General features: G+C 49.8%; 3 protein-coding genes across 6 annotated transcripts in view; all 3 read left to right on the top strand.

Moving 5' to 3' along the window:
* The first annotated feature begins 1112 nt into the window (after positions 1–1112).
* WLS (Wnt ligand secretion mediator) lies at positions 1113–29146 on the top strand. The gene is made up of 12 exons (XM_027694361.1): positions 1113–1218; positions 12585–12857; positions 19402–19526; positions 20030–20191; positions 21031–21167; positions 21517–21685; positions 21863–21960; positions 22460–22523; positions 22811–22954; positions 24223–24306; positions 25715–25868; positions 26951–29146. Exons 1-12 carry the CDS (start codon positions 1113–1115, stop codon positions 27058–27060), a joined length of 1626 nt encoding a protein of 541 aa, XP_027550162.1. The 3' UTR covers positions 27061–29146.
* On the top strand, positions 25762–36160 carry DIRAS3 (DIRAS family GTPase 3). Of its 3 annotated transcripts, none has more exons than XM_027694364.1 (2): positions 25762–25868; positions 35044–35935. In XM_027694364.1, exon 2 carries the CDS (start codon positions 35129–35131, stop codon positions 35723–35725), a length of 597 nt encoding a protein of 198 aa, XP_027550165.1. In that variant the 5' UTR covers positions 25762–25868; positions 35044–35128; the 3' UTR covers positions 35726–35935. The 3 variants fall into 3 exon arrangements, with proteins under 3 accessions (XP_027550165.1, XP_027550164.1, XP_027550163.1); XM_027694363.1 differs by lacking the exon at positions 25762–25868 and adding an exon at positions 33637–34797 and having other exon boundaries at positions 35044–36160; XM_027694362.1 differs by lacking the exon at positions 25762–25868 and adding an exon at positions 33638–34583.
* A 9601-nt stretch (positions 36161–45761) lies between these two features.
* The window catches only part of GNG12 (G protein subunit gamma 12), a 19792-nt gene continuing 4605 nt past the window's right edge, over positions 45762–60948 (top strand). Inside the window, exons 1-2 of one of the 2 annotated variants that reach the window (XM_027694417.1) lie at positions 45762–45865; positions 54016–54073. The gene's annotated coding sequence lies outside the window, so the exon portion shown is untranslated. The remainder of the gene's footprint in view (positions 45866–54015; positions 54074–60948) is intronic. The other variant, XM_027694418.1, reaches the window with a different exon arrangement.

Genomic DNA, 60948 nt, shown 5'->3' with positions numbered 1-60948 from the left:
ACTCCAAGCCCTGTCCAACCTGGCCTTGGACACTTCCAGGGGTGGGGCAGCCACAGCTCCTCTGGGCAACCTGTGCCAGGGCCTCACCACCCTCACTGTAAAAAAATCCCTTATATCTAATCTAAATGGAGCCTTCTTCAGTTTAAAACCATTCTCCCTTTTCCTGTTGCTACCAGGTGATAGCACAGGGTGGTGAGCTTGTTCTGGGTCATGTAGAGGAACACGTGAGTAAACAGAGCTCAGTGCAGGAGACGAGCATTTTCCAGAGGGTGGGATGGGTACACAGCATCCATGTCTGGGAGATGGGGATGAATGGAGGGGAGCAAAACTGAGAAAACTGCTTGGTGTGAACAACTGGGATGAATCCCAGTAATGCTGAAGGATTGATGAAGCATTGCTCAGAGGTACAGGGTGGAAGAAAATTGGAGAAAATGTGGTAGTGTTTTTGGGTTGTTCAGCCTGGAGAAGAGAAGGTTCTGGGGAGACCCTAGAGCCCCTTCCAGTGCTTAAAGGGGCTCCAAGAGAGCTGGAGAGGGACTTTAGACAAGGGCCTGGAGGGACAGAACAAGGGGGAATGGCTTCCCACTGCCAGAGGGCAGGATTAGATGGGATATTGGGAAGGAATTCTTCCCTGAGAGGGTGGTGAGGGGCTGGGATGGAATTTCCAGAGAAGTTGTGGCTGCCCCATCCCTGGAAGCGTCCAAGGCCAGGTTGGACGGGGATAGTGGAAGGTGTCCGTGCCCATGGCAGGGGTGGCACTGTCAGATCTCTGAGCTCCCCCGGCGGGGCCGTTCCCGGCTCTAAGAGCGGCGGTCCCCGCGGTCCCGTTCCCGATCCCAGTCCCGCTCTCTCCCGTTCCCGGTGCCGGTGGCGGTCCCTCTGCCGTCCCCGGTGCTCTCCCGGTGCCGGTCCCTCTCCCGTTCCCGGTGCCGGGCGGGCCGAGGCCGCGGGGAGGGGCGGTGGTGCCACGTGACGCCGCAGCCCCTTTAAAGGGCCACCGGCGGCGGGCGGCGGCACAATCACGGCTGGGGCGGCGGAGCGGGGCCGCTGCCGCTGCCCGCGGCCCGGGCACAGAGCAGCACAGCCCGCCCCGGGCCCCCCGCCCCGCCAGCATGGCCGGGGCCATCATCGAGAACATGAGCACCCGCAAGCTCTGCATCGTCGGGGGCATCCTGCTCGTGTTCCAAGTCATCGCCTTCCTGGTGGGAGGGCTCATCGGTGAGTGCCGGGGGCCACTTTCCTTCCTCCTCCTCCTCGCTCCGCTCTTGTTTAGTGCTTGTTACAGTATCGCTGACTCGCGCCCATGATCTCATTACCCGCTTTTGTAGCGAAGCGATCCCGGCTCGGGGCCCTTTGTGCCCGTCCCGCGGGTGCTGCGGGGGGAGACGGGCAGGGAAAAGTTTTTGTGTTGGTTCCTCTCTTTTTTTTTTTTTTTTTTTGGCTTGGTTTCAGCCCGCACTTAAAGAAAGAGGGAAGGGGGAAAGCTTCAGTATGGCGACGGATCGCGCAGGGAGCCTCGCGTTTCAAAGTTGTCTTCAAAAATAATAATAATAATTTATTTTTTAAAGGGTTTTTCCACCGTTCTTGGCGCTGCCCCTCCCCGTGCCTCGGCCTCCGAACCGGCCGCGGGAGGAAACCTCCCCCTTGCCAGGAGGAGAACAAAAAATAATAATAAAAAATTAGGGGGAGAAAAAGGGGGGAAAAAAAAGGAAAAGAAAAAGAGGAATGACTGTGGGGGTTTTCCCGGCTCTGGGTCCCCTCGCGCCGCCGCTCCACGCGCGCTTTGTCCGGGCTTGTTTCCCCTCTTTGCCCTTCGATCCTCGTCTAGGAGGGACACCCCCCTCACTCTCCGATCCCTTTCCAGGAGGGACCCCCCGGCCACCCCCCGATCCTCTTCCAGGGGGATCCCCCCTTCGATCCCCTTCCCGGAGGAGCTCAAATCCTTGTGAGCTTGGCCTTGGTTTGTTCCTGCTCACGGAAAACCCGCGTGGCTGCTGGGGGAGGGGGTTTATCCCTCCCTTCCACCCGGGACACCCCCGAGCTCCGTCCCCCCCCGGAGCTTCGCTCCCGGCCCCCCCCCCCGGCACCGCACGCGAACCTCCGCGCCGGGAACTTTAAAGCCCAGATTGTGTTTATCCCTGAGCATTCCCGGAGGCAGAGATGTGAATTGGGACACAGCCCTGCGGTGGGGGGCTGCCCCCCGCTGCCTCTGGGCGGGAGCTTTCCCTGAGGGATGGAAGGAGGAAGATGGAGGAGAGCGGGTTTGGGGCAGTCCTGGGGTTTGGGGTTTTTTGCATTTTTTTTTTTTTTACTAGAAAGCAGATGAGTTGTGCGCCAGCTCCTTGTAACGATGGTCGCATGGATCTGGCTGCTTTGGCCATTTCCAGGGTGGGAATGTTGCTCTGCTCTGGCTGGGAAGGACTGTCCTGCCCTGCCGGGAATCCCCCACCCAAACCCCCACTTCCCGGAGCAGGGTCAGTTCCCCGGGATTCATCCCCTTCCCCCCATCTGTTGGGGTCTTAGGGAAGGACCGTGGATAGCCGGGCTCACATCACTCTGAAAATTTTTTGTGCTTCTTTGGGAGAATAAAGGTTGGGCTATTTGAGAAGGATTGAAGGAATTCCTTCAGCCATTCCTCAGGAAGCAGACTCCGTGTTCCTGGTGCCTGTCAGTGCTTTGCCTTTGTGGCCTCTCTAATTATCAGCTTCTAATAACCACAGAAATTCCACTAAACATAATTTTGCAAAACTTCGGTTTCCCTCATTCTCTTTCTTCCTTACCTTTATCACAAAGGAATCTCTGGGACAAACTGAATAAAACCCAGTTTTTCTGGTTTTGCAGGTCTGAACCTACATGAAGTTTATCAGGATTGGCTTTTTTCCTTTCTTTTTCTCTTTAAGAGCTGGTTCAAGAGCAGGTTACTGAACCCACCACTGATTCATGAGATAAAATGCCTTGGCCTGTGCTGTGCAGAGAAGCCAGACTTCATCTTTAAGGGGTTTTTCTAGTAGTTTCTCGCTGCTAAGTTTAAAAAAGCTGCTTGTTCCAAAGGCAAGTGTGGATCAGAAAGCCCTGTTTTTGCTGGCATTCAGGGACAGATGTGATAAACAGATGTTTATAGTTGCCTTTATAAGGCAAAAGACAAATGTTTCTGTTCAGGTGTGGAGAGATTCAAAGACTGAAGAATTTAGATGCTGTTAGTTCAGTTTACCATCTGGTTTATTCCCTGCCTTACTGGCTGCTGCTGCTGGGCATCCACCTTGGGTCCTCCCATCATGGATGGGGGTCCCAGCTCATGCTGGGGCTGGAAAACTGCATGGACAGGTTGGCTGGGCTGGGGCCAAGGAGCTCTTCTGCCATCAGAGACAGTGATTTGGGCTGAGTTCAGTGTCCTGCACAAACTCAGGCATCTCATCCTGTTGGAGTAAGTGCATCTTCTATTTGCTGCCATGTCCTAAGGAGTTACTGCAGGAGAAAGTTCTTTAATTACTAGAAATCCTAACTTCTGATCTTAGATCAAACTGCTCTAATCAATCACCCAAACTGTTTTTTCCTCCACAGTATTTACCACTCCTGATGCATTCAAGGAGTTTAGAGCCTCCTCCCTTTCTTCAGGCTCCAACAGCTCCCAGCCAGCCCTCCTGGGAGCTGGAAGCCCAAGGATATTTGGTGCTTGTGCAACACTAAGTTCTGTGTGTAAATTAGGTGTGGTTCCCAACATCTGGCGGGGTGAGACACAACAGGCATCGAAGCCTGGGGGTCTGCGTGCAGCTCTTCCCGGGAAACCACCTTGGATCACACCTTGTTGGGCTCCCTGTATCCCTGGAAACTGATCCAGTGACTGACCCTGGGCTTGCAGCAGTGGGGTCCTGCCCCTTTAGTTAGTTCTGAGCACAAAATGTTTCCTAAGAGGCACCTGGTGAGGAGGGGCCAGTGGCCGATATCTTGAGGGGAGCGAAGCCGGCTGGGAGAGCCCCAAGTGCCACCAGCTCCAGCAGCAGGGACGTGGCGTGGCCGCTCCAGAGGTGACACAGGGTGGGATGGGAGCAGAGGTGTCGCTGAAATAATGTCCTGGTCTGGTTTGATCCACCGAACAGACACCAAAATCTACTTATTTTAGTTTGTTCAGGTCTAGACAAACCAAAATACGTACACGAGTGGGACAGGGCTGCAAAGCCTTTCCCTTCACAGGCACTTAGGTCATGTTTCAAAACAATGACTAAGTGCTCTATTTTAACAGATTACTCGTGCAAGTCCAAAATACCCAAATGCAGCACGTTGGTACCTGATACAACAACCATGACAAAGCTTTGTTTGCCTGAAATCGGGGGGTTCTGCCACTGGTGGTTCCCCAGCTTGTTTTTGAACAGTGACCTGCAAAATGCCAGTTTTAATACGACTTCCACATTTCCAACAGCTCTTTTATTTAGCAGCAGGAATCTTATCAGCTCTCATGTGGGTTTTGGTTAGAGCTGTCTGTTGGCAAAGCATGAGATGGTCATGTAAAGGACTCATTCCCTTGGTGGAGTGAAGCTCCTCTGGTCTTCTAAGGGAGCTTTGCAAAGCCAGAGAGGGAAAAAAGACCTCAAAAGATCATTTTGTTGATTGTTTCTATATTGTTGTGCTGTGGTAATGAACTGTTGGCTACAGAAAAGTGGGGCTGTCACTGCTTCAAACCCCACAGAATTCCTCGTGTCTGCTCCGTTCGTCGAAAACATCTTGTTTGAAGGTCACGCTTCTGGGCTGCGTGTGATGTGTTCAGTTGGGATGTATCAGTAGGAGATAGAACACGATCCATAAAATTATTATAATGCAGCCTTGTCTTCACTATCCTGCTATGAATGATGGCATGCATAAATTACAGGGGACTGGGATCAACAGGAATGTTTCCTGTTATCGTTTGTGAGAAATGAGGCTGATGCTGATTTACAGTCACAGTGTTCGCAGGAGCCCTCACGTGCTCTGCCTTCTCTGGGTATGGTGTGGCTGTTCCCGGGTGCCACCAGGCCTGGGAGCTGTGACAGCCTTGGACTTGGCACGCAGACAAACCTTGAACCTCAAATCCTGGGGTCAGTTCTGGGCCCCTCACAACAAGAAAGACATTGAGAGGCTGGAGTGAGTCCAGAGAAGAGAATGGAGCTGAGGAAGGGTCTGGAGCACCAGGAGTACCTGAGGGAGCTGGGGAGGCTCAGTCTGGAGAAAAGGAGGCTCAGGGGGGACCTTCTCACTCTCTGCAACTCCCTGACAGGAGGGTGGAGCCAGGTGGGGGTCGGGCTCTACTCCCAGGGAACAAGGGACAGGAGAAGAGAAAACGGCCTCAAGTTGTGGCAGGGGAGGCTTAGATTGGATATTGGAAACATTTTTTCATGGAAAGGTTGTCCAATCCTGGCACAGCTGCCCAGGGCAGGGGTATAGTCCCCATCCCTGGAGGGATTTAAAAGCTGTGTGGATGTGGCACTTGGGGACATGGGTTAGTGGTGGCCTTGGCAATGCTGGAGAATGGTTGGACTCGATGGTCTGAGAGGACTTTTCCAGCCTAAACAATTCCATGATTCCCACAGCTGGACCAGCTGCAGCATCCATCTGGCCGTGCTTGTTACTGGGGATTTTGACCAGTATGTTCCCATGGAGGTCACACCAGAACTGCTCCAGGCCAAAGCTGAGCTGGGACACCTGTGTCCTCTCCTGGCAACTGGTGAGGTGGCGGAAGTTGTGTGTATGAAATCTGACTTGATTTAGTGTGGCTTTAATGCCTCCTGGTTGTTTTGAAAGCAAAGCTTTTGATTACAAATTACCTTCCTCTGTGTATCTTCTGGAAGTTATGGTGTCCCTCTCTCTAATCCCTTTGCATCCTGGAATTCTTTTATATATACAGTATTTTAAAGAGGAAAAAAGCCCAGAGCTCTGTGCAGCAACATCCCTGCTTCAAAAATCTGAGGGTTTTTTTATTGAAAAGGCGATTTTCAGTAATTCATTTTATGTGAGTTATTTTCAAGGTGCTTTCCAACCCAAACTGTTCTGTGATTCCAAAGATGCCTCATCCCAAGTCAGAGATTATCTTGTTTTGGTTCAGACAAGCCCAGGGAGTGGAGAATTCTCTGTGATTAAAAGAGCTGAAAGTCTGGTGCCCAACTGTACACTTTAGAAATTTAACTGATTGGAAAAGTGGAGGTATTTATGTAGCACATGAGTCCTCTGGGCCGAGGGGGATGCGTTTAAAAAAGTGCAGGTTCACTGCTCCCTTCCCTCGGCTTAGGCTTGAAAGACACAATTGTTGTGACTGGAGCAACTCAAACTTCCTTGTGTGTCTCGCCTGGAGAGATAATGAGTCATGTGTGGCCATGGCTGAGCAGCTCTCCACAATCCCAGCTCATTATCTAAATGTCTGATTTGGCTCCTGAGTGCCGAGTTTCCAGGATTTAATTTTCTTTCCTGGGATTTCATTACCTTCTTAGGGCTGAACTGATCTTTTGACAGGGGAGGCGCTCGGATTTCCAAGGTATGTGGTGCAGCCTGCAAGGAAAGAGTGTCTGCAGGCAGGGACAAAGAGCATTTTTGTGTGCCTGACTTCCTTTCACCCGGGCCCCTCCAGGAGATGGTCGGTGCTGCTCCATGGCCATGAATGCCAATAGATCCTCTGTATAGACACATTCCTGCAGTGCTGCAGCCTTGGCAGAAGCACTGGGAGCTGAAGAAAAAGCAGACACGAAAGGTCATGTCTATTTAGTTTAGGTCTGCTCAATTCTTCTTTTTAAGAGCTGTAACTGTAGCTGAATGGGCAGAAGTGGTAGAAATGGAGAGTTCCCAGGCAGGAACCGTGGTGCCAGGGGCCTGAGGAGCTGGGAATCCTCTGAGGTGCTGTTTTTTATCTCTTCTTGCAGCTGCATCACTTCTAAACTAAGTCAACTTGGGAGAGATGCATTAGGGAACTCTGTGCCTTGTAGCTCAGGTGACAAGGACAGTCCTGCTTCTGCTCTTCTGTTGTGTTGTGTTGATATGGGACTTAAACATGACCTGAGCGCTTACCCTGCTGTCTCTCTGCCCTTTGCAAGGGAAAGCCATTAAACAGGAAGTCTTTTCCTTAGTAAATAACATTTATGGCCTTTGAAGTCGGGTTATAACTCTCTGATAGCCTGGGAAAGCCTTTGAAGGACACAAGGTGTCCCTGGGGAAGGGCCAGGACCTGGGCCTCCCTATTCACATGGAGATGGAATTCTTTACATATCTGAGTATTGGCTGTTTCCAAGGTGTCTTATCTGTAAACTTGGGGAGTTTCAGGCTCAGGAGAAAAACTGCTGGATAACAACAGCTCTTCCTGTTCTCCTAGACCTCTGTTTGCAGGGATTTCATACCTTGGCTGGGTGTTGCAGGAAGTGCATTTTATCCCAGTGGAAACCTGACACAGGACAATTTGGAAGAAGATCAGACTGTCTGTGGCAATTAGTAAAACAGTTCTACCTCCCTTTTTTTCTTCTTCTTTTAAATAAAATATTTTTGAATATGTATTTCTGCATTTAAGGAACTCCACTAGTGCTCACCTCATTTGCATTAGTTGCTGCTGCTTCATATGTATGTGAATTATGGAGATCATTCAGTCAGTTCTCCCAGCAAATGTAGTTGTGCCTCCTGGGATTTTCTGGCTTTGTAACTTGCCTGGGGCTGAGGGAATAATCCCTTATCTCCAGGATCAGGGCTGTTCCCCTAGAGCCCTTTGGCTGCTGTTGGGTAGCAGCAGCTTTCCAGGGTGTTGGGGCCCCCCCTGCTCTAAAGGCTCTTGGCATGGCTGTTCCTGTGGCTCCTTGGGAACTGATTTTTGGGGGAAAATCTCCAGTTTGGGCTCCTCTGAAGGGTTTTTTTTTTTTTGATAGCACAGCTCAAAGCTGAAAAAGTAGCTTTGGAGAAGCATTGTCCTTGAGGAAAAACACAACCAGCCACCCCTCTGACCATGATTGTGCATACAAGAATATGTGGTTGTGTGGTTATGGAGTCACAGAATCCTGGGATGGTTTGGGTTGGAAAGGACCTTAAATCCCATCTCATTCCATGCCCTGCCATGGGCAGGGACACCTTCCACCAGGTTGCTCTAAGCCCCATCCAACCTGACCTTGAACACTTCCAGTCATGGGCATCCACAGTGTTTCTGGTCTGATCCAATGGAGTTGAGTTGGGAATCTCCCAAACTCTACTTTGACAGTTTGGACAGGTTCATTTTTATGGCCTGAAATTAACCAAGACAGAGAAACTTGTGTTGGAAAATCTACTGGAGACAACAGGAATGAGGGTGTTCAGCTGCAATAGGATGTCTGGGAACTCTCTCTGTAAATAAGGATGGAATTGGTGCCCTGAGGCTATTAAAGGATTTTGGTCTGGATAAAACTTGAAGCTAAATACTGACAAAGAAATAACATTCCAAAGGGGAGTGGGCCTCTAGTAGGCAGTGGGGTTTTTTTTGTGGTTTATTTTTTTTTAAAGATGAATTATTTAAATATACAGTAGCTCTGCATATAAAAGCTGCTGCAGTGTTCAGAAAAAGGCTTTGTGAAACAGTAACTAGCAGTAAAAAATAGCGATCTGTGTGCCACTCAAATATATTAAACTGGTGGCACTGAGGTCAGGAAAGAGGGAGATGGAAAAGAAAAATTTCATGTTGCAGTAAATATATATATATATATATATATATATATATTTAAAGGGTATATGTGATGCTATTCAGATTGTGGTTGTTTCAGTCGGCAAAGCCAGGTCTGCCCATGATAAATTAGCTTGTTTATTCCTACCCTGCAGTCGTTAGGGTAATGAAGCAGAAGCCCTTTGTGTGTGCTCACTGGGAAGTGCTGGCTAGCGCGGAAGGGGGTAATTGAGTAGAAAAGCAGAATGCTCCCGGGGCCGGGAGAAGTTAAATCCCCCCGAGGTCAGGGGGATTCAGGCTTTAATCAATGTGGACACAATGCAATTGAGAATTTCCAAAGGGCTTGTTTATGGGGCGGGAGCAAGGGTCGGTGGTTAATGGAAGTGCTGGAGGTGCTCGGGATGAGAAGGTGCCAAATGTGGATCACAGAGGTGTGGGCTGGGGAGGGGGGCATATTTGCGTGTAACTTGTGTGCAGGAGGAAGGAATTATTTGAGGCCTCATCACAGGAGCTTTTTGGGGAGCTACTTAATTATTCAAATTAAAATACTGAGTGATGGTGGCTCTTGCCCAATTTTAGGGGTATGTAATACTCTAAAACAAAAAGGCTGAAAAATTGAGCTCATTTATAGACATTTTTTCTCTAAAGATTCCAGTCTAGAACTAGAGAAACAGGGTAATTTTTTTTTTTTTTTTTTGCTCCTGAGTTAAGACCCTTGGGTCTTGTTTTCTGGTGACCTGGTGAGATCAGACCCTGAGTGCCCTGCTCTGACCTCCTGGCTGAATGGAAAATACGAAGTTCTGCGCAGAAGTTGCTTTAGTCTGTGAGACACGGCTCAGGTGCCTCTGCCAGTCCATCAAAGCCCTCCCCTGAGCAGTGGTGGCCACACTGCTGAAAGTGTCTGGCTTTCCAGGTATTCCCTGGCTAAAACCATCACAGGGAGCAGCATGATCAGCTGTGCCTCTGGAATTTGGGATATCCTGGGGCTTCTCCAGTGAGCAGAGCAACTCCACATGCTCTGCTGGAGACGATGCAGAGAGCTGCCCCGTTTCCCAGCAGCACATGCTGGTTGCCTCGTACCTTTAAGACAAATGTGTTTATACCATCCATGATGGAGGGGGAAGCTGGAAAGAGTTTTTTTCTCAGGAACTGTAGTGATAGGGCAAGGAGGGCTCAAAAATAGGGCTCAAAATGAAAGAGGGGAAATTTAAGTCAGATATATGGAAGAAATTTCTCCCTATGAGGGTGGTGAGGCTGTGGCACAGGTTGCCCAGAGAAGCTGTGGCTGCCCTGTCCCTGCAAGTGTCCAAGGCCAGGTTGGACGGGGCTTGGAGCAACCTGGGATAGTGAAAGGTGTCCCTGTCCATGGCAGGGGGTAGAACAAGATGGGATTTAAGATCCCTCCCAACCCAAGCCATTCCAAACCTCTGGCAGTCCTGGCAGGTCCAGCAGCCTCCTGCCTACAGCTTTTGGCATCTGGCACTGCTGGTATTGAACGCCTTGGCATGAGGGGTCTCTGCCCCATGGCTGCTCCTGCCCTCTGGAGCCAGAACTCTTTCCTGGGGTCTCGATGGGCAGCCCCAGCCCTGGCTCGAAGGGCTGGTTCCCGGAGAGCTGCACTCCCGACTGGCATCTCCCAAACCTCCCTGATGGCAGCCCTGCTCCTTGGTTACTCCAAGTGGTACCTGCATTCTCACAGCGAGCAGCTGGAACACGAGCTGAGGCTTCTCCACTGTATTATGCACCAAGAGCTATTTAATTATTTACAGGCTAACATATATCATGGAATACATGGAGCCTCCCCCAGCCAAAGGCAGCAGGGCTGGGAGCAGCCGCCTTGGCACCGCGGCGCAGCCCAAATCCCTCGGTGCGAGCTTTGTTTTGCATAGCACTTTGTAATACTGTTAGTTGACTTGGCTGCAGCTTCACAAAGCATTTTTTTCCACTTGGTCCAACACTCACTCGAATTTAATGGGACAGGAGCCAAATCAGTGATGGAAGCCAAGTGCCGACATTTGTTTGGTGCGCAGTTCCTGATGAGGAATATATATAGTAATTGTCTCTTGCTCCTCAAAGCTGTAACTTTGGCAGAGGGGAGGCTGGAGGGAGCATGCCAAGTGTTTAAAATCATAATCAGGCAGTGATGAAAACATGTATTTATGGCTGTAATGAGTTGCATCAAAGCAAGAAACATTCGGCTTCTCTGTAGAAGGAACGATGTCTCTTAATTCAGAAATACCTACTTCGAAATCACACAGAATCTGTCAGAGCTGAAAAGCTCAGAGCTTGGCTGGAATGTCTGCCTTATTTCACAACAAGATTCCTGATATTCCCTTCCAGCTGCAGTTTTAGCAGTGGTTGCTGTGTTCTGCATCGAGGCACGATGAAGGAATCAACATTTATTGCAGTGTTTTATGCACTATGGGCACGTCACAAAAGTGTTCTGTTACCCTGGACTTCAGCTTGGTTTTTGTTTGTTTGTTGAATGCTTTGTTATATTCTATTTTATTTTATTCTATTTTGCTGTTTTTTTCTGGCATCTCAATAACTTGGCTGAGGGGGCTGTTTTGATGTATGAGCTTTGTGTGGTTCCTGGGGGACCACTGGATGCAGCGAGGGCTTGGAATGCAGCACTGCAATGTATACACTGTGGGTTGAGATCAAGAGCAGGTATGAATGGCATAATTTAGGTTGGATTCCACAAGTATTCATGTAATCCTTTAGGTTGGAAAAGCACTCCAAGGTCATTGAGCTCAACCATTAACCCAGCAATGCAAATCCCCTTGAGCCCACCCTTGTGTGGCATCGCTGTGACTTTGCAGTTGGAACAGACTCAGTGCTGTCAAAAAATGGAAAAAATGCAGTTTATAAACAAGGCTTTTGAATAACTTCCTGCGGCCCTTACTGAGTCACCTCCCTACCGTGGGAAGGAGTGCGGATGTCACCGTGTGACGAGGTGGCACTTGGGGAAGGTGCTCCACAGGGTTCCTGGCTGGGATCCCAACCAGCTCCAGAGCTGCTGGGATGATCTTGCTGTGTCCAAATTACACAGGAGCCAGGGCTGAATCATCTGGGTGTAGCAGCACATGCAGGGCCAGGAACCCAGGGCTGGGGGGTGGGAGGGCGATGCTTAGCTTGGGGGTGTTTCCCTCATTGGAATATTGGAGTTTTTTGGTGGGCTGGGATCTACTTGGGGAGTCGTGGACCATCTGTCAGAACCAGGATGGTGACAACATGAAAATCACCTTCTGCAGGAGCCCCTGGACTGGGCACCTTCTCCCCAGTTTCACATGAGCACCGTGGTGTCCTTACTCTGGGGACTTTGACATCAAGTATCTCTTCTTCTATACATCAGAATGTCCCTTATTCTGTGTGCTGCTTGTCTTTTAATCCATAGTTTAGAGACACTCCAATGCTTATCATCCGCATTACAGCATATTTTACTTTACTAGGTTAAATTTGCACCTAATTTTTGGAATTTCAAGCCTGGCTTTCATTTTAAAAAGAGCTGAATTTTTGGGAGGGAGGGGGGGTTAATAAATTTCACTTCACAACTTTGTATTACATAGGATTAGTTTATCCATCCAGGTTTATCTGGGCACATGCTTTGCCTGTGGATTTGCTTGAGTGAGCACATGGGAAGGGTATTTGCATAGGAAAAGCTTTCAGTAACTCAGGATGATTTTGGGTGATGAGGTATCTGGGACTGAACCGGCAGATACTGGCTCTTCAGCTAATCCTCATCTGATCCCACTACAAAGTCAGTAACGCGTCTGTAGATGTAATAACCTTAATTACTTGACTGTGAGATCAAGGAGCTGTGAAGGAGCCGCATTGGATGCATTTGTTTTAAATTGCCTTCAAAGAGTTGAATGGGGAGCTGTGTATTTTGATGGGGAAACCACTGTCTAAGATACGTGAAGATGCTACAAATGTGGTTCTCTTCCCTTCACAGCTCCCAGCCCCACTACAGCTGTTCCTTACATGTCAGTGAAGTGCATTGACGTAAGGAAGAACCACCACAAAACTAAGTGGCTGATGCCCTGGGGACCCAACCACTGCAAGAAGCTGAAGGACTTTGATGAGGCGGTGAGTCGGCAGATCGAGGCCAACGACATCGTGTTTGCTGTGCATGTCCCGCTGCCCACCAAGGAGATGAGCCCCTGGTTCCAGTTCATGCTCTTCATCATGCAGCTGGACATCGCCTTCAAGATGGACAATGACCTGAGTGAGTGGCTCTGTCCCCTGGGGTCTCATTTCCCACAGTGTTTCCCTTAAAGCTGCTTTTATCTTGGGCCACGTGTTGGCTGCTGGTGTCCTGCACAGTGAGGTAGTGCAGGAATGTTCTGAAGGTGGGAATAATAACCATGGAATGGTTTGGGTTGGGAAGGAACCCTAAAGCTCATCTCATTCCATCCCCCTGCCGTGGGCACGGACACCTTCCGTTATCCCAGGTTGCTCCAAGCCCCGTCCAACCTGGTCTTGGACACTTGTAGGGGTGGGGCAGCCACAGCTGCTCTGGGCAACCTGTGCCAGGGCCTTACCACTTTCACAGGGAACAACTTCTTCCCAATATCCCATCTTAACCTGCTCTCTTTCAGTTAGAAGCTATTGTATATATACAAAACAAATACACACATAAAAATATACAAAATCCCCCAAAACAGAAGAAAAAATACCAAACTCAAAAATAATGCTGCACTAAAATCTGCAAAATGATGTTGGGAGCAGCAAGGGCAGGACTGCTCTGCCCCTTCCTGGCAGAAGTTGTACATGTGTGTGCATGTTTTAGTGTTTGGAGAAAGTCCCTTTCCAACAACCCTAACCTACACTGAATAAACAATTTGCTTTTCAGACTGGTTGAACTGGAGTGTCTGTAGCTCTTGCCCTGGCTGCAGCCTGGTTGAGTTGGATCTGTGTGGTGGATCAGTTCAGGGAGTAAATCTGGTTTAGGAGCTGGGGATGTGGACCAGCAAATAGGAGCAGTGAGGTCACTGCTGATCTGCTGAGTTTCCATGCCAGCTTTGTTTTCTTCACTACTTGCTCCCTCTGCATGGACCTGTTCCTGCCAGCTATTTATCATGGAATCATAGAATCCCAGACTGGTTTGGGTTGGGAAGGACGTTAAAGCCCATCCAGTTCCACCCCTGCCATGGCAGGGACACCTTCCACTAGACTAGGTTGTCCAAGCCCTGTCCAACCTGGCCTTGGACACTTCCAGGTGTGGGGCAGGGATTACATTTAATGCATCATCATTAAGATAAGTTAAAACTGAGACTGTAGAAAGCTGACATGTATTCTTATCCCTGTAATTATCTCTGAAATTCAGAGAGAGCAGCTTTGTGACTGTAAGGCCTCAACTTCTCAGTCTGGAATAGATGGTTGCATTAGGGAAACACCGCTTTGTTCCAAGGCTTTTCAAGTCGAACCACTGAGCTGGAGTCAGGAATGGCTGAGCACCTGGAGCAGGCTGCTGGAATGCTAAACAAGCTTCTGGCAGCATTTTTGCTGGAAGAGCAGAGCCTTTGCTTCAGGTCATTGTCTGTGCCCTTCAGTGACCGAGTCCTGCAAAGGTGGGAAGCTTTTTTGAGATCTAAAAGCAGAAAAGCTCATCTTGGGCCACCTCTTGGGTGGTAGTGAAAGGGAGGTTTGGGGTGAGCTGCGTCACTGCTGTCATTGCTCAGGTCCTGCCATTTGGCATTCAGGAGCTGCTGGTTTTCTTCATAAGAAGCATTTCAAGATGAGGGACATTAATACTTCTTATGGTGTGAGCTTGTTTGGCACATCCTGAAGGTTTTGTTTCATTGAAGAAATATTTTAAAAGCTATTTTCCAATACTTTGTGCCAAGCTGAAGGCAGACATAAATTTAAGATCTAAGAAACTAGTGAGTAACACATTTCTTGCTTGCTAGACTGTGTTGTAACAGATCTTAAAGAAATAAGAACAAATCTCACTAAGGTGAAATAATTGCATAATGTGTCTGTATCCCACTGTTAACCTGGAACTAGTGTAAGAGCCCCATTTCATCAGGTGGCTGGGATCAGCTCCTGTAAAGGGGATGGTGAGGATGTGAAATAACCTCATTTCTTTTAAAGCAACAATTCAAGTTTTTTCTCTCTCAAGCTCTGAGCCCTCAAGGCCAGCACTGTTGTGCTGTGGGTGATGCTAGCAGAGGCTGGTGCCAAACCAGGGACACTCCTGGAAGGCACCGTGGCTGGTGAAGCCTCTGCTGGGCACTGTTGTAAGGACTGTCTTGGAGCTGCCTCAGATCATCCAGGAAAGCAGCACTGCCTGGGAACTGCACAGATGTTATCCTTCTGGAAAGCTGATGCCTGAGGAAACATCCTGCTCTCCCTATTCCTGAAGCCCCACAGCATGGTCTGAAGGTGCTGTGCAGGGTCCTGGGCTCTGCTGAGTTCCCCTTCATCTTCAAGGGATGTTGCTGAGCCACATCAAACTGTCACCCTCTTTTGTCCCCAAGGGCACTTGGTCATTCTCTTCCTCTGCAATCCATAAGCAAGGCCAGCACACAGACTAAACTGGCATTTGGCTTTTCCAGGAATGCTGAGTGCTGCAGCCCTGCTGGGAAAGGGATGCTCCAGGACAAGGGCAGTCAGGCTGTGCCTGTAGGAGACATTGGTGACTCATGGCTGACTCCTCATCTCTGCAGAGCAGGAGTCATGCCTGTGTCAGCCCTGCTCAGCCAGCCAGCAAGGATTGTCCCAGGACAGAGGGGAGGGAGTCCCTGGTAAGGTGCCCCGGGAGAGCCTGGCAGGGGCTGAGCATCCTGGAATGCCCCTGGGATCTGCACCAGCAACCAGCTCTAATCACTTTCACCTTGGGAACTTGCTCTGGACTTTCACTGTTTTTGAAATACAGATGTTTTTGGAATGTAGATGTTTAAAAGCTGAGATACTTCCCTGTGTTTATCCTTCATAGAAAGCTGGAAGAGAATCAGACTGTTCCTCCAAGGAAGAGGCTATTTCTGTGCCCAAGCTGTCCTGTCTTTTTTTGATGCATTGTGCACTCAATTATTAAAACCTCTTCCCAGAACTGGGAAAGGGAAAGGCCGGAATGAGATGGAGTTTCTTTGCAGTTGGAATGCAATTGTGTACAGTCAGAGGGCCAAGTGCTGCAGCCTCCTGCTCTAATTCATCCAGTTCCGGGCTCCTTGGTAGGATTTGTAATTTCAGGGAGCTGGTGAAGCATGGAAGTGTAATGCAAATCATTCCAGCATTTCTGTGTGCCTGCCCTAGGCTTCTCTCCAGCCAGCTGTGTCAGTGTGCATCTGGCCCAGAGCTGCCTCCTGAAACAACTCTGTTATTTTTAGGCTATTGTAATGTGAGTGAAGATATCCTGGGCAAGGATCACACTAAAGTGAATCATGGAAAAGATCCCAGGCAAGAAAATGCCAATGGGAAGAATTAGCGGGAGTCCCTCGCTGTGGGGGAGTCACAGCTCTGACTGGCTTTGGAGCATCCCATAATCCTGGGAGGGGAGAGTCAGGGAGAGGGCTCAAAGCTGGGACGTCCACAGGAGCATGTCTTTTCCTTGTTGGGCAGCCCTGGAATGAGTGATCCTCTAAATGACTGTGTGTTAGTCCAAAGCTGTAGGGTTGTTAATACAGTCCTGTGGCAGAGTGAGGTTGGCACACAGTGGCTGAGCTGCTCCTCCCAAATGGATTTACCAGGATCCAGATTAACCACACATCACCTACAAGACCTGTGTAGACAGGCCAAGCTGGAGATGCCGTGGGAAGGTGTCTGGTGTGGTCCTTGTGAGATAAGGGTCCCTGGCAGGGGTAACTTCATCTCTTGGTGCTGAATAAGACAAATTTCTACCTTTTATTGTTGGGAAATTCTGGAGAGCCTTTATTAACATGAGTGGAAGAACTGAATAACTGGAAGGGACTGGGCTGGGAGGGACCTTAAAGCTCATCTCATTTCCACCCCCTGCCATGGACAGGGACACCTTCCACTATCCCAGGTTACTCCAAGCCCTGTCCAACCTGGCCTTGGACACTTCCAGGGATGGGGCAGCCACAGCTTCTCTGGGCAACCTGTGCCAGGGCCTCACCACCCTTACAAGAAAGAATTTCTTCCCAATATCCCATCTAATCCTACCCTCTGGCAGTGGGAAGCTGTTTAATGCTGTGCAGGAAAAGGACAACCCCCCTCCCCAAAATTGTCTCTTCACCATCTGACATTTTGATATTAATGTGACTAAGGCACCAATCTTAAAATTCACTTTTCTGCCAGACAGTGTCAATGTCCTTACTTGTTCCTCAGGGACGATGGGAGTTGCTGGTGGAAAGCTGAGAGTGAGCTGGCATAGGACTATCAGGGAATCATGGAATCATTTAGGTTGGAAAAGACCTTTAAGATTGAATCCAACCACTAACCCAGCCCTGCCATCAGTCTGGTGTCTGAATATATGTGTATGTCTGTATGTATTCGTATATATCTATATTTTATGTTGACAGCCTTGAAGGGTCTTTGCACAAAACTCTTTTCCAATGGGAGGTGTCACCCCAATGCAGAGACTGATGGAAATCCAGAGGGAGCCTCTAATCCATTGGCCTGGGAAAGCACAAAGCAGTCCATCTTCTGCCTTCTGGTTTTCATATGCGATGGCAGCAGCAACATTTTTGGACTGCAAAGATGAAATACTGAAAGCTGTTTTTGTTGGATTTAATCCCAAGCATTCCAGTTGGTTTTATGGCTTCTGAAATGGAGTTCGTAGTTCTTTTTAGCTGGGCCAAGTTCAACCTTATGTTCCCATTTATCTGTTTTGCTGGTCTCCTAAACAGCGGATCTGAGATGGCAAATTCATGTTTCATGGAAACCCAACTTGTGGCAGCTCTGGAAAGGAACTGGATATGGATCAGGATGGTGTAGATCACGTGTGCCAAAAAATGCTCAGAAAAATCTTGATGCCCCCACATCAGATGCACAACCCATCCACCTCCAAACGACATATAAATAGCAGCTCCCAACCACAGATCCCATCCACGCCCCTTCCCATCAGTTTGGATGAGTGTGCCACCACATATTCCCAAGAAAAATATAATCGATGGGTTGTGTAGCCATCTCCTACTTCTCCGTGGCAGATGGTTCCATAGCCATCTCCCAGCCCTTCTCCATGGTGGATGGTACCGTAGCCATCTCCCAACACTTCATAGAATCAACTGGGCTGGAAAAGACCTGCCAGATCATCAAGTCCAACCCTTGATCCAACACTGCCACAATTACTAGACCATGGCACTAAGTGCCACATCCAGTCTCATCTTAAAAACCTCCAGGGACGGTGAATCCACCACCTCCTTGGGCAGCCCATTCCATTGTCTGATTACTCCCTCTGTAAAAAATTTCTTCCTAATATCCAACCTAAACTTCCTCTGGCAAAGCTTAAGATCATGTGCTCTTGTCCTGCTACTGGTTGCCCGGGAGAAGAGACCAACCCCCACCTGGCTACAACCTCCTTTCAGGTAGTTGGAGAGAGTGATGAGGTCTCCCCTGAGCCTCCTCTTCTTCAGGCTAAACAACCCCAGCTCCCTCAGCCTCTCCTCATGGGATTTGTGCTCCAGTTCCTTCACCAGCCTCATTGCTCTTCTCTGGACCTGCTCCAACACCTCAATATCCTTCCTGAACTGAGGGGCCCGGAACTGGACACAGCACTCAAGGTGTGGCCTCACCAGTGCTGAGTACAGGGGAAGAATCGCTTCCCTGGTCCTGCTGGCCACACTGTTCCTGATCCAGGCCAGGATGCCATTGGCCTTCTTGGCCACCTGGGCACACTGCTGGCTCATGTTCAGTTTCCTGTCAATCCAGACTCCCAGGTCCCTCTCTGCCTGGCTGCTCTCCAGCCACTCTGTCCCCAGCCTGTAGCACTGCATGGGGTTGTTGTGGCCAAAGTGCAGGACCTGGCACTTGGCCTCATCCTATTGGAATCAGACTATCTCTCCAGCTTGTCCAGATCCCTCTGAAGAGCCCTCCTGCCTTCCAGCAGATCAACACTCCCCCCCAACTTCTCCATGGCAGATAGTTCCGTAGCCATCCTCTGTAGCTTTTCCAACAGCTGTGGCTCTGGGAATTTGGTGCTCTACAAAAAGAGGCTGGGCTGTAACATGAACATGCTCATTTTGGAGTGTGTTTCTCATTCAGAGCCTTCCCTGGGATCTGTTCCTGGTAAACAGGAGGATTTTACATCTGGTGGAGCTGGTACAGACTTGCTTCAGGTTTTTAAACATGTTGATGTGTTGCTCCTTGGCAGCTTCAGCTGCAACTCTTCATTTCATGAACATGCTCAGTTACAGCACCTAAATAAGCCTGTTCCAGCCTCATTTCCTCCTTGCAGCAACGACCTCCTTGCAGTGTCCTGGCAAGAGCACATTTACAAGCAGCTGTAGCCCATCCTCTCCCTATGAACACGTCTGGGGGGGCCGATGCCCATCCTGAGGTGTGACCTTGCTGGGGCACAAGCTCCACGTGTGTGACTGACGGGCGAGCTGGGACATCTGCAAAGGCACAGACAAGTCAATGCAGGTGTGAGCGAGGAGGGGAGGGCTCCAAGAGTCTTCTGGAGAACAACTTAAGCCAAATAAGATGTATAAAAAACATCAATGCCATCATGTGTGTGGTTGTTTCTGAGTTTTTTTTCAGCAAGGCCAGGATAGTTCAACTTCACCACCTTAATTTTCTTTATAAAGGAACATGGTGCTTTCTGGTTACTCTGGGAACATAACAAGCCTCATGTTTCCTCCCTCTTACAGAGGAGAATGCAGAGATCACACTGGATGTGTCGCTGGCCTATCGCGATGACACGTTCAGTGACTGGGAAGAAATAGCTCATGCCATAGAGAACAGGAAGCTGAAGTGCACCTTTGGCTCACCAAAAGTAAGGAGCTTGGACGATGCTGGCGGTAGGGATGGGTGGGAGTTGTCCTCTTCCTGTCATAGAATCACAGAATCATAGAATCACTTTTTCTGTGAAGAAATTTTCCCCAATATCCAACCTAAACCTCCCCTGGCACAACCTGAGGCTGTTTCCTCTTGTCACTTGCTCTCTGGGAGAAGAGGCTGAATCCCATCTGGCTGCACCTTCCTGTCAGGGAGTTGTAAAAGGTTCATCTTGGAAGGCTCCCTTGACTTTAAGACTGTTAAAAAGCCTGAAATGTGAACCTCCTTGAGGTCAAACTTATTGATTCAATGACCCAAACCAATCAAAAACATGAGGATAAATGTCCCCAAGCCACTGTCTCGCACAGGCTCTCCCCAGGAGCTGGCAAACAGGCTTTTGGTGCTCCCAGTTTGAGGGCTCTTGCAGACCCTCCCTGGGGGGAAGGTGTGGTGGTCCCTGGGGACTGACAGCCATGGTTTTGCTCCCTGCCCTTTCCCCAGACTCTGGAGTCCGAGGGCCGGCACTACGACTGCGACTTCCTGCCCTTCATGGAGATCGGCAGCGTGGCACACAAGTACTACCTCATCAACATCCGCCTGCCTGTCAACGAGAGGAAGGGCATCAACGTGGGCATTGGCGAGATCAAGGACATCCGCCTCGTGGTGAGTGTCTGTCCCACTTCCAACCAGGATGGCTGCCCATCCTACTCCCTGTCCTGAGCCCCTTTGGTCTCGCTCCAGCCTCACACGGGACTGTCCTTCCCGAGGGATGCCTTCTTTGCTCTTCTGAGGAGCCCTCCCCAAGCCTCAAGCCCTGTGACCACCTCCAATGCTGGGCTCTTTCCATGGCTCCAAGAATTCCCCTGTGCTCTCCCCTCCCCACCACAGTCTGGCTGGGATGCAGACTCCTCCCTCTCATGGGTACGAGTTAAGGAGGAACAGAACAGCAGGGTTTGGAGGGGATTTGGATCTTAGAGTTGATTTTGGCCATGCAGATGTCTGGGATGGCTGTCAGCAATCCTTGCTCCTGCCCTCCCTTGAGGCTTGGTGCACATGGATGCTTCTCCCACCTGGAAGCCCTCCCCACACCGTCCCTGTCAGCGGAGCAGGGAGCCAGGGCTGTGGTGGCTGCAGACAGTGGTGGGAGGGCGCATGACTGGAGAAACACGTTCATTTGGCCAATGCTCTTCCCACCACCAATGACTGGGCTCCATGAGTGTCCCGTTACTTGTCTGGGAGTAATTCTGCCAGCTCTTTCCATGCTGTGTCAGAATCCCCTCTCCTGCCTTGTGTCTGCTGGTATTTGTTTTCAGACCTTCTGGAACCTGCCTAGGTGGCCTGGGGGCTTAGTGGGCACCTGCTCCCTTTCTGGTGTTGGCCAGCCCATGTCTTTGGGATGCACTGCCACGTCTGTGCCTCTCCTGCCACTCCTGTAAGGAGAAGCACAGAATGATGACATTAAACCCTGTATAGCAGTCATCTTCCGCCTTGGTTTTCCTTAGGGCATCCATCAAAACGGAGGCTTCACCAAGGTGTGGTTTGCCATGAAGACCTTCCTGACCCCCAGCATTCTGATTATCATGGTGTGGTACTGGAGGCGGATCACGCTGATGACACGTGCTCCCGTCCTGCTGGAGAAGTGAGTCGGGGCCCAGGTGACCCTCAAGCAAGGGGACTCCCTGAGGTGGTTGTTGCTCCCAGGCAGAACCCATGCTTGGGGAGACAGGAATTGTCTCTTCTCCATCCCCTCCCTCCACCCAGGCACACTGGGAGCAGGAGAGCTCCATAGCTTCTCTTTTCTTTCCTGTTTAACCCACGGAGAATGAGGAACTACTTGGAGTGAATCAGTCCTAGAGGGTTTGGTGGCAGGAGGTGACACTTCACAAAGAGCTGGATTTCCTTCTGTTGCATTCTGTGCACAGCTTTGGATTTTGGGGCTCTGTTCTTCCCTTGAACACTGGAAAGAGATGGTGTATCTTCTTCTCCAGGGTCATCTTTGCTCTGGGAATTTCCATGACGTTCATTAACATCCCTGTGGAGTGGTTTTCCATCGGTTTTGACTGGACTTGGATGCTGCTCTTCGGAGACATTCGGCAAGGAATTTTCTATGCCATGCTGCTCTCGTTTTGGATCATCTTCTGTGGGGAGCACATGATGGTGGGTATCACACCGATGGGAAGGGGGTTTCCAGCTGTGACCCCAGCAATACCTGGCAGCTCCCTTGTACTTGTTGAGAGTTGGAAGTGATGCTGTGGGGGCTTGCACCAGGTGAGGGCACTTCAGGCTAAATTGCTTTCCCTTTTTCTCCTCCTCCAAACCTCTTGACCTGATTAGGACCAGAGCGAACGGAATCGGCTCTCAGGATACTGGAAGCAGGTTGGCCCCATAGCTGTGGGCTCCTTCTGCCTCTTCATCTTTGACATGTGCGAGAGGTGGGTGCAGCAATCCCAGGCTCCTGGTCACCTCCCTCAGCAGGGACCAGCAGTTTCACCCCATGGCTGGATGCACAGCCCCATCTCCTGGAGCCTGGAGAGGCTCCTGTGGGTGCTCTGAAGTGTGCTGGAATGTCACAGCAGGGAAACATCTCCCACCTCACCTCTGCCTCACACACAGGGCAAAGCAGCGCAGCTGGCCATTCCCATATGGAACCTTGGGGAAAGGTTCTACCCCAGAGGGTGGTCAGGCACTGAACAGACTCCCCGGGGCAGTGGTCACGGCCCCAAGGCCGCGAGAGCTGCAGGAACGTTTGAACAATGCACAGGGTGGGACTGTTGGGGTGTCTGTGCAGTGCCATGAGTTGGACTCGTGATCCTTGTGGGTCCCTTCCAGCTCAGGATATTCTATGATTCTGTGATTCCCAGGCTGCAGAGTGGGTATGGGGCCCTCTGAGCTTGTTGGCTTCTGACAGTTGGTGTTTTCTGTCCTCTGCAGGGGGGTGCAGCTCAAGAATCCCTTCTACAGCATCTGGACCACCGAGGTGGGCACGGAGCTGGCTGTATCCTTCCCCCAGCTCGGACTGTGTCAGTAGGAGAGGGAGATGTTCCCCTCCTAGTGTGAGGAAACTTCCCTCCTGATTTTGGAAGGCCAGGGGTGGCTCAGGCTTTGCAGATGCCAGTGTCCTTAGGAAGGAGCAGTCCTGGCAGGTTTGGAGCTGGACACCTCAGGGGGCTGGTGCTGTGTGAGGGGAAGTCACTGGGGAACAGAATATGTGAATCACCTGAATAATGTTTTCTAGTATTTCTTTTTAGTTTGTGCCATTTTCCCTTAACTCTCTCTGCCCAGATGGCCTTTATTATAGTTGCAGGGATCTGCCTGTGCCTCTATTTTCTCTTCCTGTGTTTCATGGTCTTCCAAGTGTTCAGAAACATCAGTGGGAAGCAGTCAAGCCTCCCTGCCATGAGCAAGGCTCGTCGCCTTCACTATGAGGTAACTGCCCTCCTTGGAGCATGGATTCTTTATTTTTGGACCTTAGAGTCTGTGCTGAGACTCTCCATTTTCCCACCTTTAAGATTAATTTTTGTGTTTAGTGGGAAGTGTTGCCAAGACCACCTGGTTTTCCATGGTATAAATTCAGAATTTTGGTGTTGTCATTTCCTAAACAAATTGCTGGAGGGAAACAAGGATCAAAACACAACACATTCAGCTCATTATCCCTGTTTTTAGCCCATGATTTTTTATGTGTTCCTGTCCTACCTGCCTCTACCAGCTGTCAAATCTGAGGAACTCACTCTCAGTGCTTAAGCTGTTTCCACAGGGGTGTAAATATTTATCCTCAAAGTTGTTCTGTTAAACCATGGTCACTTCTGATTTACATAAGTCATGATCATGCACTGGGAATGCACAGAAAAAATTAGAAAATCATACTTGAGAGAATTTGAAGCAGATATTGAGTGTTTTTCCCTCTAGCAGGAGGCACAGGCCTTCAGCTCGTGGTGCAGAGCTGCTGCTGCCACGCTTGACATCCAAACATCTGGTGAGCATGGATCTAGTGTGGAAGAGTTAAATTAATAGTCATCTGTTGTTGTGGTGTGGCACAGTCATTACACAGACACTGACATTTCCACCTAATTTCCAAAAACAGGTTAAAAACCCCAACACACTCACATAAAACCAAAAGCATTTGTAAATAAAAATGTAAAACTAGTGAAAGCGGGGACGGTGAGGAGTGGGATAGATCCTGAGCCTGAGGTTGTCTCAGGATCTCTACTCTGTGGAGCCAGCCTGGGTTTGCCAGGCATTGGAATCGCTGCAGCTTCCTCCCAGCCCGGCTGAGGGTGAGGATGAGTGTGGTGGGACCAGAGCCCGTGCTGAGACACCGACTCCCCCCATGTTTGTTTTACAAGAGCCATGAGCTGTCAGGCTGGGACCCAGCTCACACCGACCTGCCGCCTCTCCCACGTCAATTAACTCCTGGTCAATCAGTCACCAGAGCAAATGTCATGGAAAGGCAGCGCTGTCCAGACATCCCAGCCCGCACGGAGCATCCGGAGCAGCGCAGACGTGTGGGGAGCGGAGGATATGGGCCGTGCTGAGCACAGCACAGGAGTGGGTGGAGGTTGTTTTGCTTTGGGGTTTCGTGGGTTGGACCCTTTTTTTCTTTTTCATTTTTTATACTCATGTCTTGTCTATCCTAAAACCAAAAACGGGTTTTGTGGATTCTGTTAATGTGACCAGTGACATTTCTCTCTAAACAGGGGCTGATTTTTAGGTTCAAGTTCCTGATGCTCATCACCCTGGCCTGTGCAGCCATGACTGTCATCTTCTTCATCGTGAGCCAGGTGAGCCATAGGACTGGGCTTCCTGGGAAGCCACTTCCTGAGCCACTCCCAACGCCAGCTCTGGTCAGACAAGACAGGCCTATTACAAGCACGTTTGATAGCAAGTTGCTTTTTAAGTTGTTTTCATTTGTTTGAAGCTCTGCCATGAAATGTCTCAGGCTGGAGCCGCACAAAGGCTGTTGGCTCCCAGAGCGTTGGGGCTGCGCTGGGCAGAACATCGGCCAACACGAGTTAGTCATTTCTGAGAACTCAGCAAGGGGAAAACGTTCTGTTCACACTGAAACACTCCAGTGGCTTTGCGTGCCCACGGAGACATGACAGAATCCAGCCTTCCCCGGGCTGACTGTTCCCAGCAGTAGCCGTACCTGTTTATCCTGAGCTCCGACACCGTCTCTGTACCAATGAGCTTCTGTTGCTGCTGAAAACATGGAATCTCAGACTCATTTGGGGTGGGAGGGACCCATCCAGTTCCACCTCCTGCTATGAGCAGGGATACCTTCCACTAGACCAGGTTGCTCCAAGCCCTGTCCAACCTGGCCTTGGACACTTGCAGGGATGGGGCAGCCACAGCTTCTCTGGGTAACCTGTGCCAGGGCCTCACCACCCTCATAGCCCAGAATTTCCTCCCAATATCCCATCTAATGCTGCCCTCTGGCAGTGGGAAGCCATTCCCCCTTGTCCTGGCACTCCAGGCCCTTGTCCAAAGTCCCTCTCCAACTCTTTTGGAGCCCCTTTAGGTGCTAAGGTCTCCCTGGAGCCTTCTCTTTTCCAGGCTGAGCACCCCCAGCTCTCCCAGCCTGGCTCCAGAGCAGAGCAGCCCTTGGAGCATCTCCATGGCTCTCTTTTTAAGCTAGTTTAGCTTTTTTCTTCCCTGTTATGTCTTTAACAGAAAGCAGCATTTCAGTGTGAGCAGTCTCTGTATCTTCTAGTAACATTAACATTGATGGTATTTTCCTGGATGCTGACAAACCTCAGTGTGTCTCAGGCTGGTGCTGTCAGCCCCCCCTCCTCAGACAGCTGCAGGAGGCCGTGCTCAGCACATCAGCTCTCATATTATCCACGCTGGTTTTCCTGCTATAAAAGTACTATTTTTAGCAGTCGGATGTTTGTGGATGTCACTGCTTGTCCTCACATATTGCCCTTTGTGTGCTGAGCACATGGTTGCAGCGGGTGTATCCAGAACAGAGCAGTTTGGTCACATTAAATGAGACATCAAAGCTAAAGAAATCCTGATGGAATCATTTTGTCAGGACCATTTTTTCCCCTGCAGATTGAGGCTGAAGAGGAGAATCCCAGCCTGGCTTCTGCTTCACTGAACCTGTTCCACTCCATTTACTCCATCCTGTTGAATTGATGCTGTTCTCGCTGATTTACTCAAAGTACAGAATTTGCTCTTTCTCCTGGGCAGGTGACAGAAGGCCACTGGAAGTGGGGGGACATAACGATACAGGTGAACAGCGCCTTCTTCACGGGCATCTATGGGATGTGGAACCTCTACGTGTTTGCCCTCATGTTCCTGTACGCGCCGTCCCACAAGAACTACGGCGAGGACCAGTCCAACGGTGAGTGCCTCTGAGGGACCTAAGGGGGGAAAGAGATAGAAAGTGGGGAATGCCTTCTGGGCATTTGGTTTTGGCCCAGTTGCATATTCAGCACCTTGAAATGTTATGGAAATGATGGTTTGGTTTTTGAGGCAGGCTCGGTTGGACAAGTTTGAGTATGTAGCCAAGGCTGGCACGAACCTTCTAGGTGGTTTTTGTACGTTTTAGCATTGCCCAGATGTAACTGCAGCTCAAAGGGAGGGATGAGGAATGGAGAAAATAGAATCCCTGATCTAGTGCGTGGCATTCCAGCCCATGGCAGGGGGTTGGAACTGGGTGATATTTTAGGTCCCTTCCAACCCAAACCATTTTGGGATTCTTTGAAGTCTGGGCAAGTGGGGAATGGCAGCACTGCTGGATTCTGTAGTCCTCAGTAGTACAGAAATCATTGTTTGCTGATACAGAATCATGGAATTGTTTACGTTGGAAAAGACTTTTTAGACCGTCAAGTTCAACCATTCCCCAGCACTGCCAAGGCCACCACTGACCCATGTCCCCAAGTGCCACAAGCACACAGCTTTTAAATCCCTCCAGGGGTGGGGGCTACACCCCTGCCCTGGGCAGCTGTGCCAGGGCTAGACAACCCTTTTTGTGAAGAAATTTTCAGAAATTTTCCCAATATCCAACTTAAACCTCCCCTGGCAGAGCTTGAGGCCGTTTCCCCTTGTCCTGTCCCTTGTTCCCTGGGAGCAGAGCCTGACCCCCACCTGGCTCCACCCTCCTGTCAGGGAGTTGCAGAGAGTGAGAAAGTCCCCCCTGAGCCTCCTTTTCTCCAGGCTGAGCCACCTCAACTCCCTCAGCCACTCCTGGTGCTCCAGATTCTTCTCCAGCTCAATTTGCTTCCCTGAACACACTCCAGCTTCTCAATGTCTCTCTTTTCCTTCTATTTAAATAACTGTAAATAAAAGCATTTATAGGATTGTTGCCTGGTCTGTAGCTCAGGCAGCTCCTGAAAGCCTGGAGAGAATAAACCGGATCTTTTACTTTCTAATTGTCCAATATTTTCCTGTGAGACCCCCTAACAGAACAACTTTGTTTCTCAGGTGACCTGGGAGTGAACAGCGGGGAGGAGCTCCAGCTCACCACCACCATCACCCACGTGGACGGGCCCACGGAGGTTTACAAGCTGGCTCGGAAGGAGGCTCAGGAGTGACACAGAGGTGCCTCAGTGGGGCCCTGGCCCGGGGTGGGAGCAGAGGACACACAAGTCCTCTGGCAGGAGACCTCTGCGGCCGAATCCGCTCCTTGAGCGCCCCGTCCCTGGTGTGTTCTCAGAGCAGTGACACCGAGCAGAACATTTGTAACTCTTTACTATGGTGTAGTTATTCCTGGGGGGAGGGATGTGTATATTGTGTTCCACTCGGGCACGTAAAACCCTGCTGGAAAGGCATTAGGGTTGCAAAGTCGTGCGTTTGGACGTCGGGACGGGGCAGAGCTGCCGTGGTGCTGGTTTTATTTGGCTGTGTGTGCTGGTGCATAAAAAGGTGCTGCAGGGAGCTCAGCTGGCAGCACATACTCAGTAGTCCAAGTTTTCTCCTGTGTGCAACTTATACAAGGTGCTGGTGGGGAGAGGGACTAAAGCCTCGTTGTAAAAGCATTTAATTCCACCATTTGTAACTGTATCAACCCAAGTTTGAGTCTTTAGTGCAGCCCTGCAGCCACCCTCTGTCCCTGAATGAAGCACAGCTGGGAGAGGAGTAGGCTGTTATAAGGTTTTCGTAGGAGCAGCAACGTGCATTCTCAGTAGAGTTTACAGCTGTTTGTTGAATACAGGGAATGTCCAACCTTGATGCTGAGCTGAGTTGCAGGAGAACAGAGCACTCCTGACACAGTTTCCAGGGGTGCTGATCCCACAGCCAGCTCCTGGGCTTTTTGTAGCTTCCTCCATCTTTCCCTTTTGTTATGGGGCATCCCTGTGAGCTGGGCAGTCCTGCTCCTCTATGCACTGCTGGGCTGGAGCACACTTGGCAGAGCTGGATTCCTCCAGGGATTATCAGACTTGAAAGAATCCGCTGGTCACACACTAATGTAATGTGGACCTTCGCTTTTCCAGAGAAAACGCAGGCACTGAGCTTGCTCAGCCCCATGCTGGGAGGCTGCTGGCACTGCAAGGGAAGTGGGAACTGATCGGGGTGGAGGCTTGAATTGGACTGTGCTGGGACTGGTTAAGAGCAGTGAATGGTGGGGGGGAAGAACTGTGGCCAGAAGGGTCTGTGCTGCTCAGGACACACCTCCCAGGGCCTGGAGCATCCAGAGAGCCTCATGAGCTGGCAATAGTAAATGTAATAGTAGTAAATAAGCAGTGTTAACTGCTAGTAACATGTAATCCACCCTCCCAGTTTTGTCCCTAAAAGATCAGGGTCTGCTGCTGCTGTATGTGGCTGAAGGGTCAGAGATGAGGAAGAGAAGAGAAGCTCCTGAAGCTGCTGCCAGGCTGTCAGCCCAGGTACCATCATGATTCCCACCCAAAATTTACTCCTATCCGTTTATTAAAGCTCAACACTTTGAAAAAAGAGAGGGTGAATCAAAAGATCATCTTGCATCCTTTAGGTTGCTGGACACCCCAAGCTGTAGCTCTGGTTACAATGTGACACACTGAGCAGACCCCTTTGCCAAAGGGCTACTTCCTTTGTATTGATTGGAGCTATTACAGGCTTTTCTTAAAAGGAAGTAATTCTGTTTGTTGTGTTCACCCTCTCCGAGATCCCGAGCTCCCCCAGCCCCTGGAGCATCCCAGCAGGGTCACAGCTGAGCAAGTGTTCCTGCTTGGAGTATTTATTCCATTGCAAAGTGAATTAAATCAATGCACATCAAGGTAACTCCAGCACGTTCCTGGCTGAGCACTCAACTTTGCAACTTTAACGTCCCTTTTCCCTTGGGTCCTTACGTGATATTTATGTTGTTCCCATAGGTGTGTCCGTGGTTTCTTTTCCAGCTTAGTCTCTAGGATTCTGTTTTGTAAAGGCTCTTCGTGAACAGGGACCCGCAGCTTTCAAACCAAATTCTGTGTCCAACACTAACACTTTGTTTACGGGGCGTGTGGACGTGTGTGTGTGCGTGTGTGGGTTTTTCATTTTTTCATCCCTAAGCCCTACTCATACGTCTCGGAAATAGTCCGTGGGTCTTATTAAAATATATCCTTTTTTTGTTTAGGTTGAGTTCAGTTTTTACAGAATGCTTTAAGCAACCTGGAAAACCTGTAGTTTTGTTAATTTAAATAAAATATACAATATTGTGGATTTGTCATTGGCCACGGGAATTTGTTGTTGGAATTTCTCCGTAATCTCACCCTGCTTTCTGTCAGTGTGAACCCTTTCCCCCTTCTTGCTCTCTCCAACTCCCTGACAGGAGCGGGGAGCCAGGTGGGGGTCAGGCTCTGCTCCCAGGGAACAAGGGACAGGACAAGAAGAAACAGCTTCAAGTTGCACCAGGGGAGGTTCAGGTTGGATATCAAGGAAAAATTCTTCAGGTAAGGGTTGTCCAGCCCACAGGCTACCCAGGACACTGGCTGTGTCCCCATCCATGGAGGGATTTAAAAGCCATGTGGATATGACACCTGGGGACATGGGTTAGTGGTGGCCTTGGCAGTGCTGAGGAACGATTGTACTCGATGGGCTCAGAGGGCTTTTCCAACCTAAACAGTTTCATGATTCTGTGACTTGCACTTAAGGAGTAGTGGAAAATTTGATGAAAACAGATTAAGTTCAGTATCAAGAGCCTGAAGTCCCCTTGCAGGAAGGGCTACCCTGATAAATCGGACCTGAGAGGGGATCTGGGAGCTGAGCTTTAGGCAAAGCCTGTGGCTCTATTCCCTCTGCAGCTCCAGCTACCCTGCACGGCGAGGACCTCGGGCTGCTCCCAGACAGACCGGAGGCAGTGCAGCACTGTGGGACCTAATGAACGGCAACAATGCAAATTAATGAATTCCCAACGACTGTAGAACCGCCGCCCCCTCCCACACACTCCTCTCCCGGGTGTTGCTGCCCAGGCGCGTCCTGCCCTGGCAGAGCTCTGCTGCCACCTGCTGCCACCAGAACCTGCTCCCGCTGGACTGAACACAAACCATCGATCCCTCATCTCTAAAATGTGGGAAATTGGCTGATGTGTAGAAGCTCCCATTACCAGAGAGGTGCTGCTCGTGGTCTGGGAGCTTTGTGTGTCTGTGCTGCTGTGCAGGGACACACTGAGAACTAGCAGGAATGGGAAAAGCCACCTGAGAGTAGCTTTAAAGTCTGGCTGGGGTGGCTGTTGAGCAACCAACATTAGCAAAGGGAAAATGGGTTGTGGAACACTTTTCTGGGTGAGCTGGGGACCACAATTTCTGAGGTCAGAAAAGGGTCTTTGGTTGGAACAATTTGTTTTCCTTATTGGATTGTTTTCTGCAGGGGCAGGAACTGAACTCAGTGATCCTTGTGGGTCTCTTCCAACTTGGGAGTTTCCATGACTCTGTGTTTCCTTAGAAATCTGAGACTGGGAGGCACTGGGAGAACTGGGCTTGGACCCCGATGCCCATCCCCCAGAAAGGGAGGGAGCGTTACAGCCTGGAAATGCTCAGGGAAGGGTGATGTGAGTGACTGAAGGTTCTGTGGCTGTCTCATTGTGTGCCTGCTGGATGGAGCCAGCCCGTGTGTCCCAGCTTAAAAATAGGAGACAACTTGTGATTGGGTGAGATCCCAGCAGGGATCTGAGATGGTGCCCAGGTCTGATGGTGCTGTTGGCACTGGATGAGGAGAGGGAGGTACTGGCATTTGCTTATTGTCCTCTTCAAAGCTTCTCTCAGCAGCCCGCAGACAATCAGAACGTTGTGGGACACTGAAATATGTTCCCTTTCCCACCCCAAATTCTGTAGCCCAAGGCTATTTTCTGGATTTTGGTACGATGGAAATAAAGGATTGGTGGCATTGCTGGGGACAGAAGGGCAGGAGACGAGCTCTGGTTCTTGTTGTAATGACTCACTCCTGCCCTCAACGATGGCATAGTCAGTGCACTTTTTGGGGGGGTAAAATAAGCACTAAGCAGCGACAGGTTTATTTTTGGAACGTTTTGCTCTGTGGTGGGCACACAGACATGTCACGGGTCTGCTTCCCACTTAGCACCTGACACCACATTGCACAAGAGCCGGTGGCTCTTGGGAGTTTCTCCCCCTATTATAGGAAACCAATCTGAGCTTCAGGCTTTAGGTGTAGAGGTTTAAATAAAATATGAGCTCTCCTTACGGTTATGATTATTGGCACCTTGTGCCTCTTCATCTCTAAAGTGTAAGGCTGGCAGGGGCAGAGGCTCAGCTGACTCTGGCTGTCCATGCTGGTCCCTCCTCACTGCCATGCCAAGCACTGGGACATCGGAGCCCTGCTCCCCATGGCAGGCTGCAGGTTGTGTGTTTGTTTCTGGCTCAGCTGAACTGATGTGTGGTGGCTCCATGCAATGAATTCCTCAATTAAATGGTTTAAATATTGTCCCATCCTTTAGCTGTTTCATTATTTCATGCCAAGGGAAGTTTATATCCATTATAATAGGTGGAATTTGTGTTTTCTCCTATTTTTCCGTCCTCATTTTGTTGTGCTTAAAGCCCTCCAGAGTTTCCAGAGGAAGGGCACTCTTCCAAGTACAGCCCTCATTCATGAGATGGATGTGATGGCTCAGCAATAGCTAAGCCACTCTGGTACATTTCCCAATAAATATTGTACAGGCTGGACTGCACTCCCAAGTCTCGGCATTGCTGGGAAGAAACATCCTGTCCGGTAAGCAATATGCACCACTGACATACAGCCTCTGGTTTAATAATAATTTATGTAATTCCAGAGGAAAATCCTTTTTCTGCCTTCACCTGCTCCCTCGTACTTTTCCACAAGAACTGGTGACATTCAAAGCAATATTAAGGAGATGGATGGAATGGCTGTGAAAATCCAGCTCCGTCTCCCACATGGAAAATAAATCCTCCAGAGGAAAAGCAGTGGAAATGGAGCCCAATGAAGACAGAGCAGGATGGGTGCCCATCCCTGAGTCTCCCTGCTGTACCCCCAGTCACTTGGTACCCCCCTGCTGAACCCTGGGAGCCTTTGGGGGCTGTTGGTGCTGTGCTGTGCCTCATTTCCTCAGGGAAATTACACAATCCCTGCAAGTCCCACGGGAGTCCTGACAGAACAGAAACAATCCCTGGCAAAGTCCCCACAGAAAAGAGATCTTGTTATTGTCACCCATCCCTCCTGTAGGTCCCCAGTGCTGTCCAGCACCTCACAGCTCCGGGAATTTCCCAGGCAGTTTTCCAGGGCAGCAGCAGGACCAGGCCTCAATCCTCGCTCCCTCTGTGCTCTGCTTGCCTGAAGGGCTCTCCCAGACAGCTGATTTCTATTTAACATTTCCTTTGGAATTTTTTTGCCTGTTGTCAGCTCCATCCCAAGCAAATCCTGACCAACAGTGGGACACTGAGCCAGCATCTCATGGCTGTGTGTCCCTCCCAAGACAGAGATACTGTCTAGGACATGACTCTCCATCCCTTCTTCAAGGAAGCTGGAGTCCTTCTTTTACCTCTGCTAAGTTGAGTCACAGCTTCTTTCCTGCTTTCTGACTGGAGGAGGGTCACGAATCCTTCCCTGAACGCAGGAGCCTCTTGGTTTCTCATGTCACTTTACTTACGCCACAATTATCTCTTAGAAAGAGGTATTATTTAAATACCTCTTAGAGACAAGTATTGGAAATCTTAGAAATTATCTGAAAATAGGTAACTGCCTTTGAGTAAACAGAGAGTGAATTAGCTAGTCATTCCTAGTTAGGATTTCATTGTGGCTAATAAATACCCCATAAACACCAAAAAAGATAGTTTATAAATACCTCATAAACACCAGAAATGATGGTTTGTAAATCAGCTCTGAAAATCCACATTAATTATGGGATTCAGGCAAAGTGAATGACTTGCAGGTTATGAGCCTTGGCACAAACAAGTCATTCTGCCTGGAGAGACAGGAACAGTAAAGGTATGACATAATGGTTAGACAAAAAAATCCACAGCAGTATGGAGTAGGTCTAAAGAGACACTTTTTGTTGGTCTGGGATAGGAGGGAAACATTACAAGGCTGATAGAAGTGGACTTAAAAAAGGTGGGAGAATACCACAGAGTCAGTGATGCAGCAAGGATCGGAGAAATTTAGACATGATAACCTGGAAAACCACAAATGGTTTGGGAAGAATGAGCTTGGGAAAGGACTGAGGAGTGTTTCCTCCACAAGTGCTTTGACTAGAGACAGAAATTCCTTAACTCAGAGATAGAAACACAAATAGGAATGATAATGTCTGCAAAAATCGGTTTTGTTGCCCGGTGTGCAACAAGCCAATAATGACACACAAGAAGAGACACTGGTGATTTATTTCAGAGTTGGGTGCCCAGTGTAATTCCACAAATCCAGCACCCCAACTATCAAAACTTTTTACTACTTATACATTTTAGGTTAGTGGTTTTTTTGGGTCACTGGTCATGATCTCCCCCTGCCAGAATCACCTTTTACCCCGTCAGAGCTGATTTCAGCACAATTGCTGAGTTGGCTTTATTAGTTTCTTCCTTATCTTGGGAGTTCTGCCAAATGTTGCTGTGGCCTGTAAATTCTGCATTCTTTGTGTCCGCTATCAGTGGAAATCCTTCTTCCTAAGCTTTGTTAACCTCAACCCAAGGTCTGAGAAAACTGGAACATGTGGAGCCCTAAACCTTAGCAAAACAATTCTACCCACAAGTAATTTGTTTTTCTAACACCTGAACATCACTTAGTGCTTGTTAGTTGCCGGTTCATGGATTAAATCTCCCTTCTTGTTGATTAGGCTTGAAAGTATACGAAGATTAAACAACAGAGAACATCAATTCTGAAGAAAATTTTACACATTGCACGTTTTGCAATATGACCAGTCTGTAAGAAAGCCACATACTGCCCCAACCATGAACAATTCATGAAAAGCGTTAATTTTTCAGCGCCCTCCACAGGCGCCGGCGGCCATTTTGGGGCGTGAGGGCGGGCGGTGCCTGGGCGGGAACGGGCTGTGAGGGAGAGCCGAGCCTATAGTGGGGCCCTGCGGGCAGGAAGGGGTAGTGAGAGAGATCCGAGCCTATGGCGGCGGCTGTGGCGGAACGGGGCGAAGAGGAGACGGGGGTGGCTCTCAGCCCACGGCCGCCTTCTCCTGTCAAACACCGGGCTGTGCGTGCTGCGCTCTGCCCGCAGAGAGGGCGTGCGGAGAGGCGGCATTTGGGGAAATTCTTAATAAACCAGGAGACACGCGACTCGTGATTGTGATACACAACGACTCTGTTTTATCCGTCAGTGTGAGGGACACAAAGTCATGGAATCACAGAATATCCCGAGTTGGAGGGGACCCACGCGGACATGGAGTGGAACTTGGTGGCCATGGCCCCAGGGCTCGGTGATTTCCCCGGGGAGGGCTGAGGAGCCCTGTCAGGGCATCCCTGCCCCGCTTAATGACAGCAGAGGCGGAAAGCTGAGCTGTATTTAATGTTTTTAAACACGATCAGACTTAAGCCGGGAGATGCTCAGGGTGACTTAAAACCGGCAGAGCCTGTCAGTGCTTGGGCGTCTGCGGCGAGGGGGGCTGAGGAGACGCGCCTTTGTGCGTGGAGTGAGAGGGATGGAGCAGCAGAACTCAGCTCCAGCGGCTGTAACACAGGTGGTCGTGCTGGTAATTTATTTATTTTCACGGGGGTTTTGAGGGGAAGGCTGGATGTACGGAGGCACGGAGCCTCCCCTCCCTCCCGCGGCGGCGGAGCTCCGGGCGGGGGGGCACCGCTTCCCTGGGGTTGGAACACACCTTCCCGGGGCTGGAATACCGCTTTCCCGGGGCTGGCAGGAGATTCCAGTCCCGTTTCGTTGCTCGGTGGAGCTGATGGCTACAGGTGAATTCCTTTTCGCTTTCATGCGATATATGCCTGGGGGAGACGGAGGGATAGTGGCTTATTTCAAGGAAGAAGGATGGGAGGGGAGTGACATTAATTGCTTATTTCAGTAACGTACTGTAACGTTACCGGGATGGTATGAAGGATTCATTTTTCTTTCTCTCTTCCCCTTTCCCCCCCTCCCTTTCCCTCTCCCCTTTTTCCCCTCCCTCTCCCCCTTTCCCCCCTCCCTCTCCCTCTCCACAGCCCACCTCTGCGTAGGGCTGTGTAAACTTGGAGGAACTCGGGTATTTTCAGTGCAGACCTTCACTCGCATCGCCGCGCAGCCAAGATGCCCGAGCAGAGCAACGATTACAGGGTGGTGGTGTTCGGAGCAGCCGGGGTTGGCAAAAGCTCCTTGGTCCTGCGTTTTGTAAGGGGGACTTTCCGGGAAACCTATGTCCCCACCATCGAGGACACGTACCGGCAGGTGATCAGCTGTGACAAGAGCATCTGCACGCTTCAGATCACGGACACCACGGGCAGCCACCAGTTCCCTGCTATGCAGCGCCTCTCTATATCCAAGGGGCATGCCTTCATCTTGGTGTACTCCGTCACCAACAGGCAATCCATGGAAGATCTTCATCCCATCTTTGACCAGATATGTCAGATTAAAGGGGACATCCAAAAAATCCCCATAATGTTGGTGGGGAACAAAAGTGATGACACGCAGAGGGAGTTGGATGCCAGCGAGGGGCAAGCTCTGGCCAGCAAGTGGAAGTGTGCTTTCATGGAGACATCGGCCAAAATGAACTACAACGTGCAGGAGCTCTTCCAGGAGCTCCTGAATCTGGAGCAGAGGAGAACTATCAGTCTCCAGGTAGATGGAAAGAAATCCAAGCAGCAGAAAAAGAAAGATAAACTGCAAGGCAAGTGCTCTGTTATGTGATTGCCTTTGGCTCTACTCGCTGCATGGTGTAGTCGGAGCGTGGATTCCCACGGAAAACACATTTCTGACGGATGTTTTGAAGGAATCCATGCCTTACAGAGCTGTTGCTTTTCTCTAAAACCCCCACCGGATTATTTTACATGTTGGTTTTAAAGAGGATGCCTTCTGCATGTTTATTTTTTTAAACCAATAAATGTTCCATGTTAACAATTACCTCTGACTAGAAGTTTTTAATGCAAGAAGTTTTACAGAGGAGAAAAATGTCTGTCAGAACAAACATCTCTATTCCTGTGAGTACACACCAGTTTTTAAATATCTCCAGCCTCTTAGCTTGAAGGAAATCATCTTTAATGTGTAGACTTCAAAAATTGTTTTCAGTAATCTGTTGACCAGAGAAAATCTCTAGCAAAGTGGGGCATCTGCACTAAAAATGAACATTTATGTGGCTCTGACTGCTTAAATTTTTGACTGACAGACCAAAGCTGCAATTTTTCTGTGGTAGAAATTAAGGTTTCCCATGTGCTGTGCAATTCCTGAGACTCCTGCAGTTCTGGGAGTTACAGCCTTACCAGGTTATAATCAGACTGTTTGCTTTTTTTTCCCACTGTTCTCTGACTTCCCCTATTCACTGAGGCAGGAGGTTCCACGTGCTCTGGCTCCAAATCCAGAGGTGATTCTTGGTGTCCTTAAGCAAGAGCTGCCTCCCTGATGAAGGTAACTGTGTTGTAAATACTAGACTGATGGATGGTTGGGCAAGGATAGGGAATTGCCAAGATAACCATCACTTGTTTTCAGTCTGAGGCTCCTTTTCTAGTCTTCCTGGAATTCTTAGATATTTATTTTCCCCTCTTTATTCCATCCAAGTTATCCAGGTTTAGGTGAGACTTGAGACAAGTCAGTTCGGGTAACACTGCCAGGGGAAGAAACCTGGAAGGTGCATGTTTCAAGGAAACTCCTCTCTGATGGGAGCTTTTACCAGACACTTTCCACATATGAAAGGATTGGAGGCATGGGCTTAGTCTATCTCTTATCTCACTCCCCCAGTCTGGGTTTTTTGGCTGTTGTTAAAAAGAGCTGAGCTTGATAAGTCTCGTCTGCAGTGCATGGTTGAGAGTTCAAGAAAATAAATGCAAGTATTTGCTATCAGGCTCTGCTGTGGATCTTACTCCTTCCTGGAGAGGGCTGTCCAGCCTGGATACAGCTGCCCACGGCTAGAGTCCCCATCCCTGGAGGGATTTAAAAGCCATGTGGATGTGGCACTTGGAAACAGGGATCAGTGGTGGCCTTAACAGTGCTGGGGGAAAGCCTAAACCATTCCATAATTTTGTTTCCTACTTTGGGTGCATATTAGCCCTACTTTGGTGTGTAGTAGCCTGAGAAGACTGTAAGACCTCAGCATTGCTCTGTAAATTTCATTTTTACACAGCAACAAGGGTCTTGATGGGAGAGACTGAGGAGAGAGGAATTGCAGCTTTTTATAGCATTTTTCTAGTGAAGTGATTTTATTGTTGAAGATGAACACAGTACGGAACAGAAGGTGCTGGAGAGTGCACCCAGGGGTTTCAGACCCTTAGTTTGAAAGCCTTCATGTCTAGTATGAGCTGAGGGGAGGCTGCAAGAAAGATGGGGAGAGACTTTTTGCAAGGGCATGGAGTGCCAGGACAAGAGGGAATGACTTCCCACTGCCAGAGGGCAGGGTTAGATGGGATATTGGGAAGAAATTCTTGGCTGTGAGGGTGGTGAGGCCCTGGCACAGGTTGCCCAGAGAAGCTGTGGCTGCCCCATCCTAGGAATTGTCCAAGGCCAGGTTGGACAGGGCTTGGAGAAACCAGGTCTAGTGGAAGGTGTCCCTGCCCATGGCAGGGGATGGAACTAGATGGGCTTTAATGTCCCTCCCAACCCAAACCATTCAGGGATTCTGTGATTCTATTAATCACTGCTGGGGTTCAGTGTAAGGTGCTGGAGAAGGGCCTTTTCTCCCAGCTCTCATTTGTTCCTGTTGCAGACCAATGCACAAAGCCATGAAGTTTGTATCCATGTGAGGATCTCACATACTTGAACAACTCTTAAAATTGGTGGTGGTGCCTGGTGCTCTCATCTCCTCTGTCTCTTCCTGAGCTGCTTTTTCAGTCTCCTCAGGCTGTCCCTACACACACATAGGGTCAGTTGGCTCTGCGTGTGCCCAGGCAGTTTGTCCCAGTTCCAGCTGGAGCCTTCACACCATTTGAGTCAGCAGAAAATCTTATTCATTGTGATTTCAGAAAGCCAGGGAAGTTCTGCAGAAGGGTTTGGAGCTGGCAGAAGGTTGAAGGTTGTGCTTACTTGCCAACATCGGCACAAAGGCTCTGCTCCTGATTTTCCCTATTGGAGAAGGCACCCCAAAAGCTCCCAGTGCAGGACCTGTGGTTCTGGCAAAGTTATGCAAAGCTCCTTGTGAGTCGTTTTGTTATTATTACAAAAACTATTTCAGTTCCATTGCAGCCTTCGAAACCCCTCAAAGACATTTTCTGTCTAAGTCTTTTTAAAATGTCAGGAGACCTAATAATGTCTCTACAACTCCCACTGCCTTCATGGAGATGCCTGTGCAAAGGATCTGCAATTACTCACCCAGCCAGGATGTTCTGGAATGTGTCATTATCACTGTGGTATTCCCTGTGTGGGGTGTGGAGATCTCTGAGGGCTGGGATCTGTCAGAGCAGAGGGACAACTCATGGGAACAAAACAGGTTCAGTCCCACCTGCACCTGGGAGGAACTCTGAGGGAGCTGGAGGGGCTCAGCCTGGAGAAAAGGAGGCTCTGAGGGGGACCTTCTGGCTCTCTGCAACTCCCTGACGGGAAGGTGGAGCCAGGGGCGGTTGGACTCTGCTCCCAGGGAACAAGGGACAGGATGAGAGGAAATGGCCTCAAGTTGTGCTAGGGGAGGTTTAGTTTTGATATTGGAGAAAATTCCTTCATGGAAAGGGTTGTCCAGCCCTGGCACACCTGCCCAGGGCAGTGTTGGAGTCCCCATCCCTGGAGGGATTTAAAAGCCATGTGGATGTGGCACTTGGGGACATGGGTCAGTGGTGGCCTTAGCAGTGCTGGGAGAATGGTTGGACGTAATGATGTTGGAGGGCTTTTCCAACCTGAATGATTCCATCATTCAAAGCTGCCTTTGGTGGCCATGGGAGGAGGTTCCATAGGACTGTGTGGCCATGGAGAGGCCAGGGTGGAGGTGCTGGGGTGCTCCTGGGAGCATCCCAGTTTAGGAACCCAGACCAGATGGGGAACAAGTAACACCTGCTGTGGCTGCCGTTTATGCTCTATAAATAATCCATGTCTTGGGTGTGTCAGCTCAATTTCATTGTAAATTAAAAGCATGTCAATAAATATGTAATTGTGTTTCGATATAAACTGAGCCAATCTGGGGTTGTGAGTGTGTCTCTGTGTGTGTGTAATCTCTTGTTCTTACAAGAAGGGAAATTTATTGGAGTGGATGCTGCCGGGATGCTGGGCTTTGTAGTGTGAGGAGTAAATGTTGGAAGGAAATGCTCCCACCTTTTTTGAATAAGTGCAGTTTAAAAAAGTGAACAGATTTTTGGCTTGTTTTTTTAAGTAGATCTGATGAAAGACATCGAGGTGAAATTATTTGTCAACAGTGAAGAAGCGGTTCTGCTCTCTGATGGAGCTGGTCTGGCCTTGCATTACAGGTGTTGGTCCTACCTACCATTTTCCAGCACTGTGCTTTTCCAGGAGCCAGTGATAACATCTTTTTTATGGAGCTATTTATGCATCCTGTAAACCCTTCAGCTTGCAGACATGCCCTGACACTGCTCGTGCCTGGTGAGCAGGACAGGAACTCACTAATTCTCAAGTTGTTTTTCTCCTTTATTTTTTCCCCCCTCACTCAATCAAGTTTTGTTCAACCTCAGACCTTGATGGTTTTCTGAAAGGCTCTTCATGAAGTCAGATGTGGAGAGACAAGGTTATGGAAGATGCTGGCACAACTTGTTGAGTTGCTGTTAATGCCTCCATAACATTTTTTTGGGATAAACACATTTTGTATGTGTTTATCTACTATCAACTATTGTATGAGCATATGAATATTTAGATTAGAAGTTGTCAAATCAGAAGTATTTTAATGGACAAAAATAATAGCACTGCAGGCCTGATTTTTGCTGAAGGAATAATAACACCTTTAATTTTAAAGCTGTCCCAAGACTTCCTCTCTGCAATCCTGAAGTTCAAATATTTCTCAATTAATACCTATTATTTCCATGCAGCATTTGTTGACTGGCTTAAGGCATCTTCCTTCCCGAGTCCAACCAAGAAAATCAGTGTCAAGAGAAAACACCGGGGAGGAGAATCACAAACAGCTCTTCTTGCAAGAGAAAAATGTGAGCAGTAGCTGGAGTGTCCACCCACACATCTATTTTAAAAACAAGAAGACAGAATATTGCTATATTCCAATTCCTCTTCCCAGAGCAAAGCAGGCACATGATTAATGGAACAAACAGCTCAGAATAATAAGCAATATTGCTTTATATGCAGGGTCCACAGCCTTGAGGTGCCCAGCATGCTCTGGAAGAGTAAAAGCTCATCTTAATCATTGCCTGTCATCCTGTGCAGTGTTCTGTGGCCTAAATTAGGGACATCAAAAGCTTCTAAGAGCTAATGAAAATTCTAAAGAGGCTCAAAATGAATGGCACGTAGCAGCCTCCTGGTTAATCGTGCTGCTGCGTGCCAGGTTAGACCTGCCAGTCCTAATTGTTTCCTTTCTTCCCCCTTTGGGAAAAATGATGAGATGTAGACAAGTGGAGGAAGGAGGGGAAGGCCCCAGTGCCAGCCCTGCCATGGCTCACTTGGTTTTGTTCTGTGTGAGGCCTTTACTAAGGATGATAAAACACTGGCACAGGTTGCCCAGAGAAGCTGTGGCTGCCCCATCCCTGGAAGTGTCCAAGGCCAGGTTGGATGGGGCTTGGAGCAACCTGGGATAGTGGAAGGTGTCCCTGTCCATAGCAGGAGGTTGGAATGAGATGAGCTTTAAGGTCCCTCCCAATCCAAACCATTCCAAGACTCCATGATTTCCTGTCTGTTGGAGCCCAACTCCTATTTGGCTCCAGTGAGAGTTAAGCACTTGGGACCTCCAAGAGCAGCTGTAGGCAGAAGTAACCTCATTGCTGCTGTGAGTAAATACAGAGAAAAGTGTGCGTGTGTGTGTGTGTGTACCGAGTTGGGAACAGTCTCCTACCGGAAGTTATTGGATCCATTATTAATGACTGAAATTTAAACTGTTTAACGTATATGTTATTATCACACCCGTGATGAGACCCCTGCATCTCACCAGCTGAGCCTGTGATTTCTCCTCCAGCTCAAGGGACACGGTTTTCCTACCCTTGGATAGAGGTGCCCACAGGTACCTCCTGCAGCCCCTTTGGGTGGGAGATGGGGGTAGGACATGTTCGGGACAGGCAGCGGTGGGACATAGCTATGGGGCACCATCACATCCTGGACACCACAATGGGGAGAGCTGGGCAGCAGAAATCAAAACCCTCTTCTCCCAGGGGAGAACAGACAAAGTTGGTCCCTGAGCAGGGAGGCCTGTGCTGGGCTGTTCCTCTCCTGACTGGGCTCCCGGAGAATCCCTGTTCCCACCCTGCCATGTCTGAACAGGGCGGGAATCAGTCAGAGCACCACGCTGGAGCCTCTGGCCCAGGCAGCAGCAGGAGCTTTCCTTTTACATCTCAGTGATGCATTTGTGCCTTTCAGGCTAAAAATATCTAAGGATGGAGATACAAAGACTCTTCTCTCCTATGTTATGGTTTTCCTTTATTCCTACATGTCTTCTTCCAAGCCCTGTATCCATTATCTGCCTCAGGCTGCCGGTGGGCGCCCAGCTGATGAGGGATTAGCAGCTCACACCCAGGCAGTGAAAATCCCTCCTTGGAGGGAAATATCCATCCATCACATAAAGTCCCTGGACCAAGACCAAGATCTCATCTGGGGTGAAGGCGTTGAAAAGGCCTCTTCAGCCATGCCAGCTGCCCACATCCTCCTGACTGCTCGGAGCATCCCTGGCAGATCCCCATCCCTTCTACTGTCTCCTTCAGGGACAGCAGGTGAGTCACTTCATATCCCTCTGCAGCAGTTCTGCCACAAAAAAACATATCCTAAGAAATTACTTCCTTTTTCTTTTGGTCGAGGCCAACCCTCTGATTTGAAATACTAGTCTAGGAGAGATCGTGGATAAAGGCAGCACTGACAGAAGAAAGCACTGAGCTTCAGTAAGGAGAAGCTCCAAGCATGTTCAAAAAAAAGTTAGAAATGAAAGAGGAAAAAAATACCGGGATTGTAGCAGTGAGAAGTTACCCAGGCACCCCAAGCACTAGTGGTGGGAGGGCTCTGCAATACACTTACTAAGTTCCTACAAGCACCACTATTATGGAAGCCCTCCAGCAAATGCCGTGTAATAATTTAATTCATGCTGTAGCATGGAGTGTTTCTGACACTGATACAACATGAAATGCCTGAAAACGTGGCTGTTTAAGGCTTTTCCCACCCCACTGTCACCCAAGACAGGCCCAGCATGAGCCCAACCATAACCTGTAACACAACAGCTCTCGTGGAGACCTCGCCGGGTGTTCCTGCACCTTCAGAGCACAGGCTGCCAGCTAAGGGAGAACAAAGGCTCCCAGACCCAGACCCTGCTTACGGGTGGGTCGACACCCAGGGAGCCACAGAGCTCGGCCTTCCCCCACAGCAACAGGAACCAGACTCAACTGCCAGGCAGTGGATCTCATGGCCAAAGGTTGGTGGGCCCTGAGGACATGGAGGGCACACGCCCAGCCCAACGCCTGTGGAAGACCAAGGACCCCACGGGATACCCGCCTGAGTACAGGGGGTCCCTCCAACTGCCCACTGAGCAGGGGGGACACACAAAGCCCCACATACGGGGCTGCCCCCCAAGGCCCGGCACTCCCAACAACGGCCTCGCGGCCTAAGGCCAGGGGGACAGGGCCCCAGCCCTGAGGATGGGGGGGCACATGCTGGCATGTCACCAGCAGGACAGGCAGCCCTACAGCACAGGCACACACTCAGGCCCTGGCTACAGGTGGGTCACGGTGCCCGCACCACCACTAAGGGGCTTTGCTCCATCCTCAGGAAGAAGGGGCAAAGCCAGGCCCTGTCTCCACCCATGGGTTTAGAGGGCACCCCCCTGTTGCTGCACAGAGCCCCTCTTTGCCTCCTGGGAAGTCTAAGCTACACTACCCTCATTTCTACAGGGGCTAAAGGACAAGCCCACTTGCTCACTCCCACTGACAAAGACAAGGATGAAGATACAAAGGGGGAAGGAACGTCCCAGAAGAGGGAGCAAGATCTGTGCAGCCAACGTGTGGGGAGCCATCCCTACCGCTGAGCAGGAGAGCAGAGCCTCAGACCCACCCCCAGGCTGCACAGGGGCCAAAGGGACCTCAACACGCTGAGGGGCTTTGTGGCTGGCCAAGGCAGAAAGGCTGTGGCACACCCTGACTGCAGGGGGTCATTCTGGGCAGGGGTCACCAGCAGGCACAAAGGTGCCAAGGGAAAAAGCCCTGCCCTGCTTACAGGGTGGGCTGGGGGTCAGGAGAGCTCCATATTCCCCCTCAGGTGCGGAAAGGGGAGCTCTCACTCTCCTTACAGGGTTGCCCCGCTCTCTAGGCAGCTAAAGGAGCACGATGGCCAAAGGCCAACGACAGCACAGCAAAGATCCAGCCCTGCTTACAGGGAGGTCACCCAGCACAAAGCCAGCCGGGGCAGCCTGAAGGTGCCCGCCGGACTCCTGGGGCGGAAAGCAAAAATTGTTCTCTGTCTCCTGGGAACACAAGGGGTTTGTAACTCTAAACCTCGTTATGCAGGAAATAACGAGGGTTCCTGGAGACAAGAGGGCAGGAGGACACCCTGGGTATTGCTCTGAGTCCCGCTGATGTGGGCTGTTGCCAGTGCCTCACCTTCAGCCAGTGCTCACACGCTGTGCTGTGGGGTAAGGGCAGCAAAATAAATGAATTAATTAACAAAAGTGTTTTTCCAATTGAATCAGAGAATCCCAGACTGATTTGGGTTGGAAGGGACCTTAAAGCCCATCCAGTCCCACTCCCTGCCATAGGCAGGGACACCTTCCACTAGCCCAGGTTGCTCCAAGCCCTGTCCAACCTGGCCTTGGACACCTCCAGGGTGGGGCAGCCACAGCTTCTCTGGGCAGCCTGTGCCAGGGCCTCACCACCCTCACAGGGAAGGATTTCTTTCTAATGTTTAAGAGTGAGTGCTCTGATCTAGGCTACTACTACACGCTAATGATAATGTTTAACATTTATATATATGTGTTTGGAGGAGAAAGGAAAACCTGTGGTTGAATCACTGAGATCTGAAGAACTTGGTCCTGTCTTCAGACAAGGGTGAGGCAGCCACTGAGTAAATGTCTGGGACAGAAAGAAAGGAAGGAAAACCAAGGGATCTCCTCATGCTGAGTCTGAGTCCAAGAGCTGGTGAAAAGGAAAATAAAGGTTTAATAGAGAAAATACAAAGTTCAAACTAGTGTGCCCACCCAGTGTTCCCAGTCTATGCTCCAGTGCATGCTCCAGTGCACACTCCAGTGCACCCAATGTGTCCTCCCAGTGTGTCCAGTGCACGCTCTGTGGCAAACTGGCTGGGATGGGAAGGAAGCCCCAACAAACTCTTGGGAATCCCCCAACAAACTCCTAGGAATCCCTGACAAGCTCCCGGTAATCCCTCAACAAGCTCCTGGGAATCCTTGACAAGCTCCTGCCTGGGTCAGGGCTGCTCGCTCAGGAGGGCTGCACTGCGAGGCCACAGGTAGTTAATTAACTCAGCTTAATTAAGCTCACGATTAGAAGCGAATGATGGGAAGCTGCTGCTTTAGCCCACGAGAGGGCAATGCTTCCCACCCAGTTGGTGGCCATGCTTGGGAAAAGTGGCTTTCTCTATTTTTAATTAGGAATTGCATGAGGAATTCCTTCTCTTTGGACAGTTCTCGTGAACGTTTGGGTTGGTTGTTTTCTCACTGGGGCGTAATGCCTGACAACGTCCTCCTGTGCATCCCTATGTTACCGGCTGGAATGCAGGAGATACGCAATATAGAAGAGCCGAACAGGCTGGTAATCCCATCTCCTCTCCCATACAACCTGCCTGCGGAGCCAGGCTGGTGGGCGGGGGGACCTGGCTGTGCCAGGCACAGCAACAACACGGCTGTGGTGATGTTGGACAAAGGATGGCCATGGAAAAAAGCGAGGAAGGGTTTTCCTGGTACTCTCAGAGCTGCTGCAGGACAGGGATGCTCTGTCAGGGCACACTCGGGTGGAGTGATGGGCACAACAGCTTCCCCAGTTTAGTCTATTTTGGAAGAGACTTTAAAGTTCATCCAGTTGCACCCCCTGCCATGGGCAGGGACACCTTCGACGGGCAGGGGCACCTTCCACTAGATTAGTTGCTCCAAGCCCTGTCCAACCTGGCCTTGGACACTTCCAGGGATGTGGCAGCCACAGCTTCCCTAGGCAACCTGTGCCAGTGTTTTTCCACCCTCATTTTCCAACCCTTCTCCCTCCTGCAGCTCCCAGGAACTTGTATTTAAATTTTAATCCACGCCCTCCCCTCCCTCTGCAGACAAATGTATTCCCAAGTGACTCCAGGATCAAAGCCCCACAAGCCGAGGCACGCCAGGCCCGTTTGGGTAGCAGACAAGCCCTTGCAGATGCCAGCCCTGCTCCTACCTCCTAAAATTCCCAGGACAGGGGGAACAGCGATGCTCCAACCGCTCCACCACCAGGGATTCTCCACCACCACGCCAGTCCCTCGCGCACACACTTTCCCTACCTCGACCCCCTTCCCAAACATCACCGGCACGCCTGAATCCACCTTGGAACAGGATAAACCGGTTTGGAAAGCCGCCTGGATTAGGGATACACGAGGCGCGCTCGCCTCCCAGGTGGCCACGCCCACCATTCTCCCGGTCACGCCCACTCCAACCCGGCCCCGCCCCAATGGGGCGGGGCGGGTCCTGGCCGGAGTGGGCGGGACCGTGATGCGGAGTGGGCGGGGCCTCGCTGCGATGGGCGGGGCTTCCGCACCCGCTCCCGTCGCCCGTGGAGACACCGGGAGCGGCGGTGGGTGAGTACTGGGATACCGGGACAGAGGGGGTTCCCGCCGGGAATACCGAGCTCTACCGCCCTGGACGGGCTGCGCGGAGCCGGCGGAGAAGCGGGAAGCGGCGGCCCTATCCCTTTTTTGCTGCTGGGCCTGGCGGGGCGGGCTGGGCCCGAGCGGTGCCTGGGTGCTTTTAAGGTTTTTTTGTTTGGTTGGTTTTTATGTTCCTCCCCCCCCCCCTTTTCCTGCTGTCCAGAGGGGAATTCCCGGTGGGTGGCAGCGCGCAGTTGTGCTGTGGTTCAACAAGTTGCTTGGAGTTCCGGAATGGGTAGAAATGTGCTTAATTATGTAAAAACTAATCTGCTTAATTATGTAAAAATAATACTAAAATAGGCGTTTTTCTCGGGGACAGCGTCGCACGCCCTTCCCGCCTCCTTCCCACCTCCTTCCCTCCATCCAGCCCTTCCCCATGGCACTGATGGATACCCAGAGCTGGCAGCTCCAACGGTGCCAGAGCAGCCACAGCTTTCAGCTAAATCCTTTAAATTTTACCAATTTTAGTATTCCCAGCCGTCAGGTGATGAGTTTTCCTTGGAATCACAGAGCTCTGCTTGACAGAGGAAGTTTCCCACATGTGGAGAGTTGTGGGATGAGTGCGGGAAGGAGGTTAATTAGTGGGAAGCGTCATTAGTCGAGGAGGTTTCGTGTTGATACTGAGATTACACACCCTGTTGCAGTAACAAGTTTGCTGAGAATCAGGGAATTGCAGAATCTCCTCAGCTGGAAGGGACCCACACAGATCATCGAGTCCAGCTCTTGGAACTTTAATAACTTTTAAATTGCAATACTTTGTTCCAAGCTTAAATTCTGTACTTTTTGGGGGGGGAGGAAAGGGTGTTTTGAGTGGATATTGTGATTTTAGCCTGGTGCTTTTGGGAAGGCGGAGCCAGCAGGAATGGCTGGAGCTGTGTCAAGGGGGAATATCAGGAAAAGGTTCTTCCCCCACCAGGTGATCGTGCACTGAACAGGCTCCCCAGGGCAGTGGTCACGGCACCAAGGCTGCCAGAGCTCAAGGAGCGTTTGGACAATGCTCTCAGGGACAGGGTGGAATTGTTGGGGTGTCCTGGGCAGGCCAGGGGTTGGACTGGATGGTCCTTGTGGGTCCCTTCCAACTCAAGATATTCCATGATTCTGTGATTTAATTTGATTAGTGTGGCACCTCAAATGGAATTCCGAGCGATTTGCCAGGGGATTATCTGGTGTTTTTATTAGCTTAGAGGTCACAGCATCAGGGACATGTTAGTTGTTTGTGTTTATCTGGGCTGTAAATTGGGTTAGAAATACACTTCTGTGAGTAAAGGGTGAGTAGTGGACAGTGGGAGGATTTGATGTTTGATGGTACTCCAGTGCCACTAAATGAGATTGACGGATTAGTACGAAGTTAATGACTTCTCAATCCAGTATTTCATCCTGGTGTGGGATGGATTGCCGGATATCTTTAATCGAGGACTAAAGCAGCAATAAACTCCAGAGAGAGCAATGGATGAGGTCTGGTGCTGGGGGTGAGCTTGTTTCCTAATCACTCAGCCGATGGATGAGTTTTCCTTTAAAAGCAAACCTCTCCTGTCATCCTGGAGGAGTTTCTTGGGCTCCCAGACAGCAGAGCCACTTCCAGCATCTCTCATCTCTTGGTGGTGTTAAATCCAAGTATTGAGTTGTGCTGTAGGTTTCAGATACTTCTCTTATTTCAAATATAATATCTCTTTGGCTATATAGTAACTTTTTTAAAGAGTACTAAAAGTTCTTGATTTCTTAGGCTCTGTTCCTCAAAAGACTTGGACTATTTGAGCCAGATTCACAAAAAGTTCTCTGTAGCAAGGCCTGGGATGAATTATGGAATCCCAGAATGGTTTGGGTTGGAAGGGACCTTAAAGCTCATCCAGTCCCACCCCCTGCCATGAGCAGGGACACCTTCCACTAGCCCAGGTTGCTCCAAGCCCTGTCCAACCTGGCCTTGGACACTTCCAGGCATGGGGCAGCCACAGCTTCTCTGGGCAACCTGTGCCAGGGCCTCACCACCCTCCCAGGGAAGGATTTCTTCCCAATATTCCCTCTGACCTTACCCTCTGGCAGTGGGAAGCCATTCCTCCTTATCCTGGCACTATCTGCCCGTTTAAGAAGTCCCTGTCACTCCTTTCTATATGGCTCCACTTTCCCTGCAAATGTTGCTGGAGTGTTGAGTGGAAGATGCTGAGCACAATGGCTCTGCATGGTGGGAATGTCCTTCCTCCCCAGACACAGCTTCCCAAATCCGAATTCATAACCCTCTGAGAGAATCTGTTGCAAAAGCAAGTCTAAATTGCTCCAGAAATCCATGGTACAGCCCCATAAATCCTCCCCTCAGCCCTTTCCCTTTGTCCCCTTTGCCAGAGCAGAGGTCATTGCAAGGAACAGAGGGAATACTTCCCAAGGGGTGTTTAGTTAGCATGGGAAACCCCACCACAGCCCTGGCCGAGGCTTGGAGCGGTATTCTAGGGAGGATTGTGTTCCTGCAACTTCATCTGTGCTTACACAAACCATGGGAGTGGGTGAAGGCTGCAGGTCTCGTGTCCTCACACAGAAATACCCTCGTGCAGAGGTAGGAATTGTAGTGACACTTGCATTAGCTGGGATGAAATGGGAAGCAAGTCCCCCCAGATCCTGAGGGTCATTGTGGACTTGCTGTTTCTTGGGAAATGGAAGCTGCAGATGTTTGGTGACCCTCGGGATTTGCTCCACATTAATCACTGCTGGAATTGGGCAGCTCTTGGCTGAATTTTGCAATATTACACAACTGGGTCTCGGTTTTCTAAACCTCAGTGTTCATCACATGGTCAGCGCTGGGGGCTGCTCGGGATTGATATCAATTCTTGCTCTCAGGAATAACCTGGGGGGAAACTTGGAAGGGAAGGAGAAGAGAAAATACTGGTGAGAGAAGCAAAAAGTTTTCACTCCATGTTTTACAAGGGTTGATGAGAAGTAGCGGAAAGAGCAGAGGCAGTGACAGAAGTCCTGTGGTGACTGGGTTATGGTAGAATTCTCCATGGGGTTTTGTGGAGGTAGGTAGAAGCAGGAAGGTGAAGGGAGCAGTCAGGGTACCCAGGGGAGGTGGGGGCATGGTGAGGGTACATCCATCCCCTGGTACCGGTTGCTTGGAGAAGCTGTGGCTGCCCCATCCCTGGAAGTGTCCAAGGCCCGGTTGGACGGGGCTTGGAGCAACCTGGGATAGTGGAGACGTCCCTGCCCATGGCATGGGGTGGGACTGGATGGGCTTTAAGGTCCCTTCCAACCCAAACCAGTCTGAAATTCTGTGAAAACAGACCTGGGCTGCAGTGTACCCCAAATACAAGCTCCTTGGTTCCTGAGGCCCCAGCCAGCGTGGGTGGATCAGAACTTTAGGATGTTCATGGACACCAGCAGCTGCGTATTTTTAGCTGTGTTCCTTTGAATATTTCGTAAAACAGGCAATGTGTTTATATTCAGTTTCCTGTGTCCGTATCAGTGTCTTGGCATGTGATGGAGTTACAGAGGGAGGAGGGAAAAGGAAAAAAGTGTGTTTTGAGGATTATTTGTATTCCAGCCACTGTGGACGGCAGGATGTGGCTGCTGGGATCATCTCCTTGTTTAAACATTCATCTCAACTCAAGCAGGAACCAGACTTGCTCCCCCTTTGTTTACACCATTTTTTCCCCCATCCCTTCTCCTGTGTCTTTCCAAACCTTCTGTACAGGGACAGGTCACTTTTTGGTACGGTCTGGTTTGGGACATATACATGTTCTGAACCTTCGTCCACTCCGACACATGGCATGAGCTCCGAGCCCTTGCTCACTGTGTGGGTACTGATCTTCCAACACCAACTCTCCAAAGTGTTTGGAGGTGGAAAAGCCCATCTTTGTTCTGCTGGGAAGAGAGCAGCCTGCTTCCCTAGCCTGTTTCCCCAATCCAGGCTGCTCTGGCAGCCCACAATCCAATCCTATTGATGCTCTGTGGAATCACCCCTTTGTTATCCATAACCATTCCTTGAGCAGGGGCAGTGGGAGCACATGGGGGAGATTTTGCCTGATTTTCCTCTCTAAATGATGGCTTTCCTTGTGCCAAAGCTCCCTCAGAGCACAAAACTGGAAAGTTTTCTGGTGGTTTAAGCTGAGGAGAGCAAAATCCTCCCTCCTAGTTTCCGTCATTGTGATAAGGGGATGCCCTAGGACCCAGCACTGCCCTCGCTGCCTGAACCAGGAATGATGTGGGATGTTCTCAGGAGGGACTGGTGGGTGTCATAGGAAGGGAAAAATATGGGCTGAGAACCAGGAAAAACTGCTGTGTCTATGGAAGCTCCAGGTCTGGCTTGTGGAGCAGGAACTGCCACAAGAAGGATTGGGAAGCTCTGCAAGGAGGACTTGGTGGTGACAGGGGGTGGCCCTAAGAGGAGAGGCCTGTTCAGCAGAAACAGCTGAACATTCTGATTGTTTATACGTTGAAGTTTTAATTTGAATTTGATTGCTATGTCTCCAGCAGGCCTTTCCTGGGCTGTCAGTCCCTCACTGGATATGTTTAGATGTCTGTCCTGTGTTGTTGTTTGGGCTTCAGTTTGCTCAGTGACTGAGATATTTGATATGTCTTCCCAGTTCATAGACAAAAAAGAAGTTCTTTTCTGTGTCATTAATCATACTGATGCTTAGCCAGAGTATTTCCAGAAGAAGATTTCCTTTCTGTTTGTTAAAATAAAATCAAGCAGACACCAAAGGCATTTGTGCTAATTTTTGTGCTGCCATATTGCAGTGAAGTGCAAGAAATTCAGTTCCAAGGGTGGGTTTGGATGAGATATTAGGGATAAATTTCTTCCCTGGGAGGGTGGGGAGGCCCTGACACAGGTTGCCCGGAGAAGCTGTGGCTGCCCTGTCCCTGAAAGTGTCCAAGGCTGGGTTGGATGGGACTTGGAGCAATGTGGGCTAGTGGGAGGTGTCCCTGCCCATGGCAGGGGGATTGAATGAGATGAACTTTGAGCTTCCTCCCAGTCCAATCTGGGATTCTGTGGTTGCTGTAAGTTTGGGCAGATCCCAAATTACGTTTTCATCTCTGTTTGTAGCTTCAAGTCAGGCTTTTTGGTTTAAGCTTGGAGCTGGGGTAAGCAGAAAGTGTCACTGATGATTTTGGAAGATGGACCATCTTTTTCCTGGCTGACTGTGGTTTATGTTGCTGTAAACAACATAAGGTTTATGTTGCTGTAAACAACAAGGCATCCATCCTGCTCAGCAGGGATGCTCCAGCTGGAGCTGCCTGCCAGGGCCCAGGGAGCAGGAGGACTCAGGTTGATGCTACTGGCCTTAGCTGGAGAGACTGGGAACTGTCCAGCCGTGGAATTTTATCATCTCTCTCCCACATGTCCTTTCCTGATTTATTCCTTCCCGAGCATGGCCTGACCTCTGAATGCAGGATTTTGGAGGAGTACATTACGCCAGCCTCAAACTATGCCAGCAATGTTGAGTTTGTGGGTTTTTATGGCTGGTTTGATTGGAGCTTTGATTAGGCAGGAATATGGAGTCTCCGTGGCTCTGAGGAGGGAAGTGACCCCGGGAACCAGAGTTAGTTTTCAGATGCATTTAAAGCTGGGGTTGGACTGGATCCCTGAAGGTCTCTCCCAGCCCAAACCGTTCCCTGTGATCTGTGATTGTTTTGACTGTGTTTTGATCTCCCTCAGGATGCACAAGTCAGTATTAAATTTTTTCTTATTTTTCCTTAACAATTTTCAGGGTGAGTGAGCAGAATGAGAACTTGCACAGATAAGCAAAGCAGCAGTTTTTCCATTATACTTTAATTTTATGCAGCGGTCACATGTCTGTGAAGGAGTTTACGTGTGACATTTATTTTTGTTTCCTTGCTGGATGTGAACTGGACAAGCCTGGCACAGGGACAAGGACTAACTGTGGCAAGACAGTCTCTCTTTTAACACAGTTTATTTTCCTCCTCCATACAGTGATTTTAACAGCACCTATTAAAACTGTGATCCTGTTTCCAGCACAGGAAGTGGCATGTGATTATAAAGGGGACACTGTCTGTGCTGCCTGCCACCTCCCTGCCTTGCTAAGGACCATCCCTTGGGAACTTTTGGTGGTTTTTTTCCTCCTCATTTCCTGGGAGTTGTGTTGCTGTGGCTTCTCCAACCCCGTCGTAGCTCGTGGTGTGACTTGGGCGTGTGTGGAGTGGTGCCAGGGCTTGGTGCCAGAGCTCCACCAGTCCTTGGCAACTGATGGTTGGTTTCCCTCCAAAGAGTGTCTGTGGCAATCCCGGATCCTGCCGTGCCCTGCTTAATGAGGTATCTGTGCCCTGGCTCCTCTGCCAGCTCAGTAAATGCCCGGAGCCTCCAATCTGAGCTCCGCAGTGCAGGGACAGTGGGTGTATCTGCAGGGGCACAGAGGTGTGTGAATGTGCAGTAGGAATTCCAGGAAAGGAGAACAGAGGAATTGCCAGCCCGTTTTGGATTATCAGTCACTGGATTTAGAACCTGCTGTGTGTACTTGCACACCTGTATGGGGATTGCAGTGAATGGGCTTCCAGCAGCAGCACAGCCAGGAGAGGAAAAGGAAAGATAATTTTACTTGTAAATACAGTCCCTGCTCCAGTTCCCACAGAATTCCCATCACCTTGTGGTTTTTATCACCTTCACAAGCTGGGAGAGCTGGGAATGTTCGTCTGGAGAAGAGAAGGCTCCAGGGAGAGCTTAGAGCCCCTGCCAGTGCCTAAAGGGGCTCCAAGAGAGCTGGAGAGGGACTTTGGACAAGGGCCTGGAGGGATAGGACAAGGGGGAATGGCTTCCCACTGCCAGAGGTCAAGGTTGGATGGGATATTGGGAAGGAATTGTTGGCTGTGAGAGTGGTGAGGCCCTGGCACAGGTTGCCCAGGGAAGCTGTGGCTGCCCCATCCCTGGAAGTGTCCAAGGCCAGTTTGGACAGATTTGGAGCAACCTGGTCTAGTGGAAGGTGTCCCTGTCCATGGCAGGGGGTGGAACTGGATGGGCTTTAAGGCCCCTCCCAACCCAAACCGTTCCATGATTCTCTTTCACCTGTAGCATCAAGGCAGCCAACTTGACTTGTGTTTGTGTTGTGGGTGGATGGTTTAAATAAATTACCCTTTGGATCTCTCAGATCTCTTCAGTCGCTGGTTTCTGTTTTTGCAATGCCAAGTTGTGCTTGTCAGGTGCCCAATTCCACTGTCATTCATGGCCAACACTCCTAAAAAATTGCTGCATTCATTGAATTGTCGTTGAATTGTTATAGTTCAAAATTATCAATTTTTACAATAAAGATTTAGGAAGGTTGTTAAATATGGTGTGCTCTGGATTTTCCAGTCTTGCAACAGTGAACAGGATCTGGTAGCAGAACTTGTACGTTTTCGGACTGTTATAATTCCAGGGTTTTTTCTGGGTGTGTAAAGGCCTCTATAGGGAACGTGGGCTGTCAGATTTGTTTCTCCAGGGAATTAAGCCCAACTGCTGGAATATCTCAGTGGAGGCTTACAGCTCAGAGAAGTCTCCAGGGGCAAAGTAATCCTGGAATGGTTTGGGCTGCAGGGGGCCTCAAAACTCATCCTATTCCACCCCCTGCCGTGGGCCAGAACACTTTGCATTAGACCAGGTTGCTTCAAGCCCCATCCAACCTGGCCCTGAACTTTTCCAGGGATGGGAGCAGCCACAGGTTCTACGTGTTTTCAACACTGGCTACGGTGGTGCTTAACTAAACCTGCTCTGACTTTTACTTTGAGTAGTTAAACTCGTTTTGAAGGCAGTGGCTTTTCCAGTAGCTACCTCTAGACTCACCTGCCCCGGGTCTGGGTGGGACCTGTCCCTCAGAGCATGGGCTCCAGGAGGAGCCATGCCGGCAGCACCCAAATCTGTGTAAACTTGTTCCCTTCATTCCCATCTGGGAGGGGGCCAGAGGGAATTGGATGCCTGTGGCCGTGTCCTTGAGAAGGGAAGTAGGGAAACTGGCAATGAGAAAGGTGTGAGGTAGATTTTCCATCCAGGCCTATCTCAAAATACTGTAGTTTTTGTGACTAGAATTAAACCACAAGTGCCAACCCCCCTTAGCTTTGGCTTTCTTGCACTATGAAGTCTTTATAATTTTTATTTTACTCTGTTTCAGGATCATTACACCGATAAAATCAAAGCAAGCCGGACAGGTAGCAAGTCTGCCTATGTAGGTGAGTTTCCACTCCACTCTTGTTCCTTCCTTTCACGCAAAATATAAAGCAGCACAACAAGTCCCAGACTCCAGCGATTTAATTTTTTTCTGGAGCAAAACGAATAAAAAATACTTGGCAACTTCGCGGAGGAGAGCTACAAGGACAGCACCAGCTTGGTGTTGGCAGTACTGGTTGCTCACACTATTCACCTTGGGTTTTTAACTGACTTGAATTTATGGGGCAGAAACACCTGCTTCTCCCATGGAAATTAGGCTTTTCCTTGTTTATTCCCCCAGTAAGGAAAGGGCAACATGCAAATCTTCATCATTTCTGCCTCTGCTGTGTTAACGTGCATTTTGTTTGACCATATCATCATGCAAATTCTTCCTATATTCACCCCATCCTGAAAAGTAGGTGCTTCGATAAATTCTTGTAGCCAAGAAGCTGGTGAAATCCTTTGCACCCTTCCAGTTCTTTGAGCTGAGCCTCACAGAGTTCTTCCCAGAGTATCTCCCGCCTGCGTCCTCGGCTTTATCTCTTGCAGACGAAGGAATTTGCTGAAGGTCACAGAACCTGAGGCCAAACTGCATCCCGTGACTTTCAGTCTGGAGCTTTAATCACAGACCACTCCTGCTTTACATGCTGTAAGAGGAGCTGATTTTGATACAGCTAAAAGTGTCTTTGCAAATGTCTCTTTGTAGTTTGCCTGTCTTTCCTGGTGGGATTTAGCTGGGGAGTACCCTATGGGGAAAAACAGGGACCTTCTGTGGATAAACTGCCCTGTGGTTCATTGTCTTTTCCAATGGCTTCAGGCTGATGTCTTTAAAATAATATTGCTCAGATGTTTTTCAAAGGAACCTTGATCTAGAAGTCACTTTTCATGGCTTTCATGTGTACTAAAGATACAAAACGTTAAGTCAGAAAAAAATGCAGAGGAAAATAAGAGCAGGTTTTTCCACTACTCATCTCCCAACATGTACATTGGGTTTGACAGAATCATGTAATGAAGGCTGACTTTGAAAATCAAACGGAGCTGTAGCCCAGGTTTGATCAGCAGGATGGTACTGCAGTAACTTGTGGGATGGAGGTTATGAAGGAACACAACCTTAATTAAACACCCAAAATACCAAATCCAGTTGATCATCTTGGGAGTTGTCTGTTTCCTTTCATTTCACATTATTTTATGGTTTTTAATCTGTTTCAAAAGGACTAATTAAGACACTGGCAGCATTGTTTATAACTGAAAAAAAGATCTCCACTGTAAAATCTCTCAGTATTTCCAAGTGTAAATTCTCTGAAAAGGAAACATCAGAAGGGAGTGTTCTGTGTTCTAGGGGCTTCTATTCTCCATTTGCACTGATGGGCTGCTAACCTCTGTGTAAACCAGGTGTATCTGTGTGCCCAGACTTCCCATTGCTAACCCAGCCCTGCCTCCTGCACCTCTTCTGAGAGGAGCATGGAAGCAGAGTTTGTCCTTGCTGTAGCTTTTCTACTGTAAAAATGGGTTTGAAATCTGGGGCCCCTGATCCCTTTGGCTGTGGTGCTGTGCACGGTGTGCATCCCAAAGCACTCACATCTTTCCCCAAGTCCTGCAGCTGCCACATGTTTTAGGTTCCCTATGTCATAGTGTGGACTCTCCAGTGCCTGAAGCAGTTAGTTTTGTCTGGGGAGGATCGTGTTTTCTTTTACCTAACCCAAACTTTTTCTAGTATGTATAAAATATTTGTGCTGTGATTTTAACTCTTGCTTGATATCTATTTAAAAATCCAGTCCTTCTCACCTGCCAGCAACCAGGGAGCTACTCCTCACAGTTTGATTTGTGGTAGGTGTGGAGTAGGAGCAGAAAACTTCTCCTAGCCACAGCTGATCCATCCCTGTGATGGGAGCAGCTCCTGCAGACACCAGAGCCATGGCCTTGGCTGGGGCTGTGCTGAGGGAGGACAAGGGAGCAGGGGGCTGCTACCCCTGGAGCCAGTGGGGAGGTTATGGGTGATCCCTCCGGCTGCTTTTCCTGAGAAGTTTGCACTGTGGGTGCTGTGTTCAGTCTGCAAAGTGCTCAAGTGGCTCCAGGTCCTCCTGGGAAACTCTGGTGTATCCCACCACCTTGTTGTCCATCCATCGTGTGGGGTGTAAGGATCATGGAATCACAGGGTGGTTTGGGTTGGAAGGGACCTTAAAGCCCATCTGATTCCACCCCTTGCCATGGGCAGGGACACCTTCCGCTATCCCGGCTTGCTCCAAGCCCCAGCCAACCTGGCCTTGGACACTTCCAGGCATGGAGTATCCTGAAAAGAGAAATGACCCAAAAGCATCTCTAATCCCTCTTTCATTTTACCACTCAGTTCTATTTTCCTGCAGAGGGCAGGACTCTGGTGTTTTTGGCTGCCCAGGTTTATTTTCCATTCTTCTTGGTAGTGTGGCAAATGATTCCAGCACCGGTGTTTCCACTGGGTGTCAGCACGGCCCCATGCAGGGATCGGGCCAGCAGAGCCCTGCCAGCCCTGGGCTTTCCCTTTGGCTACACCCACCACTGGAAAAACGAGGTTGGCTGCATTTCCAGAGCAGGGTTTTCGAGGATGGGCTCACCCTGCGCAGGCGTCAAGGCTGAGTGAGCCGGGAAGGGGCTGTTTTGCTGGAAGTGCTCTTTCCTTCTCGGAGCAGAGCAACCGGTTGGAGCAGGAGGAGTGTGGAACGTGCCTGGCTCGTTCCTGTGCTCTCTAATTAGGGTTACAGCTGGGACAGTGGGTCCCTGGTTCTGGCAGAGCAGCGTGGAGAGCTTTTGTAGTATTTATGGTGTTTACGTGGAAGGTGTGGGTGTGATAAGGAGCGTTCTCAGAGAGTGGCTGGGGGGACATGCGTGCAGGGTCGGTGGGTGACATGTCAGGGCTGCTCACCCTGCTCCCTCCATGCCAACCCTTCCACTTCTTTTCCACACTTACTGCACATCTAGGCTTCCCAAGTCCTTTGCAAAACCCTTGGGCCCGCTGCCTGTCCTGCCAGGCCGAGGTACCTCCTTCAGCCCCCGACTCTGTCCATTTTGGGTGGGAAGCAGCACCCCCCGAGGGCACTTTGGGTTTCAGGTGGGCAGAGGCATCCCCTGGATACTTCTTCCTCTCACCTACTGCTACCATCGGGGACCTGTGCCTCTCCCACCCTCCCTGTGGGTCACCTCGTGCCACTGTGTTCCGGGGTGTGCAGGATCTGGGAGGGGACATGTCAGCACTTGCTGGGACGCCAAATGCTCTGCAGCACATGTTGGCGGAAGGCAGTACCAGGCACACTGAGATTCCTCCAACACATTCTTCCATTGGGGACCTAAATATTTAAAAATCAAGGCCAGAAAGTATCACAAATACAGATTATTTTGATGCTTGTGTGCAACTCTTTTCATCCGTTGCTGTACCTGGTTGTGCTCTGATGTGCCCTCAGAATGGATTGGTTTATTTCTGCACCTGCCTTTAATGTCAGCATTGACCTCTTGGCTTGGACTGGGAGAGTTTTTGGGTTCTGCAAGTTGTAACAAACCTGCTCCTGAGCACCCTGTAGTAAAACCAACCTCCAGCATTCAAGTCCCAACTGGCCTCCAGCCCTCCTGCTCCCGCACAAGCTCCTGGGAAAGTGGCACGTGCAGGAACCCACTAAAACCTTACCTCACGTCCTGCCCCTGCATATGGGAGAGGTACTGGAGAGGGGCTCTGGCATCAGCCCCTCCTTATGCCACCCCTCCAGGGGCCATCGTGGCTCTTCTTCCCCGCTGTCCATGAGGACTGACCTTGTCTGGTCCCTCTCCATGCTGTTTGCAACCCCTCTTCCTCCTTCCAACCACCTTCCTGCCCAACAAATCTCTGCATTTTCAGAAGCAAAATTGACTTCAAAGCTCCTGGCTTTTTATTCCTGAGAGTTCTGGGGAGTGTGAACCAGTAAGAGGAGGCAGCTGGATTTGGGGTTTCATGGTGTGTTATTCCCAGACTGTTTGCAGGGCCCCAGCTGAAGGCAGAGTGGGGAAGGGATGCCAGGGAGGATGGTGTGGGGAGTAAAATGGTTTTCAGGCAGGGCTGTGGGGCATCAAGCAGAGCCTGTGCTAGTGGTGGTGATACACAAATCAGATACAGCTTAAAATCCTTCCAGCAAAGACCAGGGAGGTTGCAGGACTGGGAACAGTTTCACTTGTAAGCCTGCAGAGTTCTTTGTGGAATCACTGAAACCCTAAACACAATGTCCTGAGGTACCACGTGATGGTGGGTTTGGGGCAGAAATGCCAACTGGTGCCTCTGAGCAGCTCCTTAGGAAGTGTTTGCTTCCCTGTGTTGGGAATAGAGCAGCAGCCATGCCTGGCATGAGCTTCCCCCCCCAGCTCAGGGCAGGGAATGAGCTGGAGCAGCAGCTCTGGACTTGTCCGACTGGTTTTTTCCTTCTTTTTTTCCCCTGTTCCTGTGTTTTTAGGAAAAGCAGAACAATTTCCACGGTGGTACTTGCTTCTGGTTTATCCAACAGGCTCAAGTGGGCAGCAGCATCCAAACATTCCATGTGGGAGCAGCAGCAGTGGTGACTCCCTGGGGTGCTCCCTCCCTGTCCCATGGGCAAGGCACCTGAACCAAGGGTGAGGGGGGATCACAGTGGGGTCAGGGGGTCACCCTGAAGGCTCATGTCCTTCCAAACGAGGATTTGGAACACCTCATGTACTTCTTTTCCTGCTATTTCCTTGCTGAATTTGGAGCCTGCCCAGCCCAGAGGCATTTCCAACTCACTACCCTGTGTCCTCCACAAGCAGGACTGTGGCTCTGAAAATGGAGAGGCCTTTGAAATCTGCATTTGCAGATTAGCTGTAACTTTAGATCCATGCTGACCCCCAGCTGTGGGCTGGCACCCTGGAAAACCAGAGGCTGGAAAACCAGCAACTGATGGAGTACCTTGTACGTGCTGTAGTTTATGTTTTGTCCAATTCACTCTATGGATTTACAGTTTTGAATTATTCACCTTAAAAGCTGTTTTATTTCAAGAGAAACAGTAACAAGACACCTTTTCACCCTTTTGAGCCTTCGGCACTCCAGTATGGGCTGGCTTTACATAACTGGAGCAAACTGGGAGCTGTTTGCCAGGCAGAGCTGCTGGGAGATTCTCGGCCGTGCTTTATCAGTGGTGATTTAATTACCTGTCACTCTGCAGGTGCTGTGTAAGTCCTGGATCTAAAAGAGTTAAAAAGATAGATTGAGGTTTAATAATCCCATTGGAGCTGAACTTCAAAGCCCTGATGAGGTGGATCTGGGGACCTGCTGCATGGTCATCTCATTACCTGAAGCCTGTGGAAAGAAACAGGGCAAGGCCTGGAAAAACACGGGTTTTCTAGGGAAGAGGGGCAGCTCCACCCATTTGCAGGTATTCCAAGGAAGGAAAAAATACAGGTTTGTGGCCTGCAGGAATTACACTGGAGGATTCATGTGTTTTTCCCTTTCACCGGCAAAGTGCAGTTGGTGAGCATCCACCTCATCTGAACAAACACTGGTCTCAGTTTTCTGTGGATAAATTTGGAAGAAATTCTTCCCTGTGGGACTGGTGAGGCCCTGGCACAGGTTACCCAGAGCAGCTGTGGCAGCCCCATCCCTGGAGGTGTCCAAGACCGGGTTGGACAGGGCTTGGAGCAACCTGGTCTAGTAGAAGGTATCCCTGCCCATGGCAGGGGGTGATGGCCAGAGAAGCTGTTGGTGGACTGATACTTTTGTCTCGTTTTAGTTTGTGAGTCAGAGACAAGTGAGAATTGCAGCCATGCCCACAGCTGCTCTGGGGTTTAGGAATCTGTGTCACCACCAACCTTGGATCCAGCAAACCTTCGTTCAGCTTTGTCACCATAAAATCATGGAATAGTTTGGGTTGGAAGGGACCTTAAAGCCCATCCAGTTCCACCTCTGCCATGGGCAGGGACACCTGTCCAACCTGGCCTTGAGCACTAGCTGTGTTTTGTCTTAGGTGGTGAGTGGAAAAACTTGTTAGAAATTTACTTTGGTCCATTTAGCACAGAATGAATAGTCATGACTCTGAGTGCTGGAACAGGAGAAATCCTGATGGGAAAATGCTGGAATGAGTCAGGCTCTTGGGATATCTTTGTTTTTGGCTCAGCCTGCTGAGCATGAGGATTCGCTTCCTAGAAATCGGAGCAGTGCCCTCTCCGACCGCACGGTCATTTCTTTAGAGAGTGACTTCATTCTCTTGGGAGACCTCCCTACCTCAGAAAACCTTGCCCACGGCTCCAAGGGCACAAACACCTAAGTTCTACAGAGCTGTGGACACCACCAATTTAAATCTGAGGAGTTTTCTGAAGTCCAGGGAGAAATCATCCTGGGAGAAATCCGGTGGTTCCAGGAGACCGCAGCAGCTTGGATCAGTTGCCAGGAACTCAGAGGGAAAACAGTATTATTGGGTGCTGACCTAGTTGTTTGTACATCTCTCTGTAGAAGAGATTTAGTGATCTTAGGAGGAGTATTAAGGCTTGTGTTTGTTTGAAGATGGGGAAATTCAGCAATTTAATTTTCAAATGTTATGGTTTGGGTTGCATTTTCTCTTTTTTTTTTAAAGCATCTAATTTATTAACAAAGCTAACCAGCTGGGAAAATAAGCACTGGAACTTTCCTAAGGAGGTCATCCATGGAGATTGGAAAGGGATCCAGAGATTCAAACCTCTCCAGTTGAAAAAAGGGGGTTGGGGCTGGGGAAGGGAACACTGGTCTTGCCCCAGTACAACAAAAGGAGAATGGTTTATCTTTTAATTTTGCAATAATTTTTTAAACCTTATGTCTATTTTTTTATAAAAGTACTAAAATCACAGGAATTAGAAAATCCTGAGCTATATTCTCTGAGCTGCATGCATTACTTGATAAAAATTAATTACTTTGGGTTGG

Source organism: Neopelma chrysocephalum, unplaced genomic scaffold (assembly GCF_003984885.1).
Source record: "Neopelma chrysocephalum unplaced genomic scaffold, ASM398488v2 Primary Assembly neopelma1_97, whole genome shotgun sequence".
In the NCBI taxonomy this organism is placed as follows: Eukaryota; Metazoa; Chordata; class Aves; order Passeriformes; family Pipridae; genus Neopelma; species Neopelma chrysocephalum.
This window is presented reverse-complemented; position numbering and strand designations above follow the sequence as displayed.

Coding starts and splice junctions, on each gene's coding strand:
- WLS (XM_027694361.1), top strand. CDS start 1,113: ATGGCCGGGGCCATCATCGAGAACATGAGCACCCGCAAGCTCTGCATC. Junction 1,219..12,584: donor CCTGGTGGGAGGGCTCATCG/GTGAGTGCCGGG, acceptor TTCCCTTCACAG/CTCCCAGCCCCACTACAGCT. Junction 22,524..22,810: donor AGGTGGGCACGGAGCTGGCT/GTATCCTTCCCC, acceptor CTCTCTGCCCAG/ATGGCCTTTATTATAGTTGC.
- DIRAS3 (XM_027694363.1), top strand. CDS start 35,129: ATGCCCGAGCAGAGCAACGATTACAGGGTGGTGGTGTTCGGAGCAGCC.